This window comes from Heterocephalus glaber, unplaced genomic scaffold (genome assembly GCF_053883595.1).
Source record: "Heterocephalus glaber isolate CG9 unplaced genomic scaffold, H.glaber_assembly_v1.0 deba00001606, whole genome shotgun sequence".
Classification (NCBI taxonomy): domain Eukaryota; kingdom Metazoa; phylum Chordata; class Mammalia; order Rodentia; family Bathyergidae; genus Heterocephalus; species Heterocephalus glaber.
In genome coordinates, this window is record NW_028258377.1 from 37,031,890 (window position 1) to 37,101,131 (window position 69,242).

The 69,242-nt window shown below is 55.7% G+C and overlaps 1 protein-coding gene and 1 long non-coding RNA gene across 21 annotated transcripts; one reads left to right on the top strand and one right to left on the bottom strand.

Annotated features, from left to right (window-relative positions):
• Positions 1–298: 298 nt before the first annotated feature.
• On the bottom strand, positions 299–45,069 carry Jade2 (jade family PHD finger 2). Of its 15 annotated transcripts, none has more exons than XM_087194946.1 (14): positions 44,609–44,746; positions 44,237–44,479; positions 34,138–34,195; positions 32,436–32,530; positions 23,168–23,325; positions 18,754–18,914; positions 18,036–18,247; positions 16,819–16,986; positions 15,382–15,498; positions 13,771–14,232; positions 8,188–8,305; positions 5,997–6,128; positions 5,359–5,493; positions 299–4,809 (listed from the first exon to the last, which is right to left on the bottom strand). In XM_087194946.1, the coding sequence occupies exons 3-14, from the start codon at positions 34,193–34,195 to the stop codon at positions 3,995–3,997; spliced, it is 2,631 nt and encodes an 876-aa protein (XP_087051072.1). In that variant the 5' UTR covers positions 44,237–44,479; positions 44,609–44,746; the 3' UTR covers positions 299–3,994. The 15 variants fall into 15 exon arrangements, with proteins under 15 accessions (XP_087051072.1, XP_087051067.1, XP_087051068.1 ...); XM_087194941.1 differs by lacking the exons at positions 44,237–44,479; positions 44,609–44,746 and adding exons at positions 37,822–40,540; positions 40,625–40,708; XM_087194942.1 differs by lacking the exons at positions 44,237–44,479; positions 44,609–44,746 and adding exons at positions 36,219–36,315; positions 37,822–40,609.
• On the top strand, positions 41,333–49,492 carry LOC106010896 (uncharacterized). Of its 6 annotated transcripts, XR_015444844.1 has the most exons (8): positions 41,333–41,482; positions 42,041–42,120; positions 42,361–43,375; positions 43,972–44,132; positions 46,641–46,724; positions 47,137–47,210; positions 48,104–48,196; positions 49,193–49,492. It is a non-coding gene; the product is annotated as an uncharacterized LOC106010896 (long non-coding RNA). The 6 variants fall into 6 exon arrangements; XR_002388134.2 differs by lacking the exon at positions 41,333–41,482 and having other exon boundaries at positions 41,890–42,120; XR_002388137.2 differs by lacking the exons at positions 41,333–41,482; positions 42,041–42,120; positions 42,361–43,375 and adding an exon at positions 43,453–43,582 and having other exon boundaries at positions 43,951–44,132; positions 47,834–48,196; positions 49,193–49,412.
• Positions 49,493–69,242: the final 19,750 nt, after the last annotated feature.

Sequence of the window (69,242 nt, forward strand, 5' to 3'; positions counted from 1 at the left end):
CTAGACAGGCTGGAGGTAAAGGAGAGCAGCCTTGGAGGGGTGACTTTGGGTTTGTCCCTCAGCCTTCCTGAACCTCAGGGGGTGACACTGTGAAGATCAATGAAATACTGTGCCGGCTTAATGTGCTGACCTGGTATGTACTGAGGCCCACTAGGCCCGGCACTGTCACAGCCCTTTGGGAGGCCAAAGCAGGTCCTTTGGGACTCAGACAGCTCTTGCGGAGACCCCTGTGGGGCGTGTGCGGAGGACGCCAGGGCCCCTACACCAGGCCCAATGGAACGGAGCCCCACACCAGCCACACAGAAAACACTGCTTTATTAACTGCGTTTGCCAACACAGGAGGAGTGAGGAGGGCTCCCCAGGACACAGGCCCTGGCACGGCCCGGGGTCTGGAAGCCCCCATGAGTGAGCAGGGCAGGAGGGGCTGGGAGCTATGCAGCAGCGGCAACACAATCATGCAGGGCACAGCGGGCACTGGCCACACGGAGGCGACCGTACATTCTATTGCTTGTTAAGGGTTGTGAACATGGACAATGTACAAAAAGGAGAAATAGGTCTTTGCGGTAATGAAAAATACATTTTTTCTCTACAAAGGAATCTTTTCTAATACAAGAAAATAAATATTGCAACATAAGCCAAAAATAATTTAAAATTGCTCTTTTCAATATATTTTCAATATTTCTCTTGTATATTAACAAATGGCACATCACTTTCTTTGAAACAAAGACAGAAGGTGTCTCCTCCTGTGACATTCATATCACCCCCTCCGCCCCCCAACGTGATTTGGAGCACACAGGTCTGAGGGTCTGAGGACAAGGGCAGCAGGGGGGCCTTAAAGAACAACGAAAGAAAGGTCCTAGGCTCCAGCCCCAGCTCTGTGGCCAATGTGACCAGCCGGGGCGAGGGCGTGGGAAATGGCCTTGCTGCAGGAATCCAGACCATTGTGCAGAGCTTTGGGTCTGGGCAGAGGCTGGCCACAGCTGGCAGTGAGCCAGGGGATGCCAAGTCCGGCTGCTGCCAACGTCTGTTAGAATCGGGCAGACGGATCTCTAGGAATCGCCCCAGCAATTCCTAGTATGCTTGTACACAACGCAACAAATGTGCACGCGTGGACACAGAAGGCCGTCCTCGCACATCACACACACACACACACGCACACGCACACGCACAAACTACGGCCCAACACCTGCATCTGGAAACCTGGGTGGCTTCTCCAAGGAAGCTGAGGCCTCTAACACTGTCAATGTCAGAGCCCATTTAATAAAATAAACGAGCATTCTACCCTTCTTGTTTGTTTCAAAATACACTTACAATACATAAAAATACTTTCCTCGAACATTACCCTTTGTCATGGGATGAGGGAAGGAGGGAGGCGGCCAGGACCAGTGAGAATGTGGGACTTGAGCCAGATGAGTTACAGAGCAGCTTCCGCCTCCCTGGGGAGGGCAGTGAGTATGGGCAGTTGCGGTCAAGAACAAGACCTAGCTCTGGCCAGGAAAAGGAGCCTGCCTGGGTCTCAGGGTGGCGATGCCCTCCACACTGCAGACAGTGGGCCGGAAGAAGAGCCAGGGCTGTAGGGTGGGATGGAGGAGACCGGCAGCCTGTCCTCCCGTGGTCTGCTGGACACCAGGGAAGTGGAGACAGCTACCGGGTGAAGACTGGCGAGGGCCTGGCCTGGGGTGGAAGGGCCACCTGCCAGCCAGTAAGACACCGGGGCCCTGCGAGACACCGGCCCCGGGGACAGTCCAGTCCAAAGCCGTAAGCAATGGAGAAGAGCCAGAACCAACTGGCCGACACGAGCAGCGGCTTTCTGAAGACTGGCAGCCACGCCATCTGGCCTCCTGGCCCAGTTTCCACTCACACAGCCCGGCCCCTGCCCCAGGATGGAGCCAAGGGGTCACGGGTGGGCACTGAGACAGGTGGACCCTGCGGCTCGCCAGCGCCCCACCCCAGCAGGGTTTAGTTGTTCTTTAAGCGCACCCCTTTGCTGGCTGCAGGGCCGGCCCGGGCAATCCAGCACGGAGGAGCGTGTCACCCGAGGTGAGCCAGGCACAGGGAAGGAAGGCCTGCTCAAAGCCAGCGAACGCACGGGCTGGGACGCTGACGCTGACACCGCACTGTCACCGAGGAGGGCAGGCAGCCTAAGTCTACGCAGTAGCTCACGCCACCCCACGCCCAGGATCCTCGAGGGACCTCACTTCTGGAGTACGCTCAGACCAAACATTCCCAATCCTCTGAACTGAAGTCATCATCTTGGATTCTGGTTTTGCTAAAATTCACATGAAACCGAGCCGTCGATGACCATGCCATTGTCGTACCTTGGTAAGTGTTGGAGCTGGGGGTGGATCTGCTCTTGGTGTGATCTGCACGGGGGAACCACAAGGGAAAGACGCTTTCCAGGCTGGTTTCGGTCGGGATGTCCCCTGGAGTCTCGGAGTGGACAGGGTTGCTCACAGTGGCCCAGCCCAGGGTCTGAAAGCCAGCACCCGGGAACTGGGCAACAATAGCAGCAGCAGCGAGGCCTCCTCCTCCTCCTCCTCCTCCTCCTCCTCAAGACCTGGGCTCTCCTCCGAGGGTGTGCACAATGAGTGTTTCTGTACTGTTGCTAAAGAACTCCATTTTAAAAAAAGTCCAAGTGACAAGTTGTCAGGTCCAGGCTGTGCTGCTGTATTAGGATCAAAATATTCTTTGGCATCCATTGAATGATTCGACTGATTCACTGGACTTTTGCAAGGTTCTTGTTGGAGAAGTTCTGGCTTTACCAGTGGTGGAAGTGACCCAGGAGTAATTCGTAAAAGAAAAACAAACAATGTTTTCACGGAATTCCTTTTTCGTTTGTTCCCTGAGCTATCACCCTGGGGCCACTCCACTGAAACTCTTCAAAGCAATTACCTAGGACCTAGAGGTGGGGCGGAGGGGCAGGGGGAGGACGGGGCGGGGAGAAGGGGTTAAGGCTCTAAGGGACAGAGGGACACAGGAACATCCAGCAAGACTTCAACCAGCCCCAGCAGGCCAACACCGGCCTGTCCCGGGCCCCGGGATCCCACTGCTTGTTGGAAGGAGGTGTTTCCCAAAGGAAACCAAGGAAGCTCATCTCTTAGCAGGACTAGGAACTTGAAAAGGCAAACGGTCTGGTCTGGCCAGCTTTGTGGGAGTGACCAGACTTCAGCCCTGACGGCCCCGGAGTAAGGAAGTCGGAGCCCCAGACTGATTCTCCGCAGGGTGGCTCTGGCTCCTCACGGTGGGCGGCCAGGCACTGGCCCTCCCCGAGCCCTCCACCTGCACGGTGGCTGGCTGTGTGGGAGTCCCCTGAGTAAACAGCACAGCTCAGGAAGGTTCTGGGAACCCCTTCCCAGAGCCGCTGGGCTGGGCACTGGCAGGGGCAGAGCAGCAAGGGAGAGGAGGCGACAGGGTGGCGGGCAGGCCTCAGATGGCAGGGGTTGGTCAGGAACCGGGGGGCCCCTGCCCCTCAGTACTTTCTCCTAGAAACTCGTTGTGCTTGTGACAGTGAGTAGACTCTGGCTGGGTGTCGCTTATCAGACTTTCTTGGGGATCAGTGGAGTGCAGCAGGACCCCCACCCTGCAACGGGGCCCAAGTGGGACAGGGGGCAAGGCGGGCAGGACAGGCCCCGGAATAATGCCCAAACAGTCTGTGTCACCCAGCGGCAGTGGGCAGGAGTCCTGAGCTCTTCTTCACCTTGCCTACATCTAGCCAGAAGCCCAGCAATGCCGCATAGGTCACGACAGGGGCAGCATAGAGGACCAGGCACTGTCCTTGCGGCCAGAGCTGTAGAAGGAACCCTAACATCCTAGGCCAGCACGGAGGAAAGACAACAGTGTGGAATTCGAACTCTCTCTCTATTAAAAATAAAACCACCACAGAGTGGTAGCCTTGAGGGTCTGGGACACTCGGCAGAGATCGGAAATGGCAGTTGTGACTGGGCTGAGGCCTTGTGGGGGACCAGGGCAGGCCCAGAACGGAGGCAGGGGTGAGTTAGGAGGCCAGGACCCCCATGCGGACCACCTCCTCAGCCCCCGCCTCCCGGGACCCCCGCTGCACCCCGCCGTCCTCTGCCTCTGCCTCCGAGTCGCTCAACTCCCCGTCAGAGAAGTAGCCATCAGCCTCCGCGTCAAAGTGCAGGCCGACCTGTGGCCTCTCGGCCACGGGAGCAGGCGGTCCTGTCCCTGCATCGGGCCTGGCACCCGGCGATCTCCGGGTGACCTTGCTCTCACGGGGTGGCCGGAGCCGGCCCAAGGGCTTGGGGCTCACCATAGGGCCAGGCACTTGGACATTCGAGTCAGCAGCTACTAGGGCTGCCTCGTCCAGGGTCTCGGGGGCCAGTGGCGGGGGGCTTTCTGGGGCTGCAGGAATGGGACAATCCCCAGCTGCAGGGCTGGACGGCAAGTGAGCAGACGTCCGCCGAGGTGGCTTCCTGGCAGGTGGCCCTTGCCCCGCTTTGCCGCTGCCTACATCCAGGCCCCAGGGCTTCCTGGGGGCCTTTTCTGGAGTCGTCCGAGAGCCAGGTCCATCCTGCAGGGGCGGGGGCTTCTTCTTGGCAGGCAGGCGGCTGCGGCCCCGGGCCTTCCTGGCCGGGTCGCCGGCTCGCAGCGAGGGATCCCGCATGAAGCTGAGCAGCGTCTCCTCGTCCTGCAGCAGCTCCTCCGACAGCAGGCCTGGCGCGGGGTCCTCGCGGTGTCCGTTGTTCAGCGACCACTCGCTCATGGCCATGTCCTCTGCCGTGATCTGCACCGACTGCGCCAGCCAGCTATTGAAGAAGGTGCCGTCGATGGGGAACGAGGTGCTCAGGCCTGGGCGAGGGCAGAGGAGGCGGGTGAGACGCCCTTCCAGGTGGCCTTCTGCACCCTCCTCCTGCTCTCCTGCACCCCAGACCCCTGGAAAGCGTCTTGCTTGCCCACCCTCCCATCAACACCCCCTTCTTCCCAGAAGCAGGCCCTACCCTGGCCTGGCAGGGTCAGCTGCAGAGTGAAGGACAAATGAAACAGCGAGCTCCTGGCTCAAACGTTGGTAAGAACTTCGGGGGGACCAGAGGTCAGCATTCAATCAAGCCCAGGGGAAGAAGGGAAAGGCCCTCCAGCCACCAGGGGGCACTGCATCCTCACGAGCAGCTCCTCCCTCAGCTTGAGGCAAAGCACAGGGAAAAACACGAGCTGGACGTGAATAGAGGCAGCGATGTGCATCTGGGCAGGTCTCTCTCGGTCCCCAGCCCCAGCTACGGGTTGCTCCTCCTTTTCCCAAGTCTTGGTAGAGGGTAGTTGGTGAGGGAGGGCCTTCATTTATTTATTTTACTTTTCTTGAGACAAGGTCTCACTATGCAGTTCAGGCTGGCTTGAACTCACTATGTAGCCCAGGCTGGCCTCTCACTGGAGGTGATCCTCCTGCCTCAGCCTCCAGAGTGCTGGGATTACAGGTGTGTGTCACCACACCCGGCTCAGGGCCTCTTTTTAGACATCCAGGTTGTTCCCGTCTTGACACTGAAGGACACAAAAGAAGATGACCTGGGGCTTTTGTGCTGAAGGGAGGCCTGGAAAGGGATTCCACCCTGCTCCCAAAAAAGGCTCTGGAGGAAGGGCTTGCCATTCTGGGGGTCATGAGCCCAAAGCCGGGGCTCCCTAAGGGCTGCTCTGCCTGGTGGGGCAGGAAGGAGGTCTGCGACCTGGGTGGAGGAAGAGCCCATCTCGGGGGGTGCAGCGGGGGACAGGATGAGGACTGCTGGCCTGCCCCTCCTCCCACGGGACTGGCCGAGGGGCTGGGAAAATCCAGCACCGAGGGCCCAGCCTCCGTCCGGGCTATGGCAGGGGAACTCTCAGGAAGTGAGGCGAGGTGCTGAATCTGTCTCCTCCTCCGGGGGGGGGGGGAACAAGGGGCCCGGCCACCCTCTGGCCTTGGGTCCCGTCTCCAGAGCTGGGCCTCCGTGGGCGTGGGCGGGCGCAGGTGAGCAGGCGTGAGCAGAGGCCACCCCAGGGCCCTCACTCACCCAGCTGCCCCAGGACCGAGTCGGGCCCGGCCTTCACTTTCTCTTTCTTCTCCGGGCTGCTGCCCTTGGGACCCTCCCGGCCTTTCCTCTTGGAGTCGCTCTTCTTGCCCTTGGCTCTCCTCCCGGCTTGCTCTGCGGCAGGCAATGCAAGAGGAGGGAGACGGTTACCATCAGGCCAGCACGGAGTGGCAGCCAGGGCTCACCCTCCACGGCATCAAGGCCAGAGCCGGGCCTGGGCCCAGCTGGTGTGGGATGGAGGGGTCCAAGCCCATGGCTGCCCTTGGGGGTGACGGGGTGGGCACAGAGCCACGGGAAGACCCAACTCGTCTGACCTACACCACCCACAGGCCTGGGAGATGTCTGGGGAGGCCTTGAGTGTGAGGCTAAGGAGCGGTACACAAGGGCGGAGAGGAATCCCGTCGGGGGCCTGAGGCCTGGGTTCCAATCCTGACACCATGGCACGTCCCCTTGAGCAAGCCTTGTGCCTTGGTTTCCCAGCCTGCTTTTGAGGTCAGGTGGCAAATGCACACCGGGCCCTAATTCCTTCCTGTCCAGGATGATCTGCAAGTCTGGAAGCAGGGGAAGAGTGCAGGGGAAGACAGCAGCCCTGGGCACCCAAGCCTGACACTCTGGAGGCAGGCGTCCTGCCCTCGGACAGCCTGGACCCTTCCCTCAGCCACAGGACCTGTCTCACCTCGCCCTCACTCCCCAGTTCCTGAACCAGGTCGAGCTCTGGCCTCTGGGTCTATATTGCTGTTTCCTGGTCTTGCCCTTCACCTGGTTCAAATGAAGGCCCAGTGCTACTTCCATTGAGAGGCCCTCCTAGCTCCCAGGCTGGGGGTCTGGCATCACGATAGTGTGGGCACTGCTCTGGGCAGGCACAAACCAGTCTTCTGACCCAATGCCTGCTCTCAACTAAGAGCTGCTGGTTGTTGCCACTTGAGACAAGGAGCCGCAAAGACCCCCAGACTCAACGTGGGGACGCAAACCCTTACATTTCCAGGACACTATGCCCAAGGGCCCTGCTCCTTCCTTGCCACCCTCAGACTTTTTTTTTTTCTTTGCAGTACTGGGAATAAAACTCAGGACCTGGCATTTGCCAGGCAGGTAAGGTGCCACTGAGCTAGGTCCCCGGCCCGCCACCCTCAGATTTGACTGTGGGTGCCTCGTGTGGGCTGCTTCTGTAGCCAGATGTGTGGCCACAGCCAAGCGCCAGGGAGAGCAGGATGCTGCTTCACATCACCTTCTCTCTCAGCAGCCCTGAGACCGAGCTTTCCTTTCTCCAGAGTGCAAGTTCCACGAGGGCAGGAGCCCTACCTGCACTCAGCCAGCACCCACTGAATGACTGAACAGCACACAGGAGCCTCGAGAGCTCCAGAACTGGAGCCGCAACCTGCCCTGACCCCGCACCTGAACTTGGCAATGCTGCTTTCCCAAGCACAAATGGGCGGAAAGCCCAAGGAGCAATCAAGGGAGCCTGGCCACTGGCAGGAAATGGAGGGTACCAGGTCCTCAGTCACTTGCTGCGGCGATGGCCCAGCAGCTTCCTCCCCCTCTTCTGCTCTAGGCTCAAGCCCTCTCTCCGCCCGGCTACTGCCGCTGCCTGGAAACTCAACACCAGAGTACCACCTCTCGGGTTAAGCATTCTCCTTCCCGTGTCTGCATGCCATGAACGGTCCAGCCCTGTTCTCGGCTGAGCAAGTTCAGCCACCAAGAGCTTCAATAGCCTCTAACTGCTAGGTCTGTTAAATGCATTGCAAATGAATGAGAAGACAACAAAGAAGAAACACCGCTGATCCAGGGCCTGAATCCTGTCACGCAGAGTCAGGAAGAACACACAGGTACTGAGCCATATCTAGAGACTTCAGGGGAGGCCAGGGCTGCAAAAGGTTCACCAGAGCCTGCCCATGCTGCCTCGGCCCCCGCACAGGGCCCCTCGCACTCTGGGTCTACACCCGCTCACTCACTTGCCCTCTGCTCATGAACCGCAGTGGCCAGTGAACCTGAAAGGCCCGAGGGCAGCCTGGCGCCCTGTTCCCAACACAACCAAGCCCTCAGCAGGCCCCCTCCGGGCCCAGGAAATGGTGGAGGGGGAAAGGGGCCAATGGGTCCCACACATCTACCCCACTGCACCTCCAGACGCACCTCCCTCGGGCCCCACCCCGCAGTGGCAGCAGGGGAGGCGCCCTACCTCGACACAGGTCCTGCTCGATAAGCTTCATCTGCAGGTGGAAGATCTGCTCCTGGAGCTTGCAGATGGCGTGCTTGGTTCGCTCACGCCTCGTCACCATGTAGCACAGATTCCTAACCTGAGGAAACACGAGAGGTTTCCCACCTTGCCCATGGGCAGCCACTGCAGTTCTCCCAGCTCGGCTCGACACGGGCTCCCTGGAGCCTTTCCTGCGGGTGCGACCCCTGCAGGTGCACCCCAACCTACACTGTGAACACCAGGCCTTGCGTCCACCTACCACTGACCTGGCCCAAGAGGCAGCCCCAGGCGGTGACCACCGGAGCCAGCCTGAGCCCTGGCTCTGGCCTCCTGCATGGCCCACCCTCCAACCCGCCTCCCCTCAAGTGCTGGCTGCAGCTCCGTGCACGCTGAGTGAGGGAGGCCCTGCGTGAGGCTCTTCGCAAGGCCATCAGGGTCCCTTTCTCCCCAGGGATTGCCATGCAGCAGGCAGAGACGCTGACCAAGGTGTCCTAGGACCAGGCTGTCCTGACACAGACCTGCGGGGAGACAGCAAGGTGTCCTGGACAAAGGGACACTAGACCAGGCAGGAGATCACACGCAGAGAGCACAGAGCAGGGACAGGCACAGGCTGGCTTGTGGCTAGCATCGGGGAGCAGTGAGAGGCAAGGCCAGGCAGGGAGAAGGCAGGAAGGAGGGCAGGCTCCGAGGCCAGGGCAGCTGGGGGCCTCTGCGAAGGTGAGACCCAGGAACTGTCCCCGAGGACCGGCTCTCCCTCCCCACCGGCCGGGACCCCAGTGCGTCCACAGTGGTTCCTGTGCCTGGCTCCTCCTCTCTAGCTGCCTGTGCGTCCCAGTCTGGCCCATCATCTCTCGCAGGGAGAGGTAAGCCAACCCAACCCACCCGCTCCCACACAGCCATCTTCTTGAAATGCCAATCAGACGACTTCCCTCCTCCCAGCACTGCCTCCTTAGGCTGAATGACATCCCTCCAAACTCTACAGGGACCCTCAGAATGGGACTGTACTCGGCAGCTGAGTCTCAGTGGCTGTACCTGGTTAAAGTGAGGTCATACTGGATTAGGGTGGAGTCCCAGGTCGGGGACATCCAACTCTCAGGGGTGGGGTTTCAAATCTACACTGCAGACGACGCTAAGGAACCTGGAAACTCCTGCCCTAAGCCAGGGGCTGCTGAAGTGAGGCACACAGGATACAGGTTAGTGCTCCTCAATATAGGAAAAAATATTACAACTGCCGCTAGCATTTTCTTTTTCTAGGCTCTATTAGCAACCCTGATTGTTTTATAATATGCAGTGGTAGTTATGAGATATTAAAAATACATTATCAGAGGTATCTGCTCCATGTTTTTTACTGATGAGGGCACACTTTGCCATCAGGAATGCCTGCAGATTCTGACTCCAAAGACCCAAGAATCTTTCTGCCTCTTTCTGTAAGAATCCCAACACTCTTTGGTTGGTACTTCAGTCACACTGTGACCCCTACATCTTTTATTTCTGCCTCAACTACTTTTTAAATTTCTCCTGAGAATCTTAGTAACATAACTACATCTTTGGGACAAGGATTTAGCTTAGTGGTTTCATTGCCTGCTTCGCAAGTGCAAGGACCAGAGTTCGATCCCCGGTACCAAAAACAAAAACAAAAACATAACTTCGGCTTTAAAAACTGAATATTATGCAATCCCTTTGTTCTGATGGCTTTTGGAGACAAGCTGTTCCCTCCCATCTATCTATCCATCATCTATCTATCTGAGACACAGTCTCACTCTGTAGTCCAGGCTGGCCTTCAATTCACAGCAATCCTCTTGCTTCAGCCTTTCGAGTGCTGGGATTACAGGCATGAGCCACTATGCTCGGTCTAGGTTTTACATTTCGATGAAGCTGTTTTGCTAGCAGTGAGTTTTAGAGAAAGCCGGGAGCTGGGTGGGGTGGAGGAGCAGGCAGGCTGGCAGGAGATGCCTGCAGGTCTTGGCGGCTGACTCAAGTCTGGAGCTCAGGACAGAGATGTGCTGTGGGTGGGTGGACAGGATGGGGAGCCTGGGGCCGGGCTACAGCTCAGTGGAAGAGCGCTGGCTGAGCCTGCGAGGCCCTGGGTTCCATTCCCAGCACCAAAGAAACAAGCAAAAAAGGTGAACACCCTGGTGCCTCTGGCCCTGAGCGTGGGCCCAGGAGCAGCTGTCAACAGAGCAAGGGAACCAGGACACCGAGGCAGACAGAAGGAGGCAGAGAATCCAGAGGAAAAGGGTTTCAAGGTCAAGGGCAAGCTCCACAGTGAGGACCCACCTCGGAGAAGGGATGGAGAAGAGGGAGGGCAAGGCTGTCGGCGCAGACGGCCAGGGAACAAGGACCCAAACACCATGAGGGATGAACAGAAAGGGGAGCTGGGGTGGTGGGGAGGGTCCCACACCAGGGGGAGAGGAGGAGGAGGATGTGCAGAAGACGGGACAGAGTTTAAACGACTCCCACGCTGGAGGCATGGCCCGAGGAGGGGAGGAAGGGCGGCAAAGGCCTGTCTGTGCGGCATGGGCGGAAGCCTGAGGATGCATCCAGGCTGGGGCTCGGCTGGCCGGAGGAGGAGGCCATATGGGAAGAGACGGCCAAGCTGTGAGGGAGGCCAGGCCAGCAGGGCCTAAAGGCCTGAAGGCCCGAAGCCAGCTGGCAGGGACTGGGGGACTAGTTACCCACCCCAGGGCCAGGGAAGGGCGGCTGCCTGGGATGTGCAGGAACCCGGGGCTGTGGTGGCAGAAGCCCGGGGCCTTCTGGGTGAGTGACCTGGGAGCAGCTGGAGGTTCGAGGTTCGGTGGGGAGGGGCTGCCCCCACAAGGCAGGCTTTGGTCGGGAATGAGGGCCGGGCCACCACCATCTAGACCAGTGACGGAGAACTTAGAGCTCTCAATGACAAGAAACACCCCGCCAGTGGCATAGGCCCGCCATCGCTGATCTAGGCACTGAGGACAGAGTAAGCAGTGACCAAGTGACAAGGAGGCAGTGTCCGAGAGGCAGGACACACTTCCGGCTAAGCAGCTACCTCTGGGAGATGCAGCAGAAGCCAGGCCTTAGGGAGCTCCCAGGCAGCCCTTCTCGGGGCAGGTGTGTGTCTAAGAGCCACCTCCACCCTCTCGGCCCTATCTGTGTCAGGTCAGGCTTCAGAACGAACTGGTATCAGGATCCACAGCTAGCGGTGACAACAGTCAAGGCCACCAAAGATGCCACTGTGCCAAACCTCTGTCCTCCGACCTCGCTGTGACCCCATGCACAGTTCGATCCTGGTTGCAGGCTGTCATTGAACTCGCTGTGCAGCCCATACTGGCCTCCAACTCACGGTGATCCTCCTGGCTCAGTCTCCCGAGTGCTGGGATTATAGGCGTGCACCACCACACCTGGCTGACAGTTTGATTCTTATTCCCATTTTTCAGACTAGGAAACTGAAACTCAAAAAAGCGGAAACAGAAACGAAGACACAGAGCTGGGCAGTGCAAAAACCCGATGCAGACGTAGGCTCCCTAAGGCGCACATCTGAGCCCGACCCTGCACCCCGATGGATCTGGGCCCAGCTGGCCTGGTGCCCAGTCCCAGGCTGGAGACAGGGCCAGGCCACCACACAGGGGCTTTCAGAAAGCCTTCCCGACAGCGGGAATCTCAGGTCACCTGCATGTGGCTGAGAGGCCCTGCGGCCGGGACACTAAGCAGGCTGAGCTGGCTTATTACTATCTCTGATGCTTTTTCTCCAAAGCCCTCAAGGCTGAACACCCCTCACCCTGCTTCCAGCTGCTGCCCACCAGCCCGCCCATGCGGCTGCCAGGGAAGCAGCATTTGGACAGAGCCCTCCTGTGCTATAAGGAGCTGTGCAGACTTCAGAGTCGGCGGAGTCCTCCTTCCTGGAGGCTCCCCAGTGCCGGCCCCACCTGAATCAGCTGACACTGGGGCTGGGAGCTTGGTGAAAGGATGGGCCTGCCTGGGAAATGTACATAACAGGAGAAGCCAGCTTTGCTCTTCTTGACCCCAACCCTTCCCCTAACGCAAGTCAAGCTCCAACCCTCGGAGACCCAGTTCCTCTGAGGCTTCCTGTCCCTTTATGTCCCAAGCCCCGGTGACTCCATGTACGCAGCTGAGCTGGGAGAGCTTCCTCACGTCACCTAGTCTGGAGTGGTGGCTTCGGAAGTGGGCCGAGGGCCAGACACGAGGGCCAGACACGAGGGCCGCCCACGGACCGGGGCCGTCGGTCTCATGGGTCACCAGGGAGACTTCAAGGGCGAAGGAGCAGATTATACAGGAGACCCTGGAGGCGGAGACTCAGGGAAACTCCGGAAGCAGCATGGCCACAGAGTGCTTGAACCCGATGCCTCTGCCACATGTGACAGGAGGCTGGGCAGCCCAGGAGGAAGCGGCTGCAATGCAGGTGGCCTTGCCCTCTGCCCTGGCTATGACCAGAGACATGTGATCCCTCACCCCACACTTCTGACCTGGTGGCAGGCTGACAGCGTCCTGAAGTAAGCTCCCTCTCAGGCCACCAGGGCCACTTCTGCCCCGCCCAGGGCCCTGGGCAGATGAGCAGGGCAAAGGGGAATGCAGAGGTGGGGCCAGGTTCCCCGGCCCTGACACCTGCCAAGACGCTCTACCCACATTACAGACTTGCTGACTGAAGGGCAGATAAGAAAAGCAGCCGCCTCAGGTCACACAAAGCTCCCGCCATGCTTCTGCCAGGGGCTGTTTCCTAACAGGGCCCAGGGAGATGGTGACCACGCTGTGGGTACCCCAGGGGGACACTGTGACATATTTCACACACTTGGGAACCCTAGAACTTCAGTGTTGGAGAGGAGAGGCCAGAACAGGCCCTAGGGTCCAGGGAACTGGATCACGGACATTCTGCTACTACTTAGGCACTAAGCCACCACCCTGGCCACGCCAGTCCACAGCCAACCTGTTCCACCAGTCCTGTGACTCCTCCTCCCCAGCAGGAGTCCCAGCTGCAGCAACAATCCCTGCTTAAAAGACTTCTGCAGCTTCCAGACACACTCTGGCCCATCATCCAGCCTCCAGGGATCTGCTGGCCTCATCCTTCCCCTTCATGCAGGCTGCCGTTGATCTTCCAGCCCACGTGTGCTTTGTGCCTCTTTCCTCCCAGTTCCGCACCCCGAGGGAGCTGGATCCACACCTGCCTGCCCAGCCCCGCCCCGCCCGGCATGGGGTTGTTCGGTGTCTTCGACAATCCTGGTTCTTAAGACACTCAGCGCACAGGAGATGGGGGTAGCATGGGTGTCCCGGTTCCTCCCCTGCCTCAGATTTCAAAAAGAAACTCAGGTACTAAGAGACCAGAGGCGGAACCCAGACACTTAGGTGTCCGAAGCCTGGGTCCGAGCCCCAGCTCTGGGACCACAGGGACTCAAACATGCAAGAGGTGGAATGTCCTCTCTCCCGCAGGCACTGTTTACCCCCATCCCGCCTGAGATGCGGAAGGCCCAGCCCCTTGGCTGCTCTCAAAGCAGGGCTGTTAGGCAGAGCTCATGGTTTGAGTCCCACTGAGCCCTCGGCAGGGAAAGGGCCCTCAGGAGGCCTGCCTAGGCCACTCACCCTCTCCAGGTCCTGCCGCAGGTGTGTGAAGAGCTTCAGGCGGCGGTAGAGGACGTCCTGCTCCTGCTGGGCAAGGTTGTCCACCTCGTCTGTCTTGGGTGTCAGCAGTGGCTGGTTGGCATTGGCCTTCCTCTTCAGCTTCCAGTACTGGTAGATGAAGTCGACCAGTGCCTCAGCCAGCTCCAGCCGCTCAGCAACCTCGGCGGGCTCCACCAGCTCGTAGAAGTCTTCTTCCAGCTGCTGCAGCCGCTGTTTGCGCAAAGTCACCTTTTCCAGGTCTTCGCCGGCCTGGCTGGACTCCACTGGCTCGGAGGGGGGCTGGCTTCTCGGGCCATCACTGTGCTCCTGGCAGAAGGACTTGAACTTGACCTCGTCGTTGTCTGCTAGTATAGTCCGCATTTCCAGGCCATGGTCAAAGGCGCATGTGACGTGGAATGCTGTGACGCAGGAAGGCATGGAACACTGGAGGGAGAAGAGGGGCAGGATCAGGTACTGAAGCAGCCCTGGTGGATGGAGAAGGGTGTGGGGCTGCCCAGGCGGAAGGCTGGGAGACTCCAGGGGAAAGGGCTGGGCCTCCACTGTCATGGACAGTACAAGGGGCCACGGCAGCTGGAGTGCGGGGCTCAGGAGCTCCTAGGAAGGTCAAGATCAGCACTGTACGCCAGGGGACTCGACCATCAGAAGCCAACTGCACTTCTCTGGGGACAAGCAGCATTTCTGCACAGGTGAATGACGTTGGAGGAGCTGCAGCTGCATCCCCAGAGCCCTTACGCTCCCTTCCAGCCCTGCGGAGGACCACGGGCACCTGACATAGTTTCAGCAATAATGCACCCAGCCACTGTGCAGGCACCAGCGATGCTGGGCTCAAAGCCCATCTGAAGATCTCATAAATAGGCGGAGCCGCTGAGTGCTTGCATCTCTGTTCCTGGAAAGACGAGTGAGACAAAGACACCTCCGGCCCCCAAACCATAGATCAGAGGCACCTGCATCACCTCCGAGTCTGTTAGAAGTGCAAATTCTCAGCTTCGCCACAGACCTGCTGAATGAGGACCTCCAGGGAACGGGCCCAGGGATGTGTGTCACCAGCTCTCTGGCTGAGTCGGACACAGACTAGAATCTGGGAACCACCGGCAGCATAGAGGGACCAGTGCAGCCCTGCTCTGTCAGGAGAGCCAACTGGCTTAGTGGAAGAGGAAGTTTGATGCTCACTCCTCCCGTGTGCCAAGTTTGCCAACAAAAGTGAGGTCAAAGCCAGGTGCGGTGGTGCACACCTACAATACTGGCCCTCTGGGAGACCGAGGCAGGAAAATTTCAAGTTTGAGTGCAGCCTGGGGAACGTGGCCAAACCTGGTCTCAATAAATAAAATAGGCTGGAGCCAGAGCTCAGTGTGAAGGCCTTGGCATCCATGCCAGTCTCCTCCCTGGAGGGCCTGAGGATAAAGGGATGCTCCCTGAAGGTGGGGTCCTAGGTCTGGCCCCAGCCCCGCCCCTCCCAAGCCTATCTGCACAGCTTGGGGGAAGATGGAGGGGGTAGTAGCCACCCATTTCCCAGGGCGCCCGGGAGCCACTCCCTGCAGAAGGCTCCTGGGTAGCAGGGGAGCGGCCACGTACCTGGATGCAGGTGCCCGTGCACTCCTTGCACAGGCTGCAGGACAGCGCCCAGCGGCTGGCTGGGATACTGGAGATCTTGGTGACGGGCTCCATCTTCTCGGGGCATCCAATGCTGACCTGGGCAGGACACACGAGTGTTCAGTCCCCGGTCTGAATCCCGAGATCCCCCAGATGGGGTGTGCTTTACATCAAACACTGGGCACATGGAGCAGGGGCAGAGCCCCTGGACCCCAGGTCCCTCCTGACTCCAAAGAGGCACAGCCCAAGTTCAAGGTCCAACTCAAGCCGAATGCTGGGTCTAAGTGACCTCATCCGTGACCAGTCCTAGATTATGGATGTGACCACATGCTGCATGCGGCTGACCACAGGCCTCAAGACAGAGGTAGGGGTGTGTGTGTGTGTGTGTGTGTGTGTGTGTGAGAGAGAGAGAGAGAGAGAGAGAGAGAGAGAGAGAGAGAGAGAGAGACATGCAGAGTCCTCTTCCTTCTGCACCTGCACCTTTCTTTTTGGGGACCAAAAATACAGGCCTCATGACAGCTTCTCTTGAGGATCTGAAATTTAGGCCTGTGCCTGGGTCTCCTCACTGGCCCTGCCTGAATATGGAGGAGGGCCCTTTTGGGCTGTATCTGCTGTGCCAGCCCAGCACAGTCTGAGCAGTAGCCCCAGCCTTCAAGATGTGGACCCGACAGTCCGAGACCACAGAGACGGTAACTACTGTCGAGGAAACCTGGACTGTGGGCCGGGGCAGGAAGGACAGGGGCCCCCATGGACAGGGCCACCTGGATTGCTTCTGGGCACAGGCAGCACTGGAGCAGGGCTTCAGTCTGCAGGGCACATGGCGAGGCTAGTGCTGAAATCCAGGCAACTTCGGCATTTCACATTATTTTTTTGCTACCAGGGATCGAACTCGAGACCTTGCACTTGCAATCCCCTCTGAAGTAGGCTTACATCCTAATTTCCTTTTTGGTCAGGTGCTCGGTGTTTTGGGGTTTTTTTGGTACCAGGGATCGGACTCGGGTCTTTGCGCTTGCGAGGCAGGAGGCAGGCGGCGGAACCACTGAGCTAAATTCCCAGCCCAAGTCCTCTGTGTTTTGAACATGCAGCCTGACTTTGGTGGGAGCCACTGCCCAGGGTCCGATGGATCCTGCAGCCTGCTTCCCCTAGAGGTGGCCTCCCAACTTCTGTCCCATCTCAAACCCATCTTCTGAAGCCTCGGGCAGTTCACCAGCCCACTGTCCCACCTGAACCGTGCCCAAGACCACAGGTAAGAGTTCCCCAGGGGCCACTGCCTTGCTTCCTCCCAGGCCCAGCTCTGGGGATCCCTAGGTGCTCACACAGCCCAGCCCTTTCTCGCCCCGTGCTGTGCACCCAAGCTCCATGCAGCCCTGCCTCCCCAAGGGCTGCTCCCTGGGCCGCCACACCCCCACGCCTACTCACCTCAGGAATCCACAGGGCGCAGCTGACATGCACCCACTTGGTCCCACTTCTGGTGGGCTTCAAGGCTCCTCCTCGCTTAGGGCAGAGCAGGCACTTTGGCTGGACTCCCAGGGCACATGTCCGGCATAGCCAGCTGCCCGTGGGCACCTTAAGGATCCCGTAGCAGGCCTGGAGACAGAGCGGACGGCCACGGCTCAGAGGCACTGGCCAATCTGGGGCTGGCGAACAGCAGGGCCCGGTACAGCCTCTAGGCTAGCAAGGAGCCCTCCAGAGGTCTACACTGATGCCGAGGGGTCCCAGGGAGCCCCTGGGTCTGCAGTGTTCCCCAAATCCCGGCATTTCAGTCCTCTGTGAAAGGGCACAAGGCCGCCCTCTGCTGGAGGAGATGCCCTTCAGCCAGATTCCTTAAGCAGTGTGGACTTGGGAGGACCCCTGAGCTGTCCCCCATCTCAAGCTGCACACAGAATGGGTCCTGTAACCCCTAGGACCAACGCCGAGGGTGCCCATCTTCTTCACACGGGCATGTTTACTCGCCATTGGTCCTAGGGACTTCTGAAAACTCAAGACCTAGAGCCTCCGGGCCCAAGGTGGAGGGAGAGACCTGGCCCGGCTCTCCCTGGCTCTAACCAGTAATGGCAGCCAGTATTTATGGTCCTCACTGTACTGCACTAAGCAAAGAACTCATCAGCAGCAGTTTAGTCCTCAAGACAACGTTGTTGTTGTTTTTAATTTTTGCAGTGCTAGGCATCCAATCCAGGGGCTCACTACACTTTCAGCCCCAACAACTCACTTTTATTCAGAGTTGAAGCGGGCCGGGGATTTAGCTCAGTGGTTCCGCCACCAGCCTCGCAAGCAGAAGGACCGGAGTTCGATCCCCGGTACCAAAAAAAAAAAAAAACCAACAACATAGTTGAAGGAACAGAGGCCCAGAGAGATTAAGAAATGGGCCCCAAGTCACACAGCTTGCGAAGGACAGAGCCAGGGTTTGAAATCAGGCAGCCTGGCTTGGGGCCGGGCTCTCGGTTCCCACCCAGGGCTGCTGCCTCTTAGCAAATTCAGGGTGTGAGGAGCCAAAGGGCACCCGACAGGTGTTTCCTGAAGCCTGGCCTGGCAGGGCTGGCCCCAGGGGATCACAGGGCACCTACGCCACTGGCCCCCCCCGCCCTTCCCCATGGTGGCAGCCCGGGCCGGGTCAGCGTGGGGGTCGGGGTGCCCACCTGGTGTACACAGACATTGCACTTGTCACAGAAAACCATCTCGTTGCCGTCCTCCCCCTCGGGGGACCGGCACACGTCACAGACAACATCCTCGTCATACTCGATGCCAAGCCCCTCCTGTGTCTCGATGGCCCGTGCCATATTCTGGTGGCACAAAGTTTCCAGTTCCTCCAGCACACGCTCTAGCGTCAGCTCGTCCAGCCCGGGCCTCTCTGGGGGGACAACAGGGGTCGGGGTTAGGACCCAGCCTCCTCGGAGCTGGGAAGAGTTCTCAGCTCCCGGAGAGCAGGAATCCACAGCAGATGCAGGGGCTGGACCATCCGGTCTCCAGGGCCCTGCCCTCTGTGGTGTCCTCGCTGTCGCCAGCACGCCATGACCTGTGTGTGCAGGGACCTGCTGCTTACGCTGCGTGCAGGGGCACATTCTGAAGGGGTCAAGGGTCACGCAGCCAGGGCACCCTCACCTGCTGACTCACTCTGCGCGTGACGCTCAGGCCTTTTACAATGTTCCCAAGAACTCTGTGAATCACGTGATATTACTGTCCCCACGTGACAGCTGCAGAAACCAGGATGCAGAGACAATAACTACCCTGGCAGTGAGGCCGTAGGGACTTTCCACCCAGCCGTGGCCACTGCCTTGCTGGGGCTGAGGATGCTGGGGTTGGGAAGAAAATCCACCCTCCCAGTGCAGTCCCATCCCTGGAGCGATGGTCACCTACCCATCTCCTTGAGCTCGGAGTTGATGAGCTCTAGCCAGTAGGCGTCAATTTCGTCCAGGTCATAGCGGCTGCCCCCAGGCCACATGGGCTGGGAGGCTTCACTGAGGGCGGAGTTGTCTGGGGACACCTGCGCAGGGGGGCCTTCCAGTGGTGGGAGGATCCTGGGAAATAAAGATGGGAGGTCAGGAGGGAGGCCTCCGCCTGCACCCTTGGGGGCTCCACTGGGCCAATCAACCCCACTGAGGAACAAAGCAGGTGGCCAAGAGTGGGGTGTGCAACTCTGATGCCCAGTGGGACCTACACTTGGCTATGCTCTCCTTTCACTTCTTCCTCCACCACTTGTGGGAAAGAGGACACAAAAGGCCCAAATGGCTGGGGCCCCGTGGGGCTAACTCATGGCCCTTGCTCTCCACATGGACAGCTGGGCCTCAGCCAAAGCCCCTGCTCCCATCTGGATCTGCCCTATTGGCCTTGCAGGAGGGGTCCGAAGTGCTGCCCTGGGCAATCCCCTAGGATAGAGCCAGCTGGACCCCAGGGCCTTCGGCGTAGCCCCCAGGCTGGGCAGGGGCCAGGGATTGCCTCCATATCTCACTGCCCAGCCCCTCCTTCACCAGCAGTCTGCAGAAGGCCTCAGGCCAGCATTCCTCTGGGGTCTGAACCCTACCAGCTTCCACTACTGCAGCCCAGGGTAAAGCTTTCCAGATAAAAGGTCCACTGTCACAGGGATACAGTGCTGCCTGCCTTGTCCTTCCCAGGTGTGCTCCATGAGCGGTGAATCTCTCTGAATTCAGGGGTGCACACATCCGAGGCAAGTGCTCCACTACTGAAACCCAGCCCCAGCCCTTTAAAAATTTTTTTCTTGGTACCGGGGATTGAACTCAGGACCTTGTGCTTACGAGGCAGGCATGATGCCACTGAGCTAAATCCCTGGCCCTAAAATTTTATTTTGAGAGTCTCACTAAGTTTCCCAGGCTGGCCTTGAACCTGCAATTCTCCTGCCTCAGCCTCCTAAGAAGCTAAGATGACAGGTGTGGGCCACCGCGTTACTAGTGTGACCTGCCTCCGCCCCCAACCATGAGGGAGACCTCAGTCCTGTATACAAAGATGCACCTACTATGGTCCCAGGCTGACACCCTTCTCAGTCCCCCGAGGCCTCGGGCCCTGGTTGCAGGTGGAGACTGAAGTCCAGCATGTCCTCATCCCCCACACGGGCTAATAATCACAGCACGCACCTTACAGGGCTGGTCAGAGGATGCAAGGATTAAGGAATGCAAAGCTCTAGGTGCCTGGCACATGGTAAACACTGCGTGCGCACACATGTGTGTGCTCTGAGACCTCTGGGTAGCTCTGTGTTCCCTCTGAAATAAGATACAAGGGGGTACTTTGCCTCGGGAGGGCGGCATCCTCTTGGCACTGCTGTTTGCTGCCCCTCACATCCTGATACCAGATCAAAATGCCAGCTCTTCCCACCCCCCGCTGGTTGCCATGGTTATTACCTCAGAGGCCTGCCTCCAGCTGGCCAGCCCTGCCAGGCCCAGAGGCCCCTCACCTGCCCAGGAGGCCTCCTGGTTGGAGGCAGGGCTGCCAGGGGCTGTGACTCAATGGAGTCCGGAGGGGAGGGCAGGACCCGAAAACGGCCCAGTTATCAGCAAGAGGGGCAGGAGGACGCAGGCAACTGGGAGGGAGGCAGAGACCCAAGGACAGAGAGAAAAGCCTCCCGCCTGAAGAGAGGCCCAGAAGTCACAGGACAGGGGCTGGGCACTGCCTCTGCCCTCGCCAGAGCCCACATTCGGGAGGACATCAGGTGACGGTGATGAGGCTGTGCCCTCCCTGCACAGGTGATTCTAAAAGAAGCAACACTAATAAGCAGTCCAACAAAATGCTGTCTGTCCCCGTGCAACTGTCATTCCAATAAATGCTTTCCTTTAAAAGCACAGCCTGTCATTTTGTCACGATCTGGCTCTGTCTGTGTTCCAAGCCTCCAATGCCGCCCTAGTGCCATAACACTGCCCATACCTGCTCGCCCTGTCAGCTGCCACCTGGCTGGAGCTGTGGCACCAATATCGCCACCCTCCCTCTGGGGAGCCAGGCTGAGGAACTCACACCAGAAAAGGTGTTTTGCGAGTTCCCTGGGCTCTCGTCTTCATCGGCCTGTGGAGGAAGCTCTCCTGCCAGGTGCAGACTGACCCAAACCTAAGGCCAAGACAAGGCCAAGGCCTCACCCTAACCATCACCACAGCCACAGCCCGCAGCGCAGAGCTCAGCTGGCCGGAGGTGGACCGCCGGACCGGTGCCTGGTGCCTATCCCAGAATGGCAGACTCACACCAGAGGCCAGTTTCGCCCTGGGCCAAGTCTTCTGGCCATCTTGGGGCAGAGCTGCTCACAGGCCAGGGAAGGAAGGACGGGGGGGCGGGACGCTGGGGCAGTAACCGAGAAAGGTCCTCAGAGCCAGCAGGCACAAGGCTCTCACTCTGGGCCTCACAGGGACAACCCAGGGTTTGTTCCTGTGGCCTGTGATTTCCTGGCCCAGCCCACTAGGCCCCGGCAGCCCTGCAGGAAATTCCCCAGAATTCCCCGACTTCCTCATCTGCAAAATGGGGCCAGTGTTGTATACTGTATAAAGCAAGTAAGATCATTCAGTCAGAGATTTAGCTCAGTGGTTCCACCGCCTGCCTCGAAAGTGCAAGGTCCCGAGTTAGATCCCTGGTACCAAAACAAAAAAAAAATAAAATAAAAAGTAAGACCATCTAGTGAGAAGAAGACTAACAGGCCTGTGACACCAGGTCACGGCCTCAGGGCTCCTCAGTGGCAGGGCCTTGAGAGTGCGAGAAGAAGGGGCATGGAGAGCTCCCTGAGAGCCCCTCTGCCTCCCCAAACCACACACAGCACAGGCCAGGAGCGCCAAGCTTGCTTCGGCCCAGCGCGGCCACAAGCATGCTATGCAGGGAGCGCGCCTCTCGACCAAGGGAGCCTGAACACGCTCTGCTCCAAGTGTCCACAGATAAAGCACCCACTGCCACCCACCGGAAGGCTGAGCATTTGCAGTTAACTCGCCAGCCAAGGGGCCAGACGGCTGGCCAAGGCGGATCAGGACGGGGCTCTGCGTCTAGCCAGTGGCCTGCTCTGTCATCCTGGGGCCTGGCACAGGTGCCAACAACTCGTCATGTGTATTCTCACTCAAGCTTCACCACACCCTCAGGTGGGCACTGGTATTATGTCCATTTTACAGAGGGGAGGGCTCAAAGCCGTCACAGTTTAGGTCGCAAGGTGAGGGTGTGGAGGGCAAGGAGCTGACCCACACCACCAGCCCTGGAAGAGGAGGTGCACAGCCATGAATCCCGTCTCCTGTTCACTCATCCTGGGCAGGAGGAGGGGCGACCCCAGGACCCCACAGGGCACCCGGCAGCCTTCACTGGCTTCGCCTGTGACCCATCCCCAGCACAGGGCTGGCACTAGGCAGACTCTCGTCTGAGAGCCGGTCACAAGTGTAGCTGCCATGCAACAACAGTGCCAACATTGAGGGAGGGGACAGCCGTGATCTGCCCCAAGCCGGGCTCAAGCAAAAGCCACAGGTGGCAAAGGCAGGGAAGCGGCAGCCAGGGACCCCAGGGGCTCAGTCCAGAGGCAATCAGCTGGGGAGACCAGGACAGCAGGCCCCTCCGTGCTGACGGCCGCCAGGGTGTCCTCCACACGGGAGCACTTGGCAGAACTCTGAGGCTGGAGCTAAGGCCACTGCCATGCGGCTCACCCTGACCAGAGCGTTTAGGGATCTCCGCCCGGCCCCAAAGACCTTCGGGATATGAAGGTAGGAGAGGAATCCTCAGGGGTGCTGCACCTGGCTTGAAAGCACAAGGTCCTGAGTTCAAGCCCCAGTACCAAAGGGAAGGAAAAAAAGCCTGGTGATTCAGACTAGGGATACAGCTCAATGGTAGAGTGCCTGCCAAGCATGCACAAGGCCCTGGGTTCAATTCCCAGTCCTGGAAAAAAAGTGTGACGATTTTTCTAACTCGCGGTTTAGGGACCCAGCCTGGAGTGACAGCGCCCTAACACACAGCCCATTTTTACAGAATGTTGACTGTGTGCCAGGTCCTGCACCAAAGGTTTTGCCTACATCATTTTACTACACCATGTCCACAACCACAAGAGAAAGACAGCACTGTAATTCCCATCTCACAGACAAGGAAACTGAGGTCCAGAGAGTCTGTCTCTGTCACAGAGTCACACTGAATGTGAGGGCAATCTGGACCCCTCCAGTCTGGTTCTAACACTGAGCCCAAACTCAACACCTCAAAGGGAAACCACTGGTACTTCTGGAACGTCAGGGACTTATCAGAGGAGAACAGGGAACAGGGAATAGAGACAGGCCAGGCAAGAATCCCAGGGCTGCGGATCCCCTCCGGGGAACTGGCTCACCTCACCACAGGCTCCGGGATGGCCTCTGCTCCTGCGGGCACCTGCACACCTTTCTCCCATTCCTGCCGCCACGGGTCTGCCAGGACGTAGTAGTCATCTGGGCTGAGCTGGTAGGAATCCGGGATCTTCATGGCTGTGATCAAGTCTGTTCGGAAAACCTGCCGGGCGAGAGGGGAGGACCGGGTTTACACTGCCTCAGGGGGGCTGCCGCACAGCCAGAGCAAAAAGTGAATGTGTTCAACTGAAGTGGGCCTCCCGCCTGCTCGCCGACACATGAGACCAAACGGGAGCCGGAAGAACACACATGCCCCGCGTGCGGTATATCTCCCAGGAGAACTCACATTCTTCTGGCCTACGAAAACACAGCTTGAGGGACAGATGGGAGTGGACCTAAAAGACAGGGGAGAGACGGTAGAGAAATGCAAAAATAAAACAAGCAAAAAAACAAAAGCAAAAATAAAAAAGGAAAAAAAAAATCAGAGGGCAGAAAGGCATCTGTGAATGCAATGCGCTGTTCTGTGACCGTTCAGGCAATTGCCACTGGATGTTTAAAACTGTGAGACAGATTGGTATCCACAGGCACAGGTGGTGGTATAAAATAGCAGAAGGTGAGCGTTCCCCACAAATAGCAAGGGAAAAGGATGGGGCTTAAGGGAGCTTAGAGTGGCTTCACACGAGCAGGGACCTCCAAGGTCCCTCAAGGGCAAGGACAGCACGGCCCCCATCTCTGCAGGGCTGTACGTTACAGCACCTATAGCTGTTAGGGGCAGAAGAAGCGAGCTGTCTTCCTTCTCCATCAAGCCCACCCCAACTCCCTCAGGCCAGCGGGCTGCCCCATGAGGCCGAACCTGCACCTACCTGCTCACTCAGAGAAACTGCTCTTCCAGCGTTCCGTTGTCCCCCACCTCCACCCAGAATAAGTTCCAAATCCACATCCTGTGGGCACTGGGAATCCTCCTGCCTCTGTTGTGGAATATGACTTTGGCACCCCCAAAGTGCCGATGTGAAATATGGTGGCAATCCAAATACCGCGTCACCTGCTCAGAAACCAGGGCCGGGGATTTAGCTCAGTCGTTCCGCCACCTGCCTCGAAAGCGCAAGGGCCCCGAGTTCAATCCCCAGTACCAAAAAAAAAAAAGACACCACCTCAAGGAACTCCGTGCCTACCCCTCCCGGAAAGGGGGCGCCACTGCTGTGTCAAGGTGAGTCGGCCCACTCATCCCTCCCAAGGCTCCTGGCCGAGTGAGCAGTGGTAACCTCGGCCTGCCAGGGCCCACTCACTGGCTGTGTGCGCCCGACTAGAATCCAGAACCTGAGCTAGGAGAAGCGTGCACCAAGGGGCCTGGAAAGCACATCTGACAGAACCTTATCAGCATCGAGCTAGAGAGGGCCCTGGCTTGAAAAAGGTCAAGTTTCTTGAAGACTCTATTTGCCAATATAATTTAATTGTTAAGACTAACACCCTAACATTTAATTAGGGTGCCAGTGTGAGAAAATTAAAATCAGATTATGATTAAATGCTAATTAAACAGAAGATGGAATGTGGCTACAATTTCACAGCCCTGATAATTTGCATATCTTATTAGCAAGCAGTAAGAAAACTAATACAAGAGTGCAAACTCAGTATTTTCGAGGTGCCCTTCAGCAGCCTCCCCTTTACTGGAGGGAGACGTTCGACGTTCTCCCTGCTGCCCTTGGAGACTGTTAAGTCCAACAGGGCTGCATCTGGGTCACTGCCCAGGGGCACCGCACAGGACGTGCCAAGGGTGAGTGGACCCCAAAGTGACCGAGGACTGCTTCACACTGCTCGGTAATGTGGCACCCCGGACCGTGTTGCTCACGCGGGACACCCATCACCTCGCTGCAGCACTGCCCAGCTGCCTCTGCCGAGGGCTGCAGCAGAGGCCCTAGGAAAAAGGCCCTAGAGTTTTCGGGAAGCCAAACCAGGTGGATTCCCCAAGGGGAACATGCAAATCTGAGGGCAAGTCCTCCAGCGGCTCCTCCCCTGGGAAGAACTGGAGGGCACACCAGGCCTGGGGCCACAGGGATGTGCTTGCTAGCTATCGATCTCCCAAGCAGTTGTTACCCTTTGCATTCAGGAGGTGCTGTCTGGGACCGTCTTCCTGTTTGCCAGAGGGCTGGTTCTGTGTGCCCTATTTAGGGTTTCTAGCTTCACCCTGAAGTGTCAGTGTAGCTCCTATCTGCCCGGAAGCCTCATCCATCCTCAGCTGGGCTCTGCTTTGTCTGAACACCCACAGCACCTGTGCTGGCATCGCCTGGTTTATTGACCCATCTTTCCCACCAAAGGGGAGTTCGCTGAGGTCTGGCAGGGCCACAGGGGTGAGGTCTAGCGGTGTATGTAGGGCCACTCACCAGGAAAAAAAAAGCATCAAGATCCTTCCATGGATCAGCCACCTCCTCCCTGGCCGCTGCCCAAGGCACAGCTGGGCAGCTGGGGTCTCCCTGATCTTCCAAAGTAGCCTCTGTACACCTGTGTAAAACCTTACCATGAATCTAGCAGCCCATTTCTAACCTGAACACTTTTTGTTTTGAATTGCCAGGGATTCGCTTGGAAAAGACTTCATTACTCTAAAATTCCTTTGAATGATTTATGAAAACTAAATAAAGAATCAAATGGACACTGATGACCAGAACTCTTGCCATGGCAGGAAAGTTGGAAGGCGGAAAACAAGTAATTTTCTTAAGCACATGAATCTTTATTACTTTTCTCTCTTTTGGCAGAAATTGACAAACTGTCTTTAAAGGTCTGCTGCCTAGCAACCAAGTTCTGCTGAGCTACTCGGGAGACATTCACTGTAGCTTCTCCAAACAGTATGGAGGACGTTTACAGACCTCAAACTCCAATTTAATAACCAACCTGAGTGCCAAGGGTGTCACTGTGGCCTGGGACGGGGCTGAAGACCCTGGTCTGCCCAGATGTAGGGACATCACCTCAGAACACGTCAGACGCCCCTGCCCTGGGTTCCCTTACCTGAAACCTAAGATCATACTATACCATCTACAAGTCTACTTTTCTACCTGTCTCCCCAGAACTGAAAACAGGCTCTGGAAGGGATATCACTGGCATTTGTGAGCTCCAAAAACAAATAATGACAACAGGGAGCTCCCCGAGTGTGCTGACACACAGCTGGCAGCCATCACGCAGAGTTTTAATACACGCTGGTGTGATTTGTGGCTGCTATTCGAACATCTTATCTGGAGCCTTGGTTCTTCCTTTTCTCCAGGGCTCAATTACTATGTCAGAGTCCTTTAGACTGAGAGGCACCAGGAGGAAGTTCGGTTACTTAAGGCTTGAGCACTTCTCACAATTACAAAATGTAATTATTTGTGTAATTTTTTGTTTAATGTCCAACTCCTCTAATAATCAACCGGAGAAAAACAGACACTGCACATGTTCTATGTTATCTCTGTCTTTATTGTGCCTGTGCACAACCCTGCATTTGGAATACAGCAGGTGCTTGAGAAACGCTTGAGAAATGAGTGAACAAATGAACCCCAGGATCTGCCTGGAGTATGGCCACACCCTGAAACTTCCTGTCAGGCAGACGGGCAGAGAGCATGGAGGCAGGAGACTGACCCAAAGGACCCCAGTGGAATTAGAAACTGGCCCTGGTCACTGTCCCACAGCTAAGAGAAATGGCTTTGCCCAGGACAGCTTTTTCTTGACCTGTGTCCATACCAGGAGGGGTAGACCTGTAGCTCCAAGGCACATTTGAGGGTCCATCCTGAAAAAGTCAACCTCATTTTAAATCAGTTTTTCCTGAGGATTCTCGTCATCAGAAATAATAGCTCAGAATGGAGTTAAGTCTCGTGTGCTATTGGGCTAACCCTTTTCCTGCATGGTCCAATCGAATTCCCATTGCCCCCACTCTACATTGTGGAGACTACGGCTCAGAAAGGTTAGACCACTGGTTTAGGTCTCTGCTGCTCTCTGACCATAACACCACGCCAGCAGGTATTTCAGCCTCTAAATAACCTTTCTGGGACAGACCCTGCTGAGCACCTTCAGCTAGGAGCGAACTTGATAGTTAAAATTAGGTATAGAACACCAGAGAAGGGCTCTGGCTGGGAGCAGACACCTCTACTCAGGCATGTTTCCAGGGACCACTAGGCTGAGTTGCTCAAATGCTTTAAACACAAAAAAATAGCCAACATCCCTTTCTCTTATTTCCATGAGGATAACAGCACTTCCTGCTCTTAAAGGGAATTTATTGCACACATTTCTTTTGCAAGACAAGTCCCAGAGGCCAGGACTCTTTCCAGCTGGCGAGAGCGGCAGTGTTTCCAGCTATATTAGAAGTGGATCCCACTCTCCCACCCCAGAGTTGAGTCTCAGAGACGGGCACTTGGCCCACCCGAAAGGTGCCCCCTACCCCTACCAGCCCAGCTCCCAGCTTGGAGAGGAGCTGCTATGGGCTACAAATGTGGCTCAAAGCCATAAAGGTAAGCACAAAGCCTGCTTTGGGATTCTCCCATTTTATCTCAAGTTAGTAGGTGTTTTGCATGTTACTACAACACATGCCATGTAGAAGATGTTATCGTAAACATCTGGATAATACCCCTGCTCCTTCAGGAACACTTTTTTTTTTTTGGTACCGGGGATAGAACCCCAGACCTTGCACTTGAGAGGCAGGTGCCGGAACCACTGGGCTAAATCCCCGGCCCAGGAACACTTTTTATTTCCTATGTTTTCCAGCCCCAACATAACCTGGCCATTGCCCCCACTTCACCCGTCTCCCAGGGTAGAAGGATGCCACTCAAAAGCAAAGGTCAAACTGCAAAGCTTCCTCTTCACTCACTGCTCTTTGCCGGGCGAGCGGAAATCCTTCTGTGGGAGTTTCATTGGACACTGGTTCTGGGGAACCCCCCCTTGCTGGCAGCAGAGGTTATTTTCACCTTTCTCCCCCAGTTCCTGTCCCTGAAAACAAGAAGTTGGGGTATCCATGAAGGGTCCCTGTGGAAACTGCAAAAGCCACACTCTCTCCTCTAAGGACATCCTCCTCTGTCACCAGGGCCTATAAAGGAGCTGGCACTTGGATCCCAGCTCCCATCCTCCGTGTTCTGGGACCATCCAGGCTTCTATTTCAGGGTGGCCAATTTCACCTGACACCCTGACCTCCTACCCCACGCATCTCTGGGGCCTCCCCGACCCACTGGCCCCATGGGTTTCAGGAAAGGACAATCATCTCTACAGAGCCGTAAACTCCAAGGCAGGTGTGAACAGGTGACATCCCCAGGCTAGGAGAGAAACAAATCACAAATCACCATCGATTGCAAAGCCACTGTGAACCTCTTGGCAAAACCGCTGTGCCTCCAGTAACGGACACTTTCCTGTGTAGCCACCTGCATCCTGCTGACACTCAAAGGGATGAGCTTCCTGGGGATGCAGTGTCCCCTGGCACTGTCCTGGGCACTGAGCTAGGCCTCCTAGGTGCTCCTGAGTGCTGGCAGATGTTACTCAGCAGCAGCAGGTCTGGGTCCCATGTCTCTGCCCACTGGCTGACGTCTGGGGAAACCCCCACGGCCTGGCGTGCTCTTCCTGTTTCTACCCCACCCCAGGCTGGAGGAAGATGCAGTCTCCAACACAAACCACCGGGCCGCCCCCTAGTCCTCTTCTAGAAGCGTCCCTCACGCCCCTGGCAGGCCGTGTCACTTTCTCCTTGTCAGTCCCCTAGCAGCTAGAGAAGTGCTGGGGGCTGCCCACCCCCACTCCCGCCTTTGCAGAGGTCCCTGAACCCAGGCGGAGAGCCCTGAGGCCCCTTCTACCCAAGAAGGTTCCGGTAACAACAAACCAGAACCCCTTTTCTTTGGGGAATACAAGGAAAAGTCTAAGGTGACCCCCAGGAGGACGGTTTTTTACAACAGCATGGTGGGGGGGCTCTTTCAGGCCACTGAAATTGGGTGGAGTTAAACAGAGGTCTGGGGCTCGTCTCTAAAAGAACAATCTCCAGCTGGGTTCTTAGAGGCATCCCACAAAGGGTTAAGGACTAAGGAAGGCTACCTTATTTGGAGACAGGCCTGGCCAGAAACCCAAGGCTCCAGAAGAATTTCCACAATAAAAGCAGCTCCCCAGGCCAGGACAATCCTTTTCCCTTCCTCAGAATTCAAGGGCCAAGGGATGGGGCTCAGCTTCCTGGGGCTCCACAGGCAGGCAAAACAGGGCAGCTGCAGGCTGGGAGCTGGGCCCCATCCCCTTTATGCTTTTACTGCTAAGGGGGTTCTGGTGCAAACTTCAGACTTTCAGTGCTTCCACCAAAAATCCTGACAGCCTCCCAGGCTTTCCCGGCCTGATTCCGCAGCCCTGGGTGGGCTTGAGGGCCTGCACTGCCCCTTCCCTCAGGGTGAGGCGGGGGCTGCCCACTGGGTAAGGCCTCAGCCCTGTCCAGGGTCCTGACTCCTGGTCAGCGCTCTCTGCAGTCCGAGGGCACTCTCCTTTGGTGTTAAGGGCACCCCCGATTTGTACCCTTCAGGGTAGTGGGGACGGCAGCCCATGACACAGCATCACAGGGCAGCCCGATGTGTCTCCTAAACCCAATCCCAGCCGTGGCACAGCCGTTGGGTTCACTAGACACCCACAGCTCCTGCAAATGCTAAGCCCCCGTCCTCAAACCCTCACCCCATAACTGTCCCCATTCAGAGATGAAAAGACCAAGTGAACCATGCTTTCCACGGTACTGCAGGCACCAGAGGGGTTTTTCTGCACCACACCAATGGCTCTGCAAGTGTGCCGGACAGAGAACACAGGTGAGACCTGCCTGACAGCTACCCCATAAGACACCAGACACACAGGGCTCCCAGAACCCCTTTCGCCAGGGTGTCCAAAGCCCCAGTCCCTCAGGTCCAGCAAACATATAGGCTCTCCCCTTCCAGCTCATTCACAGAAAGAGAAGGGAGTAGCCCAGCGAGCAGATTTAGTGCAAACATTCTCTGCAGCCAAGTCCTTGCTTTCCTCTCCGCCCTCACAGGAGCCAAATAATTTGGAAGCTTTCATTGACGGCTTCTTCGCTGTCCCATGATAACTCAGAATTTATGCCGGCCACAGCTCAACCTTCTCACTTAGGGGATGAGGGAAACCTCACAGGCTGCTCTCCAGCCTGCTGTGGGAGGAAAAGCTTGTCCTTGGCCAACATTCAAGGCTAGGAGGACTCAGCTCTCCTGGAGCTCAGAGGGGAGGGTGCCTCCTACTCAGAGCCCACAGCCACCTGCAAGAGGCTCCTGGTCTGGGACCTGGGGCCGTGCGTAGCTGCTCCCTGGCAGGGCCCTTACCAGGGTTTGGCTCTATTTTTAGATACAAAGGCTCTGGGCTGGAAAACCCAAGAGACAGGGGAATTTTCTCCCTCATGCAAATTGCTCTTGCCTCTCTGCCTCTGCTGACACCTGTTTCCTCCCAGCCAAGCCAGATCCTGGTGTAGATGGCAGCTGGCCCCCACCCCCAGGCAGCCCCTCCTCCCACCTGAGCTTGGAGAAGGCGTCGGGGAGACAAGCTTGAGAACTGCCTGGAGTCCAGGGAATGTGGGCCAACCCTAGGAGCTCCCCACTTCCCCAACCCACGCCAACCCGACCTGCCAGGGAGCAGGGGATTCTGAGAGGCAGGGCCTTCCTATCCCAAATGGGCGTGACGCTTCCCTCTCAGGGCTAGGAAGGCACAGATAGGTGGCCACTGTTTTACTGCTAAAACCATGGGAAAAATAAAGCCATAGCAACTGGGGAGCCCCTGTGCATCTCCAGGCCGGGAGACCTCATCTGCCTTTGGCTTCCCACGCTGCGCGAGAGCACAATCCATCCTTCTTTCACGTAGGGGTACAGGGGGCCCCAGGGCCCAAGCATCGCATTCCTCTCCCTAACGGTGGTCCCAGAGAGCACGTCATTCATTTCCACCCCTCCCCCAGGCTGGGGGATGGGATCTCAGAGGGCCGGCCTCCCCCTCCCCCTCCCAAAAAGTCCTAGGGTTAGGCAGCTCCTGGGGGCGGAGTCCTTTTTCAAATGCAAAGCTCTCCGGAAGACCTCCCAGGGGCTAGCTGAAGACTGGTCCCAGGATTGGCCCCACCGTACCGTGGGGGACAGGAAGGGGCGGCTTGGAAAAAGTCTCCCCCAACCCAAACCGAGAGCTCTGCAGCAGCCCCCTGGGCGCCCCCCCCCCCAGGGTTTTCAAGGTCTTGGAGACAGGACCTTGAGACCCTAATCTTCCTTTATCTACAAGAGAATTCTCAGGAGGCCTGAGAATTCAGGGCTAGTTTTAATGATAAAAAGTGCTTTTTAATGATTAAAAAGCCATGAAGAGTTTGTTAACTTTCCAGGATAGCCCACACTGCAGTGTGACCTTTTATTTTTGCTTTTACCCTCTTTTTCTCTTAGCCCGAACTCGGCAGAGCCAGTTCCTCCCCGACTCTTCAGTTTTACTTTCTTCAATAAACTCTCCCAATGCTTAAAAAAACTTTAAATTTAAAAATAATAAAAAGCAAACTGGGCGTGGTTGCCTGTAATCCCAGCACCTGGGAGGCTGAGGCAGGAGGATCGCCATGAGTTCAAGGCCTGCCTGGGCTCCATCGTGAGTTCAGTGACCGGCCTGAACTACATAGGGAGACCTTGCCTCAAAAACCCAAATAAATTAATAAATAAGAGTAACAATAATAAAAGCAATGTCCAGCCCCAACTCCTGGATTCTCACAAACTGCAGAACAGTGTGAAACCCCCACCTCAATACCACTTGCAGCCCAACCTGTGCCAAAGGCCTCTTCTACGCCAGGGGCCCTGGCAGTGAAGGTCTAAGGAGCAAAAGGACTCCAGGATGCGGCTTTTTCGGGGCCGCAGGAAGCAGGGTCCTGATGTAGAACTGTCTACCCTACTACTCTTCTCCACAGTTCCAAAAGCCAATCAACACTTCCCTGCTCACTGTGGGAAACATCTCAGATCAAACGAAGGCAGGCTGAACATGCACCTGTACACAAAATGACCGGAAGTAGCTCTGAGGAGCCATCTTCAGCCTAACACCAGCTCTAAACCAGTGTTTCTCCCCTCTCAGGTGGTGAGGAGCAGCTTTATGATGACCTAAGAGGAAGCCTAGGTGAACCGGCTTCATTCACTGCACGAAGCCACGCCGGCCTCGCTGTTCACCCTGAGCCATGCACCTGTGCTCGGGCCCTGTGCCAGGATCCCGCGGCCCCCAGTGAGTGCCTGGCTCACTGTCTGTTGGCCCCAGTGAAGCAGGCCCGGGCTTCTAAGGAGCTTGTTGCTTGCCACAACCCACCTCTGACGGCTTCTTTTCGTTCTGCCGGGGCCAGCCCGACTTGGTGCTGCTGGGCAGTTTGGAACATCTTGAAGCGGAAGTGGATGTGGCGTGACCTGCAGAGAGAGAGGGGCCCATGAGGGGGGCCAGTGACACCCACGCAGGCCAAGGTCGGGGGGCTGTACAGAAAGCTATGGCCTGACTGATCAGGAGAGAGACTTCCGACCCTGCCCAGGGCTCTGGGCGCCTGGAGCCTCCTCCACTCTCCCCCCAGAAAGGGCCCTGGAAATCAATGGCAGGCACCTCAGTGTGACCCCAGACAAGCCCTGGTCCTCTCTGAGACTCTGCCGAATAAGCACTGTGTGGCCTCTCTCCAGGCCCAAGTTAGGTAGAGCACATCCTCCAGACAAAGCAGGACAGTGGGAAGTGGCTTTGAAGCCAACAGGGACCAGCAGGCTTAAGACCTGACCCACCTCTCACTAGCTGGCCAACACTGTAAGCCTATGACTTCACCTCTTAGCCTCAGGTTGCTCTCCTGTAAACTGGGGCTGTGATGGGGAGATTTGGTCCCCAGGGCCGTGTTCTTGGGAGGCGATGTACACCTTTAGGAGGCTGGGCCTTAGGAGACTGACTTATGCCACTGCGAAAAATTGATCATGGGCTGAAATTTCCAAGACTGTGAGCTAAACAGACCTCCCTTTTGTAAGGTAGTTGTCTCATGTGTTTTGTTACAGTGATGTGAAGCCAACTCGGAGGCCCAGGGGTGAACTGTCTTCAATGGGCTGCCTGAGTGACATCAAGCCCCTGAGGCCTTAGCACTGCCTCTGGCACAAAGTGATTCCTCAATAAGCATCAGGTGTCTCTACCAGGGCCCAAGGCCCTTGGCTAGACTACAGGGCCTCCGGTCCTATAGAGAACAGAAGAGGGGCCACAGGCAGACCCAACGCTTTGGGTAGACAGGAGGAGCAGCCACGCAGGGTATAGTGGTGGGGACTTGGCCCCTGCCTGGCCCAATCCCGATGAAGCTACAGGGCTCAGCTACCCGGGTGCCCATTCTCCAATGTGCTGGGCCCTCTTGAAGCTTCCTTTGCCAGCACTGAAGTTAGAAAGGAGCCTATGGTCCTTGGTTCTGAGCCAGGCCGAAAGCAGCTATAGTAGCCCCAGAAGCTAGATGCTGTGATCTGCTACAGGGAGGACAGGCTGGCCAGACTGGCCGCCAGAGCCAGGCACAAAGGACGGCGAATGAAACCTGGATGACAGGGAGGGGCTGGAACCCCACTGGCCATCCCAGCACAACCAGGCTTTTGGGAGGCTGTGGAACTCTGGGAAGCAGGAGGCGCTTCGAAGATCCCACCTGTTCACCATGTGTGAACAAACGGGTCAAGAAGCACAGGGCTCCAGGCCCAGCCGCAGCAGGAAGGCCAGAGAGGGACCTTTTTCTTCTGGCAGCCAGAAGTACTACATGCAAAGGCCCTAAGGGTGGCTGAGCTATTCCAGGCAGAGCAAAACGAGTGCAGTGGAGACCTAAAGGGGAGGAGGAGTAAAATGAAGGGGATAGAAAGGCCCTGCAGGCCTCGGCAGGGTGCAGAACTAGCTCAGGAACAGAGGGCTCTAATCATCCCCATACCCCTGGGTTGAGCTGGGACCATAGGGCAGCCTCTTCCTGAGCCTAATAATTACTCAAATGCTTTCCCTCTAGGAGCCCTGAACGAGAAGGCCTTACTGTCACTGGTGTCCGAGTTGTCGCTGCTGATAGAGTATTTTCGCCTCTTCTCTTCCATCTGCAACAAAAGGCAGGCAGGTCTGTTAGACTCATGGACAGCTTGGGCAGTCCTCAGCCTCTCCGAAAATCAGCCCTCATCCCTCTCCCACACCCAGGGCCCCACCGACGAAGGGGAATAAGGTAGCGGACCTCGCCTTCTCCCCACGCCTCCATCCCCAGAGCTCCATCTCTGTGCTCAGATGAGTAGAGGTCGGGCCAAAGATGCCATGCAAGGAAACCTGGGCCCGCCAGAAAAACCCTCCCCTGTTCAGGTACCTCCTGGGCACCCCTGACACACAACAGGTGAAGGAGGAACAGGCTGATTTTCAGGAGGACCACGCCATCTGATATAAGGGACAAGCCAGCGCTGAGAGCACGACCCATGGCGGTGGCCAGCAGAGTGTGGAGGTGGGGCCTGAGGGTTTCAGACCCAGGATGACCTGCCCTGGCCTGGGCCACAGCCCCCCCGCCCTTCACTGTCCTTCCCCAGATCAAAGTGCAAGCCAACTTTTTTTTTTTTTGGTATCGGGGATCGACCTCCGGTCCTTGAGCTTGCACAGCAGGCGGCAAAACCACTGAGCTAAATCCCCGGCCCTCCAACCAACTTTATCTCTCCTGGAAAATCTCTCGCACCAGGACCTCACACAGAATCCACCCTTTACCCCCACTATTCTGCGCCCCGAACAACCCAGTGAATTGTGAGCTACTCGCTGCATTCCCCAAGCAGGCTCAGTGCCTTGTCTTGCTCCTAACTGGCTGAAATGAGATTTGAACTTTGAGGCTGAAGCCTAATCCCTGAGCCCAAGCTGAGCCACCTTGGTACAGTGCATTAGCTCCAGCCTGTTGGACACCTTTTTGTAGTGTACAGAGCTAGGGAAGGAACCCAGAGGCTTACACAAGCTGGGTGAGTGCTCTACTACTGAGCTACACCCCAGCCCCTTTTATTTTTTATTCTGAGACAGGGTCTCCTGAAGTCACTAAGTTGCCCAGGCTGGCATCATACCTGTGACCCTCTTGGCCTCAGTCTAGCCTGCACCACCACACCCAGCTCTGCTAGAACCCTTTTCCCACCCACTGCTGCTTCTAGTCCTGTGCAGTTCGGGTGGCAGGGCCTGTTCTCATCCCCTGGGATGCGGCTTGGTAAGCTGCTCGGGTCTCACGGCTCCTGAGGCCCATTTCCAACGTGCTTTCTACCTCGTTCTTAGCAGTTGTGGAATGGCCTCACTGCCCGCAGCCAAGGACAGGGAGGGAGCTCCCGTCTCCAGGAAGAAAACCTCGAAGCCCAGTCATTTGTCGGCCAACCAGGCTCCCTACCCTTGAGTGGGTCCCATCTGCTACCTAACACCCACAGCTGCCGCCCTTACCCTTAAGTCTGTTTCTGCTGAGCCTTGGGGTGTCCCTAACTTACTGCAGCCCTGCAGAGACCAGGGGACCTTTGCTTAGTAAGGCAGGGACCAGGAAGACCCTCAGGCCTCGAACCTCAGCTCAGCTAGGAGCATCTCCCCACCCCAGTGGCCTCCAACAGAATAGCCCGAGAGGTTCACTGCACTGCTTGCTGCCCAGCTCCAAAGGTCAAAGTGTTCTCCAGAGGGCGAGGGGCTGAGGGACACCTGGTGGTACCAGCAGCACGATGCCCAAGACAAGGAGCAACAGCAGCTGCGACTGCTGAGCATTCCTGCCGCAGGAGGTGGGTGCTCTGCCACACTGGGACCTTGCTGAACCCACAGAACACCCCTTGGTGCAGGTGCATGTGAAGGCTGCTTCCCTCTTACAGATGAGGAAACTGAAGCTCGGAAGTTAAACAGCTCGCCCGATGGCACTGCTTGTATTTAGCTCAGGAGACCTCGCTCCTGACCTCCTGTGCAGCAGAGAGCAAGCAGCCCAGCAAGCACAGCTATCCTCGCTGGCCTCCCAGCTCTGAGTCAAGTGCACAGGCTGGAAAGGCTGACTTTGACAGAGCCCCACCCAGGGCCACCAGCCCAGCCCTGTCACCCATGGAGCCGGAGGGGAGGGGTGCTATCTTCCCACCCACCCATCCTCACCTGTGATCCTGCACGGGAATTGCATTCTCTTTCCAAAAAGCTCACATGTCCAAGCCAGGGTGTCCCCCGATCCCCCACGCTCAGCATGCAGAAAGCCCTGGGTTCAGGGGAGGGAGGAGGAGCTGTGCCACCAGGGGGCTGGGTTCAAATCCCAGCCTTGTTACTCACTAGGCCAAGGTCTTTGGCTAAGACATACCTCCTGGGAGGTAAGCTGGATCTGGATTTTTATATCAATCTCCTGAATTTAAAAATGCTGGCAACTGAGTCAGAGTTTTTCAAACACTTTGAGAGGGCCAAACTAAACACATTCATGGGCCAGAATCAGCTCGTGAGTCTAAATGAGAGCAGCGCAGAGACCTGAGCACGGGCCAGCACTCCGTACAGGTGCTGGCCTTGCATACCACGGCAGCCTTGGGCCACAGGGGACAGTCCTGCCAGTGCACAGCCAGGAGCACTGGGTCAGAAAGGGCAGTGACACTGTATGGTAAGGGAGGGCCCCAGAATGGACTCATTCACTACACAACCTTCTCCCAATGTCCCACGACTCAGGGACCAACAGGTGACCCTGTCAACACACAGACCTACTCCCTGCCCCAGCTGGCTCACTGTCCAGTCTGTCTCCCAGAGTGCCCCGGGATCACTCCCCTGGGTCAGGACTGCCCCATAGGAGGCTGTTATTAAGGGAGCAGATTTGGCAGTGGCTTAATTAGAATAATAACCAGGCTTCAGAGGGAAGCTACTATTCTGTGAGTGAAGTTTCTTTCCTTTGAACCACATCCATTCCAAAGGCCTCCCCGCCCCCAAGTCTCGCTGGCACCCCAACCCAACCCATCAAAGGAGACTCCTTCACCAAAAGAAGGCCACGGCTGCAAAGGCAGAGGGGCAAGGAGATGCGACACTTCACCTTGTCCTCTCCAATCCCTCCGAGGCCAGATCTGCTCTGAAGACAACGGTGCCAGTGTCCCAAGGCACTGGCTGTTTGGGAACAGAAAGTAGTCCTGAACTCCCGCCTATCAAGGAGACTCCAGGGAAGGAAGAGACTCCTTGTCCTGCCATCGGTACCTCTCCAGCCTAAAGACACAGGGAGAAGCCCTCCTCCAGACTGTGGGAGTCCCGGAGGGCTCCCCTGGGGCAGCGACGCCTCGCACCCTCTTGCCACAGCCAACCCCTGGCAGGCGCGTCGGTCCCTCCCTGCAAAACTCATGCACTTTTCTCCTCCCCTCTGACCACACCCGAGTAGGCCCATCTCATCGCTTGCCTGGGCCCCTTGTCCCTGCCCCAGCTTTCACTACTGCATCCCCACAAAGCAGGCTCCACACAGCCGCCAGTCTGTGTTTACTCTTGGTGGGGTGCTGGAGATGGAACTTCGTCTCACGCATGCTGGTGAGTGCTCTACCACTGAGCTGCATCCCCAGCCCCACTGATCTTTAAAAACCGTAAACCAAACCCTGCCCTGTCCCGACTGACAATCCTTAAAAGGCTTCCTGCTGATCAAAGGACCACTCACAAGCGCCTGACCGCAAGAGCTCGACCACAAGAGCCCACGCAACCTGGCCCCTGCCCACCTCGACAAGTTCGTGTTGACCACAGTCCCTTTCCTTACCACTCTCCAGCCACGCTGGCCTCTTTTCATTTCCTCAAACAAGCCGAAGACTCCATGCTTCGAGACCCTCTGCCCACACCGTTGTTCTTCCCGGCCTATGCACATTGGACTTTTCATCCTTCAGGTTTAGGCTTAAATGTTGCCTGTGTCAGTCTCTGCTCATCGACCTACGTAAAGAATTCGCCACCACGATACTCAAAGTCTGCAGCACGTCCGTCACAGCAGTCTGTTGGGCCACTTGTTGAACAGCCTTCTCCAGATCTCTGCCCCAGCTGCCCCTACCCTGTACCCAGGACAGTGGCGTGCTGAGTGTATGCTGAGACCACACAGCCCAGCTGGCCTGCCCGCATGTGCAGGAGCAGATACCCCAGCCCAAGATTTGGTCCTGTTTTCACAGCCCGCCTTCCCTATGTTGACCTCACACATTTTCCGTGAGGCTTTATTTGGTGGGGCTCCTGGCTAGGAATCAATGTCAACTCAGTAATAGGGCAGCAATTTGGTGGCAGATGTTTTCTTGGCAGCCTTGGCCACAGGTCTTAGCGGGGGCCTCGGGTCTGGCTTTGGAACACCACTGCCCAATGCCAGCCTCCTTTAAAGATCTCTCTTCAAATAAACTCAAACAAACACCCTGGGCCTCCATTAGCGCCCTTCCAGCTGACCCTGTGAACAGTGGGCCTTTCAGGGCTGCTACTGCCGCCGCCCCTGGGCAGATAAACACCCGAACCTGGCCTCTAGCCTCTCCTCTCCAGGGGCCACCAGGCCTGCCCTGTGCACCGCCACACACAGCAAAAAAGGGGGAAAGGGGCTTTCAAGCAGGCGATTTACCATTCCAGACACAATCTTTCAAAGAGAAACAAAAACTCTCCCTGTCTGAGGCAGACCGCTAAGGCGTGTGTGTAATAAGATGCTAATACAATTTAATGATATTTCGGCTGGAAAACCTGTCCTCAGAGCCTCCTTGCGTCGGGAAGGCCAGACACTCAGAAAACAAGAGCTGTGCACTTTTAAACCGCTGGAAATGGGGGTCGGAGCCCCACTCTTTCCTATCTCTCATTAACTTTAATGCCTTCTCAGGGACAGTAACTGCAGTTACAAAAATGATTTTGTGCACATGGGGTGAAGGGAGGGCTGGTGCCAGGGTTTCTCACTCTCCTCTGCAGACCTGCTCCTCCAAGCCTCAGGAGCTGAACCCCCACCCATCACCGCCCACCTGCAATTCCAAGCATCCCAGCTCTCCAGGAACAGGCCGCCCAGGCCTTCCCTCTGCCCCAGTGCTGGGGATACACCAAGGGGATCTGAGGGAGTGGAAGGGCTCTGCCTACTGTCCTTTAGTACTTCCCTCCTCTTCCCCTCGAAAGGGCAAACCCGGCCAGCTCACTCCCAGGTCTGGCGGTCCGCTGGCATCTGATCTCTTCTTCAGAGAAAGGAGCTGGCTCTCTGGCCTAGTCTAAAGGTGGAAGATAAAAGGTCAAACTGCACTGGGGGGTCATTAATAATGCTCAGGTCATTAATAATAATAGTAAAACATGGTTAACCCTAATCAAGTGCCTACCTCATGCCTTGGTTTTGGGTTAATTCCTTTGTCCCCTCCCCTTTCTTTGTTTCTTTGCAGTGCTGGAGATGGAACCCAGGGCCTTGTACAGGTTAGGGAAGGGCCACGCCACTGAGCTACACCCCTCGTCCTGAGCACAGTCTACGCAATATATTACTTACTTATTTATTTTTTTGGTACCAGGGATCGAACTCGGGACCTTGTGCCTACAAGGCAGGAGGCAGAACCACTGAGCTGAATCCCCGGCCCTATATTACTTATTAATAAACTACGATATATCACTTCTTATACCCACCATGCGGTAGGGAACGTCATTAATCCCCTTGGAAGTGAAGAAATTGAGGCCGGAGCTGTAGCACAGATGGTTAACTGAACCGCTAGGAGTCAAACCGAGGCCCTCTGAGGCTTCACCCTTAAAGAGCTAAAGCATATATACAGGCCCACAATTTCCAGGGTGCAGCAAGGTAGCTCCTAATTCCAGAAGCTACTGTCTGCAGGCCTTAAGACCAACTTATACGGGCTGCTAAACTTTGAGCTGGGCCTTGCAATTGGAAGCTTTGGCACTACATGGTGGGGGACACAGCAAGGCCGGGGTGTTGTGCCTGTAACTCTAACCTGGTCTCCCTCAGGAGAGCCTAAAGAACCCTGAGGTCCCCAGACAGCCTGCAGCAGATGCTGTAAAGGGTCTGGTCTGAAAATCTCTGGCCTGGGTCAGAAACAAAGAGTAGAAAATACCCCCATTAACTGAAACTTTGGTCAAAGCCCTAACTTCAAGACTTCAAGGTGCGCCTGGGGCCTGGGGAATGGCTGTTCCGCAAGGAAAGGAAAAGTGTGTTGGACGGGAAAACATCCTGCAAACATTTGCTTCCTCCACAACCCAAACAACTCTGTCCTTAAACACTTCATCTCCAAAAGTGCTGGGGAGACCCTTGACTAGTTTCAAAACCAACACTCATTGTAAGTCCTGCGGCCCGAGGTGAGGACTTCCCTCTGAGGAGCATTTGCCCTGGAACCAAATGCTTTTCCACTCAAAACAACAGCCAACACCACTCGGGACAACAGAGAGGGCTCCAGATCAAACAAACATCCTTTTTCCCCTACCATGCAAACTTTCTCAATAAATTATTCGCCCACTTCGGATCAAAGCCTGTTTTCGCAGCCTGTGACCTAAAAAGCAAATATCATCGCTGAAACATGAAAGCCCTCCTCCCTGCCTGGGTCAGCTTTATTACTCATTCCTTCCCCCCTTACAGTTATTCTGTTGTTATTTTCCTCCTCTGCTTGGTAGATGGTTCTACGAGTCCCAACGCGCCTGAGGACGATGGGACGGGAGGGATGGCGCACTCATTTAGGGCCCTAAGGTGAGAAAGGAAGTCAGGGAGGGGAGAAGCCAGCATCCTGGGAACCCAGGAAACAGGGCCAGCTCCGGTTGGCAGCTCTCTGCCTGGTCCTTTTGCCAAATGTCCTACTAGGAATTTTACCAGTGAAAGGAGTCCGTGCCACCCTGGGAGGATGGGCCTGGACTCAGGTATAAGTCTAAACTTAAGGATACAGCCCGAGAGCTCATCTGGGTTTAGAGCTCAGGCTCCTCCTACTGCCAACAAAAATTTTCAGTCTCTACTGAGCCCCTTTGGCGCGGCTCTGGATATGAATGTGACCCTTCCCGATGATCCCCCTACCAACGCTGCCCCTGGATCAAACTTTATGCCTCGGAATTTCGCAGAAAACGAACAAGACGAACCGTTCGGCTCGTGCTAGGCCCAGAGGCGAGATCTGGAAAACTGCAGAGACCACGGAGGGCGGCTGCAATGTGCCCTTGGCAAAAAGAAACCGGGTGCCCCTCCCCCTGCCCCAGCCCCCCGCACGAGGCCTGCGGCCAAGCTGGTAAAAAGTGCCCCGGCCGGCTGCAGCGGCTAAGAAGATTAGAAGGGGGGTTGAGCGCGCCTCCAGCCTGCCCCTGGAGGCGGTCTACGGGACCGCAGGCTGGAGGCGCGCCGGCGTGATTCCGACCGCGGGAGCCGGGAGGAGGAGCCGGAGGTAGCTGCGGGGGGCTCCGGCCCTGGAGAAGGAAGGGCAAGAGGCGGCTCGGGCCAGGGGCAGCGCCGGGAGGTGGGTGGCCCGTCGTCCCAGCTGGGGGAGGAGCCAGGAGACTCGGGGAAGGGCACCCCAGCCCCAGGGGGGTGGGGGCGCGATGGAGCCGGGCAGCGGCGTGGAGTAGGGGCCGGGGGTGGGGGTGGCTGGGCCTTTGGAAGCTGGAGTGAAGCCTTCCTGCCAGTCTCGCAGACACCTTCATCTTCTGGCGGAACAGCTTCGAGTCGCCAAGCTGACCCCCTCTCGTTCCTTGGCCCGGGGAGGGGATATTTCAGGACCCAGGGACGGGCGGGAAGGGACCGTGGGGAGCCAGAAGTCTGCACCCCGGCGGGGAAGAGGCGGGCGGGAGCCGCTCCGCAGGCGCAGGCGAGTGGGTGGGAAAGGGAGGGAGAGGGAGGAAGGAGGTGAGGCCGGGAAGATGCCTCTGCCGGGGGCGGGGCGGGGCCGGGGATCCGGCCGAGGGACTGCAGCAGCGCGCGGTGGGGGCGGGGGCTGCAATGTCACTCATCTGAGGGTCAGGTGAGTGCGTCCCAGGCAGGGCTTGCCACTGGCCGGCACCTTCACGGTACCACCCAGGGTGTAAGGGCGGAGGCGGAGAGCCAGGGACCGCAGAGCCATCCCCGGAGCGGGACGCGAACCGGCAGAGTTGGGAGAAGGTAAACAAGGGCCACGCCCCCTGCCGTCGCCCCGCGGGCTCACACCCGCCGCTCCGGCCGTAGCCGGTACATTTCCACTCTCTCAGCGCCTGTCCCCCGCCGGACTCCCCGCGCAACCCCGGAGGGGGGGCTGTCCCCGACCCCAGCCCGCGCCCCAGGTGCGGGGGCTGCGCACCCTCCACACTCACCTGGAAAGGGTGTCCCCCGCCCCTCCAGGAAAACTGTGTCTAATTTGTGCAGCGCCTCCGAGCCCAGGAGCCGAGCATGCTGCCCCCGCGTGCGGCGCCCGCGTGCACCCAGCCCGGAGAGGGGGCGCAGAGCGGAGGCGGTGGCCCCCGGAAGGTATCTGGGACCGGACCGGCTGCACGTGAGCCCAGCGCGGGGTCATGTGCACCGGCTCAGCCCGGTTCAGCGCCCGGACGTGCTGCGTATCAACAAAATGAAACTCGGGGCGACTGGAAGGCTGCTGGCTCCGGGTTCTGCGAGCCCCCGCCCCCGGCCGCTCGACCTCCCCCCGCACCCTGCTCCAGCCGCAGCCCCTCCGACCGGCCAGAGCCCGCGGGGCAAGTTGCAGCCCCGGCGCGCCCCCGCCCGCCCGCCCGCGCCCCCTCGCCGGCCCAGGGGCGCTTTGCCGCAGTCATTAATAAAGAAGGTCGCCAGGCTCACCCTTCCAAAAGTTGTTGTTGCACGCGCCCCTCTCAGTCTCCCAGCACCGTACTCTTTAAAACGCGACTGACCAACATGCGCAATCTCTCCCAGTGCTGTGCATCCCCCACCCCCCGCGCTGGCTTCCTAGAACAGGCAGCCAGCGCGAGAGAGGGAGCGAGCGAGCAAGGAAGCGAGGAGCGCTGGCAGATCTGTTGCAAAAATACAAAATAATGCCGTGGAGATGCGCAGGGCCCATCCGCCCGGGGCTGGATCTTACCTTGCTCCGTGGTGCCCTCCCGAGGGGCGCTGCCCTCGGCTACGCGCCGCGGCGGGGGCCGGCGCGGGAAGGATGCTCCCGAAACCAGGAGCTCCCGGGGCCGGCGCGGGAGGGCGGGGGGCGCACATCCATCCGGGGTCGTGGCGAGGGAGGCGGCCCGGCCCGCGGCGTCCCCGGCCCCGCGCCCCTGCTGGGGACGGTCAGCCCGCCAGAGCCGAGCCGGTGCCGCTAGGAGTGGGCGCAAAGAAACTCCATGGACGCTACTCACCCCCCACAAAAATAGCCTCCAACTGCGATGGCCGCGGTCGGCACCATTCACCAACCCCCTGTGTATGTTTCTGTTTCTTTTTAAACCAAGACTTCCTTGTGATCTCTTTGGAAAAAAAAAAAAAAATGTGTTGGGGTGGGGGTGGGGTGGGGGCGGGCAGGAGGAGCGAGGGAGGGGGAGTAGCCACTTTTCTAATTCACTCGGATCTCCGCTCCCCGCACCCCCGGCGCCCCCCTCCGCCCAGGCGTTTGGCTCCGGCGGCGGTTCAGGTAGCGTTGCGGGCCCCGGGGGGGAGGAGGGTGCCCGGCCCGGGCCCCCGCCCGCCTGCACCCGGGGCCCGGACTCCTCGTGGACTCTGGGGCGCCCCCAGCCCGCCCTGTCCCCGGGGCCGGGCCCGAGCGGCGGCTGCGCCCGTGCAAGTCCCGTCAGGTCTGCTCACACTTCGCACACTCACACATACCCCGCCCCTCCACTCACTCACACTTTCTGCTCACACCCCGCCCCCTTCGCACCCCAGACCCGGGCGGCGCCCCCCGCAACCTTAAAAAAAAAAGAAGCAAGCTTATACTTAAAAAAATCTTTTGGCGCCATATTAATGACGTACTTAAAATTTGCCATTTCTCCCTGCGTCAAAAAGACGTTTCTTTGCAAATAACAGCCTGGAGGCGACACTCGCGGAGGAAACGAGGTTTGCACCGAGCACCCCGCCCCCCCGGGGGGCTCCAGCGCTGGAAGACCCTCGCCCTCGGCCGGGTTTCGGAATTGCTGATTTTAAAAATGTGAATCGAATAAATCGCGTGGCGTTCTGCAGCGCCAGAAGTGAGCAGAAAGTGCTGGCAGCGGCGGAGGGGCGGGGAGGGGCGCGCGGGTCTGGGGGAGGGGGCGCGGCCCTCCTCCCCCTCCCACACCAAATGGAAACTAACCTTCCGGGCGGGAGAAACTTGAAATTGTGGGCGACCTCAAGGAAAGAGGGGCGGTGCGTAGCGAGGGTCCCTCTGGGGCTCGCCGCCCCCTCCCCCATCTCGGGTGCTTCCCGGCGCTGCCCCGCATTTCCGGGGGGTGCGGAGAGCTGTGATGGGTGGGTGGGTGGTGGGTGGTGGGTGGCTGCAGATTCTGACTCCGGCAGGAGTTTGCCCCGGGGCTGCCCCTTCCCCCTCGCTCGTCGCCTAAAGGGTTAAAAATCGAGGGGCAACTTGCAAGGGCTGGCACTTGGCGAAGAAACGGGGCGCCCCCCTCCCCACCCTTCGCCGCCTCGCCCCTCCTCCTCCTCCTCCGGCTCCTCTTCCCGACTTGACCTTGTGGTGCACAAACAGTGCGCTCGGATCCTCGCAGTTTCTGGAAGAAGAGCCTGCGCTCGCCAGGCAGGCGGGCGGGCTGTCGGGCGGCTAGCCGGCGGTGGCGGGGCCTTGGGTCGGTTCCCGGAGCCGCGAACCACACCCACCCACTCCGCTGCGCCCGCGCCCGCGCCCGCCGCGCTCACCTTCTCTCGAGGAAGGAGAAGGGCTGGCCTCCTGGATGGGGAGGTGGGGTGCCTCCTTCGGCCTCCTCCGAACGCCCCCGGCTGGGAAAGTGGGCTGGCCTTGGGATGGAGGTTTGGGGAGACCCGAGCCTGGCCCGACATCCCCGGGCATCTTCGCCAACTTTTCCTCCCGACTCCCTCTAAGATGATATTTTTCAATTCACCTTTGGCTTTGAAGGCACGTGGGTGAATCCCTTTCCCTCTCCAGGACTGAAGGTTGTTTATTCTTCCTTTTCCTTCCACCCCCTTCCATGAGAAGATAAATATTCAATTTACATAAGATGACATTTATGTGACAATTAAGAAGATTCCCCGATGGAATATTATGAACACATTTGCTTATAGGAGAAATAAATCTAATAATAAACAAATTCATAATAACAGCTCCAATCCTCCGACAGGGCGGATTGTCTACACAACAAAGAGAGATGATGGATGCTGAAATAAGCACTTTTTTGCGCCGAGAAAGAAATATGAGCTCAAAGGGAGTCACTGCAACGTTTCTCTTCCTTGGCCTTCATTCACAAAGTGTGGGGAGGCTTGCCTCTCGAGAGGAGGGGCTGGGTGTCATCTCGCACTTAGACCTGGCTCTAGCTGTCAGTGGTCAAGTGGCAGGATTTTCCCAGGCCGAGGTCAGTGCCTGCAAACAGGTGTTTCCGGCTAGTTAAATACCTGGCTTCCTGTCTGAGCTTTGCTGTTGAGAAGCTGTGTGGTGTGGGCCAGGGAATTCATCTCTTGAGTCTCTTTTGCCTCTTGGTTGGGCTGTTTGCTGAGGGCATCGCGTGCACAAATCCATGTACATAAACACGTACCCACACACATGTGACTCAGTGTGCGTCGTGAGTGGCGACTTCATTGGGTGCTTATTTTTTTGTTTTGTTTTTTAGTGCAGGAGATTGAACCCAGGGCCTTGCTTGCTAGGCAAGTGTTTTACCACTGAGCTATTTATCCCCGAGCCCCACTCCCTGCCTGATTTTTTGGGGGGTGAAAGTGTGCTCTAAAAGCTTTAAACACTGGAAAACTTTGGGGCAATGATTTCTGTCTTGTCCTCCATGAGGACATATAGAAGAGCTCCCAATCCAGCATCAAGAGGGCCAGGAGAGAGAGCTGATAACTGCTAGGCTTCACGGTCAAGGTCCAGACCGCAGTCTCAGGCACGTGTCTGGGGTGTCTGGGGTGCCGGTGGAGGCGGGCAGTGCTCCGTAGGCAGCCCCAGAGATCTGCGCTGGCTCTGGTGGACGGGACGCGAGACGGGTTTAAATGCCTTAGAGGACTCGACAGGCTCCTCCTCCTGGCTGTCAGGAGACCTGAGCTGGAATGGGGAAGTGCTTTGGCGAGCAGTTATAAAATGACTTCAAGGGATGGAAACAGGAGGGGAGGACCTTTTAAAGAGCACCTGCTCCTGCTTTGCCCCCTGTGAGCTATTCTATTTTATACTCATTTAAAAAAAAATAAAACCTTACTCGTCCGGAACAGTTTAGTAATTTACCCATGTCTGATTGTGGTGGCAGAATTGGCACCCTGGTCTAGCTGTCTCCAAGACCTATGTGGTTCCCATTTTACCGCACTGTTAGAAATAATAAAGTAGTATTATTTTGGTTTGACTGGGGGTGGGGGAATTGATAGCTTTATGAGCAGCACTTTGGCTCTGAGGTAGTTCCGTGACCCAGGGTGAGACCAGGAGCCCTTCAGAATCCTTGTGTCCCCTCAGCATTGACCTTGGAAGTGTTAATAAAACGATCGTGATAAAGCTGATTATAACTTCTTAATCTTGGCTGAAAGTCTCACAAATCATTAACTTTTTGCAGGAAAACAAATGAGAACCAAGAGTTCATGGAGATGGAATCACTCATTTTGTTCAGCGAGAATTTGTCGAGTCTCCTGTATGCCAGGTAGCGTTCTAGGCTCTGGGGACGGAGCTCAGATCGTATAGACACAAATGCCTAGTCTCGAGGAACTTTCTAGAGGAAGGAGATGTACCACTTAAAAATAAACAAATGAGAAATGTATTATGTTTGATGGTAATTAAGTGCTATAGAGAAAAATTAAGTAACAAACAGGAAAGGGGGACCCATAGTGTTGGGGTACAATTTTAAGTAGGATAGTCAGGAAACATCTCAACGAAATGGCTTTTTAAATTTTTCCTTTCATAGTACTGGGAAGTGAACCCAGGGCCCAGTACGTGCTAGGCAAATGCTCTACCGCTGAGCTACATCCCCAGCCCTTTTAAAAACTTCTCATTTTGAGATGGGATCTCCATAAGTTGCTCAGACTGACCTTGAACTTGTGATCCTCTTTCCTCAGCCACCTGAATACCTGGGATCACAGCTGTGCACCACTGTGCCTAGTCTGGGAAGACGGCTTTTGAGTAAGAGAAGGTAAAGCAAACCAGGTGTGCTGGCGCACGCCTGTGACCCCAGCACTTGGGAGGCTGAGGCAGGAGGATTGTCGTAAATTCAAATCCAGCCTGGGGTACATAATGAGTTCAGGGAGAGCCTGAGCTATGTAGCTAGACCTTGTCTCCAAAAAAGAAGAAAAGAAAAAAGAAAAAAAAGGTAAAGGAGTGGGTTGTGTGGGTTGTGTATGTGTCTGTGAGGGTACATGAGGGAAGAGCCCACGGACGCTCCCCTCCATAGAGCTGTAGATAGAATTCAAGAGATCTTGACCTTCAATGAGAAAAAAAATGACATCTTTATTTTCACCAATTAAAATGTAGCATGTTTTTCCATTACAAATAACAGACAACCAATCAGTGAGTTAACAGCACCTGTGATGTTGTTGCTAGTACAAATCACATATTTTCATATCACATTGCAGTCGCTGCAAATACCTTAAAGTGCAGTATTACACTCATCATTACTTCAGAATTATGGTGCTAGCTCTTGTAATTTAATGAATTAATAAAGAAGCACATAGGTATATTACTACTTTGCACAGGCACACTGTTAAAATATTTTGAAAGTTATATTTCAGTATAATTGGTTTTCTTTGTAATGTATAGATTGAAAGACCTTAAACTTGGAAGGAGTCCTCGCGCTTCACAGACTCTCAGAGTCTATGGCACACGCACAAAAGGCCTAAGAACCCTTGTCTCGACAGAGAACAGCAAGTGCAAAAATGCAAAGCCTCTGGGACAGCAGGGTGATTGCTTTGTAGAAGGGAAGAGATTATTTAGAGCCTTGTAGGATATTCCTAAGAATTTGGCTTTCGCTGGAGTGATGGGGAGGGCTTTGAGCTGAAGAGTGACAAGATCTGACCCTGGATTTTGCAGGTCACTTGGCCGTCATGTGAAGAACAGACAGAAGAGGAGAAGGCTGAAGCAGGAAGAGAGGAAGAGCATTGAGGAGGTCACCTAATAAACCGGGTGAGAGATGATGAGGTTAGTTTGGCTCAGAGTGGTCGCAGCAGAAATGTTGACAAGTGGTCCGAGTCTATGTTTTGACAGAATTTGCTGCTGGAATGGGAGAGGAAGAAGTTAAGGAGGACTATGAGGGTTTTACCTTAAGTCAGTGGAAGAATGGAGTTGCCATTAACTAAGATGACAGAAACTGGCAGGAGTAGGTTTTGAGGGGAGGATTAGAAGCTCCAAGTTGGCCATCAAGCTTGAGATGCCTGCCCAGCGGTAGCCATCTCCCAGTTGGCTAAAAATGGCAGCCTCGGCTCATGGTGAGGTCCTAGGTGAAGATGTTCCATTTTCAAAATGATCAGCAGGGAGATGGTGTTCAAAGTCATAGGGCTGCTTGAGACCATCAAAGAAACAAACATAAAAGAAAAGGCTCAAGGATGGTGACCTTAGGCACTGCAAGGTCAAGCGGTCTGGAAGATGAAGAATTACCAGCAAAGATGCCATTAAAAGAGAAACATCTAGGGCCAGGGATTTACCTTGGTGGTTTCGCTGCCTGCTGCACAAGCACAAGGACCCGAGTTCGATCCCCGGTACCAAAAAAAAAAAAGAGAGAGAAGCATCTAGAGCTGGGGATTTAGCTCAGTGGTTCCACCGCCTGCCTCGAAAGCGCAAGGTCCTGAGTTCAGTACCAAAAAAGAAAAGAAAAAAAGAGAAGCATCTAGAGAGGTAGGAGGAATGTCCTCAGCGGCACAGGAAGGTATCTTGGGAGGGAGGAGAGCCCTGAGCCCACAGCTGAGGGTCAGATAAGCTGAAGACTAAGGGCTGATCATTAGGGTCAGCATAGATGGCACTGGTGGCTTTGACAGAGCCGTATCAAGGGAGTGGTTCAAGCCAAAGCGTGACTGGACTGGGTTCAAGAAAGAGTGGTAAAGTTTACCGTTGTTATAGTTTGTCCCAGGATACTACCTAAAAATGAGCTAACCTGTGCATGTGTTGATCTGTTAATGCATATAGAGATGGATAACCACGTTGCTGGAGAATTCAATTTAAATAACTGGAGCAGGATTCGGTCATGCAGGCTTGTAATCTCAGCTGCTTAGGAGGCTGAGGCAGGAGGATCACCATGAGTTCAAGGCTATCCTGGACTACGTAGTGCATTCAAGGCCAGCCTGAACCACATAGCAAGACCCTGTCTCAGAAACCAAAATAAATAAATAAATAATTTTTAAAAAGACTTTTGTTGAGGATATTCTGTGTTAAATGTGGTAAAGGAGGTTACAGATTCTGAGGGAAATAAAAACAGCTTGCAAAGAGTTCACAGTCTAGCTAACTTTGTTCACAAACGAAATATACTCAAAGTCTCATGTGTGGCTGAATACAGACAGTCTGAACACCAGTTTTGCCAGTCTGATAGACAATAGAATTAAGACTATGGGTTCCAGGGCCAGGAATTTAGCTCAGTGGTTTGGTGGCTGCCTGCTGCGCAAGCGCGAGGACCCGAGTTCAATCCCTGGTACCAAAAAACAAAAAAAAGCTTCTTGGGGAAAATCTTTTCAAAAAAAAGACTATGGGTTCCAGAGTTGGGCAGTCCTGAGTGTGAGTCCTGTCTACCGCTCACCAGCTGTGTGGCTTTGTACGAGTCTTCATGCCTCCATTTCCTCCCCTGTGAAGTAGGGATGCAGCTGTGTCCAAATTTCACGTGCCCATTTCTGGGCCTTATCATCAAGGGTTCTCAATGGACAGGTCTAGGACAGGGCTCCAAGATTTTTAACAAGATTCATTCTCTCTCTCTCTCTCCCTCCCTCCCTCCCCACCCCTTTTCACTCCTGGCACTGGAGATTGCATTCTACAGCTGAGTTACAGCTCCAGCCTTTTTGAAAATTTTATAACAAGGTCTTGCCCAGGCTGGCCCCAAACTTGTGGTCTTCCTGCCTCAGCCTCCTAAATAGCTGGGATTGTGTGTGTGTGTGTGTGTGCGCGCGCGTGCGAGCGTGCGCTCCGCCACACCCCGCACCCAGTCATTCTCCATGCCCCTGGCCGGGGAGCACACTTTGTGCAGCACCTTGAGCAGGTCTTCGAGGTTCTGACTGCTGGCCTAGCATCCCGTCATTGCTCATTAGACAATAGCCCTTCTTCCAGGAGTCTTTATTGGGAACAAAATAATCCTTTTTGATAACTTGCAATTTGTGTCCAGAAGCAGAGGTCCAGCATACCATAAGCTCTTTAACTGAAAAAAATAGCATAAGATTGTTTAACATTCATGCACTGAATATTTATTGAGTGCCTGCTAGGTTCCAGGCAGTATTTAAGGACTGGAAAGACCAAAAATATGTGACTCAGTGATTTGTCTGAGTCATCAAGGTGGGCAGAAGCCCCGGTGTAGTCAGCCCAGCAGCTGACCGAGCCGGGTGAGAAGCCCTTATTCTCAGCCGGGCTGATGTTCACTCCCTCACTGCTCAGGATGTTGCTTGTCCGATGGTAACAGGTGCACAACTCAACTGGGGTCTTGTGCAGGTACAGACTGATTCATGAAGTCTAGGGTGGGGCTGCGTTTCTCACAGGCTCCCAGCTGACCCTGGTGCTTCTAGGTCACGAGTCAAGTTCTCACATTCAAAGTAGCACAGTTTAGAGGTTGGGGGACTCGGATCGGAAGGCCTGCCCTCCCCTTGGGGTTCCTGGGGAATGCTGAGGGGAGAGTGAATCTGACTGCACAGAGATGAGTATGGTGTGCTCCAACTTCCTTCTGACTCCTGTTTTTAGAATCCAGTCTCTCCCCTGCCACCTACAGTCAGTGGCCTGAGGCAGCCTCCTCTAAAAGAAGATGAGTATTCGTCCCTTTGGGCATTTAGTAAATATTCCCTGAACGCCTACTATTATGTCAAGACCTGTGCAGAACACAGTTGGCGTTCAGGGGAGGATGAGACAGCAGCTTCAGCCTCTCCTGGCTCCAGGCAGGAAGTACCCCCGGGGCATGGGACAGGGTAAAGCTACCCAGGGCTGTCTGTGCCTGAAAGCCCTGCCCTGGCAAGATCCTGACTTGGCTCTGACGGGTGTACTTCAACACATGCCCCTCTGGAGCCATATTGGACAGTGCAGCGGTGGGACTGACCAGTCCCCAGGAGACGTCCGGGTAGAGTGCCTGCCGGGCCACCTGTCCCTTCTCAGACTCCAGACCTCACCCACTGGCCACAGATGGCAGAAGGCAACGAAGATCCCCGAGGCCTGCAAACACCTCCCCAGAAACTGCCAGGAAGTGTGGCCAGGTCAGAGGCCTGGCCACAGAGTCGAAGTGAGGATCCACTCTGAGCTGAGGGGCCAGCCCAATCCATGAGCTGCCACAAATGCAGGCACAAGCACTAAGTCAAGTTGAGCAGTGTAAGCAAAACCCTCTCACTTTTCCCAGGGTTTCTGATAAATCAAAGCAAATCTCCCTCCATCTGACAGACTCTTCCCTCCCATGTACTCACCTGTGGTAAGTGTACAAGCTGGGTATACCCCTGTAACCCCAGCTACTCATGAGGCTGAGGCAGGAGGATTCTAAATTCAAGGCCTGGACAACTTAGTGAGACCCTGTTTTAAAATAAAATAAAAAGGCTTAGGGATATAGCTTAGTAGAGTACTTGCCTAGCATGGTCGAGGCCCTGAGTTCCACCCCAGGTACGATAATAATAATAATAGCCTGGCATGGTGGTACATGCCTGTAATCCCAGCACTTGAGAGGCTGAGGCAAGAGCATTGCCACAAGTCCAAGGGCAGCCTGAACTACACAGCAAGACTCTGTCACACACACACAAAAAATAGTAATAATACATTTATAAGTACTTATACCTACAGGATCAGTTTGTATACACTAAGGCAATGAGCTTCAGGCCCAGATCCTGTCTTTGTAGGGTTTGTGTCCATTTAATTAATTTATTCATTTTTTAATTTTTTTAATTTATTTTTTTTTGGTACCAGGGATCGAACTCGGGTCTTCATGCTTTCGAGGCAGGCAGTGGAACCACTGAGCTAAATCCCCGGCCCTAATTTATTCATTTTTGCAATGCTAGGACCTTTTGATGCTAGGCAAGCCCACTGCTACCAAGCTGTATCCCCAAGCCATAGGATTTGTGCTCTTTAGGAAGTCAGTCTGTAAGATTGCTATATTACAATAGCAAGCTGTTTAGGAGCCTGGGGGTTGAAATGGTCAGAAGAATTTCTTGGGCAAGCCCTGGGGAATGAAGCTGGAGATGGTGTATGAGTCAGATTTTCATTACTATAACAAAACATCGTTTGGGCTTGAGGTGTAACTCGGTGGTGTACAGGACCTAGGTTCAGAACACAGCACTGCAAAAAAAGAAAAATAAAAACCCGGAGGCTTGGTGCTTCATAAAGAAAAGAGGTTTTTAAGCTTATAGCTCTGAAGGTTGAAGCTCACAACACAGCGCTGGCTTGGTTCCGGGGAGCACTTCAGCCTTGGCTATCCCAGTAGCAGGAGGGCACTCGAGAGGGCGAAATCGCCTGGCAAGATAGGAAGGCGGGAAGCAGGCTGGAGTTGAGGCTTGGGCCTTCATGACAGCATGACCTACGGAGAACTTATTCCAAGGGCCTGGGGAGGTGGCTCAGTGGTACCAGTGCTTGCCCAGCATACCTGCAGCCCTGGGTTCAGTCTCCAGTTCTGAAAAACACAGCCAAACCAAAAGCCTCACTCTGGGAGACCAGCGTCCCTTGAGGAGGGCAGGGCCCCCACGAGCCTTCTCCTAGGCCCCCACTTGCAGGCTCTATCACTTCCTCCCTCCCCACACTGGGGACCAAGCTTCTGACATGTGAGTCCTTGGGGCACGAGCCACATGCAGACCACAGACAGCACCTGGAGATTCAGATGAGGCAGGGAGGGTGAAAGATGTCCCAGAGATGTAGATGGCACCTACCAGTTCACAGCATGCATGAGTAGAGCGTGATGCTAACCCTGGGAGGTCTCCTGAAGAAGGAACTTCCCTTCATCCAGGAAGATATACTAGGAGCCGTCTGAGATGACAGTGAGACCCGCAATGGCCGTGTGTTGGAAGAAAGAGACCAGAGCATGCCATTCAACCTCCAGGCATCTCCCCCTCGGAGATCCCCCAGTGGAGCAAGGGCACCTGTTTAAGAAGAGTCATTACCGCCCCTAACAGTGAAAAGCTGGAAGCCACTTGAGCATCCATCGCTCCAGGACCAACTAAATAAAGCACAGTGCGAACAGAACGAGGTAGCCAAGGAAGAAGGGGCATCATGTGGTTTTGTGCATCTGGTATAGAAAGGGCCCTACGAAAAGTGTCAAGTGACAAGCAGATTTCAGTGCCGTGTACCATGTGATCTGTATGCAGTGGAAACGCACTACAAAGTGAGGGTTGGGGAGCAAACCTAGGACCTTGTGCACGCTAAGCAAGTGCTCGTCCATGGAGCCACATCACCAGCCCCAAAGTGTACATTTTTATATGAATACCTACACACACACACACACACACACACACACGCACACAATTTAGGGAAATAAAAGATCTGGAAAAATACACACCAAAACAATGACTGGCCTGTGTTGCAGTGCAAGGAGGAAGGAGACTGGGAAGGGGCGAGGGGCTGGGCCCAAGGCTGTGGAGACCGGAAGGAGCTGACCTGTGGTGTTATGGGGACCCCAAGAAGCCCTCTGCTGTGGGGCAGTGTTGGCTGCCCCCAGCTGCTCGAATCCTCCAGAGACCGAAGCATTGTTGGTTGGGGTGGACCACGCTTCTCTTGGAAAGCTGCCTTCCGGGCTAATCCACGGCAGCCCCTGCGTAGCCCAGGGCCCATTTGACTACCTGGACCCCAGAGTCAGGGTCACTCTGAGCCACTCCAGCTGGGCCAGCCTTGACCCTAAGTGCATTCCAGAGCCTGCTCATGGAGGCTGAGCTCCAGCAGGTGCCCAGAGAAGCCCCACTTCCTGTGGCCAACCCGGAAGTTGGGTAGGCTGGGCTGGGAAGCAGGGTGGTCAGGTTCTCGAGCAGCGTGGCCCAGAGAAGGCTCCCTTCCTCCGGCAGGTCGAGCGCCATTTTTGCCCAACATATTTTGTTTGCGCATTCCTGGCCCGGCCCAGCTCCAGAGGCAGCAAAGGTAGGAATAGTTCGTTACCTGATGGATGCTAACTGGTTAATGAGAACTGACTCAGTGAGTGCTCTGGACTGGCTGCAAGGAAACGGGTGGTGGTGGGGGGCTGCTGAGGCCAGGGTAGGGGTGCTAGGCCTTGGTGTGAGCCACGTGCAGGTATAGATTTTCGCCACTCTGGGCCCAAGCCCTGGCTGGCATCAGGCTACAGAGATATGTTAGATGAGGGCCCTGCCCTGAGGATACCATGGGAGGCAAGAGGGGCAGACAGTGGATTTGAAGTGAGCAATAAGGCTCAGTACGGGGCCGAAGCGGTGAGGCCCACTGGCCCTGAGCTGCCTCGCCCCAGTCAAGGCTTCGGTAATGGAACACTGGGCAGTGCCGCTGGCGCACGGTGGGTGTCGTGGGAGCCTCCTTCGGGCGCTGGTGAGCAGCTGTTCCTCCCTCAAGCCCTTGAGAAAGCAACTGGTGAGGATGGAGTGCCCTGGGCACCACGGCGACTGGACGTCCCAGACCTGCAGCTCTGCCAGAAGACAGACAACTGCCAAGTGTGCTTCATCTCCCGCCAGCGTTCTGGGAGAGGCTCGGGCACGAATGGGCACTTGACGCCCATGCCGCCAAGATGCTTGGCAACAAGGGACTTCTCGTGGAGCTGACCCCCAGCTAGGCAGCTACAGGCACAGCGTCTGCCTAACAGCTCCGGAAGGTGAGTGCTACACAGAAAAGAAAGCCTGGGTTACCCTGGTTCTGAGTTGGGAAGGAGAGGTGGATTTGGTGTGGCAGAGTGGACTGCACTGGGTGGCAGGGACTTCCCTGGACACCGTCTGGCCCTGGACGTCCAATTCCCTTATCCCCAATCCTGAACTGCACCCCAGAGTTCAAGAAAAGGCCAGCAGCGGCTGGGTGTCCAGTGCTCTCGCTGGTCAGGCTGGGAGGACATGCCTTAAGAGCAGCAGGCACTGTCCTTGCCATGGCACAGTGGGGAGACGACATTTTTGGGTTGCAACCAAGATGAGGTAGGGCGTGAGTCATTGCTGAGGCGTCTGCTCTGGCCCTTGGTGTGCATAGAGGGGAGGAGGAAGCCAGAAAGTACCTGCTAGTGTAGGGACTGGGGGAGGAGAGAGGGTGTGCATGTATGTGCGTTAGTGTGTACTCACGTGTGTATTTTGTGTCTGCATGTGTCCACACATGCTTGAGGCTGCAACTCGAGTCCACATCTGTGCTGTTTGCCCAGACAACCTAAAAATAATTTCCATTTAACTCTAAGACCTGTTATTTATGTACAAAATGCTTGCCTAGCATATATACTTTTCTGCCCACATTTTATCTATGATCAACATCAAGTTAAAATGAGTCTGCATTATTTATGCATACACAGGATGGCTGGTGAGCAAAAGGCAGACTGGGGCACCTGTCTGCCTGGAGCACCTGCCTAGACTGGGCTGGGAAGCCCATATAAGAATGGTCCCTGTGTGCATGACAGGACTGGACTATGCATGGATTGATAGGGATGGCATTGATGGTGATGATGATATGATGGAAAAGGACTCTACATGGCCCCCGGGGTGACTGTCTCATCTTTTACCCACATGTGATCCAGCAGTGGGCACATGGCAGGCATGCAGTACATCTTTGCTGAATTTCTTTGTAGACTTTGGGAAAGAATATCCATGTGTGAGACACATGTGCAAATGTGGACCTGGAAGGGCCGGGGATTTAGCTCAGTGGCACCACACCTGCCTTGCAAGCTCAAGGTCCTGAGTTTGATCCCTAGTACCATGAGAAAAAAAAAAGAATAATGCACACTACATTTGGAATTAATATGAGAAAATGAAAAAATGGAAACAAAATCTTTGTAAGTAAGGAGGAGTGGCGGGGTTGATGGGAGGACAGGGGAAGGGGGAAAAAATAAGAACCAAGAGAGATTATGTAAAGGTGCAAATTTCCAATGATGAATGTCATTATATTGTATACCAAAAATGTACCAATAAAATTAATTTCAAAAAATGTGGAGCTGGATGATTGATAACGCAGCATGGACAGAAGACAACAAAATGATAGACTTGAGTTTAAAAGTCACTTTACTCGAGAGATGGCTGAGGGATGATGAGGCAATTACCAGACTGAAAGAAAGATCAAAACCATGAAGGAATGATAGGTCAATAAATCACTTGTTGATACGTGATAAAGGGGCAGGAAGAGATAAATCGTGACCCAATGACAGGTCAGCTGAACCATGGTTAGATCCAAATAGGTGGGTAGACAGGTAAACAGAAATAAAGTGACAGAGCAGGAGGCTCAGACTAGAGATGGGGTACAGTACTGCGGAGGCCAGAATGATGCACACCCCACAGCATGTTATGTTGGCCTCCCTGGAACCTGTGAATGTGATACCTTACTTGACAAAAGGTACTTTGCAGATATGATTAAGGACCTTGCCACAGGGAGACTTTCGTGGAATATCCAGGTGGGCTGAGTCCAATCACCTGTCCTGCCACGGACTGCCTCTCACTGAGTTCCAGCCTCTCCTGTGGATTTTTGTTGTTTTGTTTCTTTCCGGTGCTGGGGATCAAACCCAGGACCTTAGCACATGCTAGGCAAGCGCTCTACCACTGAACTATAGCCCCAGTCCCCTTTCTTAGTTCTTGATCGTGTCAAACTCATTGCTACCTGTGAGACTTAGTTCTTGCTCTTTCCCTTTGTCTTTCATCACTCAGATCTCAGTTTCAGATGAGAGCTGTCTCTCTGCTTCCAGAGTTTTGTCCTGAAGCCTGTGAGTACACTCTGTTCCGAGGGCCTGGGTTGGGGCAACAGGATGTCCAAGCTCCTCGCCTGCACTGGCTGGCACCCGCCCCAGCCCAAGTCCCGCCCAAGGTTGCGGGATGGAGCAGTGCGCATGAGTCATCAGGCCACAGACACAGTCCTCTTGTTGGAGGGACCTGAGCATTTATGTTGTGGCTGACTCTGAGGCCAATGGCCCAGTTGAAAGGGAAAGTTAGGAATTTTCCCCAGTTCTTCAGAATCACACTAATCCAGGAGGGAACTGGAAAGTGGAGGAGCTGGAGACAGCCTGTGTGCATGACATTGTAACTTCCCTGAGGACTTCCATGTCCCCAAGCTGAGCTAGGCCCGGCTGTGGAGGAGTAGATGGCACATCCGGTGTCGGGGCACAGCCAGGACCTCTCCTTTTCCCACTCCTCATTTAAGGAGCACCCACTCTGCCGGGTAAAATACCGCCCTACTACAGGTCGGGCTGTGCCTTCCAGGAGTCTGCAGCCCATCAGGAGCACAGGCTGGCCCACACGCCTTACAGTTCTGCAGAGTAGGGAAGGGCACAGAGCCCGGTGCACATGGCAGACCTGGGACAGGATGGGCAGTGAGAGGACCAGCTAGAGGGGCAGGGTGGAGGGGGCCCCAGGCAGAGCCCGCCTGGCTGGGTCGGTTTCCCAGGCTCCCGTGACAAAGTGCCACCAGTAGGGTGGCTGACAGCAGAAACTACTCCAGCTGGCGGGCTGGGGATTTAGCTCAGTGGTTCCGCTGCCTGCTCGAAAGCGCAAGGACCTGAGTTCGATCCCCGGTACCAAAAATAAAATAAAATAAAATAAAACTTCTCCAGCTGTCGAGGCTGGAAGTCTGAAATCCAGGTGCTGACAAGGCCTTGCTCCCCTCAAAGCCTTCAGGGAGGAGCCTTCCTTGCTCCTTCCAGCACCCTGCATCCCCAGGTGTTACTTGGCCTGTGGTGGCATCACCGGGGTCTCTGCCTTCATCTACACGTGGTCCTCTCCCCCCATATTTGTGTCTTCATGTGTCTGTGTCTGTGTCCAAATTTTCTTTCTTCTTTGCAGCACTGGGGATTGAACTCGGATTTGCATATGCACAGCAAATGCTCCCCTACTTTGCCGCATTCCCAGCCCTTTTTATGTCTTTGTTTTGAGACAGGTTCTTCCCAAGTTGTCCAGACTGGCCTTGAATTTATAATCTCCTTGCTTCAGCCCCCCAAGAGGTTGGGATTACAGGCATGCACCACTGTGTCCAGCTCAAAATTTCCTCTTCTTTCAACTCTACCAGTTGCACCGGTTTAGGATCCATTATAATGACCTGAAGTTAACTCTAAAGTCTGCAAAGAACTTGTTTCCAATAAGATCACCCTGGCAGGTAGTGGAGATGAGGACTGTAACATATGTTACATATGAGGACTGTGTGTGCAGTGGGGAGGAGCAAACCGCAACAGTGGCCAAAGGCTTGGAAGGGCAGGAGCTCAGGACTGGCACTCGTCACCGACCATTCTACACATTTCCCTTGGGAGGCCTGCGGGTCCTCACCCCTGCCTGGCACACTCCGCCTCCAGACTCTGCTCCACAGTTCCCGGTCTGTGACAGCGCCTCTCCCTCACTTGGCAGGCCGCCTCTTGAGGCAATGTGGAAGTGCGGGAGCCTGCATCCACTTCAGGGCTCCTTTAGTCTTCCGCACGGTGCCCAGCAGCATCTCTTTCCCTGACCCCTCCTGCCCCTTGCCAAGCCTACCCTCAGAAGCCTTGAATGCACCCCCCCCCCAGCTAGTTTGAAATTCCCTCTGCACCGTCCCTGTCCGGCTTCTCCCCTGTGCTCGGATGTCCCCACAAGAGGGCATGTGACACCCTGGAGGCAGAACTGTTGAACACACACAGGCCTAAGTGGAGGACCAGGCTGCGGCGTGGAGCCCCACCTGTGAGCAGGGCCTCGTGGAATACAGCCCATCAAGGCCTCCGGGACTGCAGGAAAGCCCAGACCAGCCGCCTCCCTCACCCACCTGCTGCCAGTGTCAGAGACTTCACCAGTAGTGAGTCTGACAGCTTCTACTCCGGAGGAGGGCGAATGCCCCCAGGGGAGGCCGCCTGAGCAGCTGAGCCGCTGAGCGGGACTTGCCTCCCAGAGCCTGGCAGCTGGGCGACGTCTCACTCCAGTCCTGGGGGAGACTTGCGCCCAGGCCCAGGAGTGGCCATCCTGGGAGCTGGTCTAGAGGCACCAGGTGGCAAGGTGAGGGGAAACTGAGCCGCCCATGCCAGCCCAGTACCCACAAGAGGCTCTGAGGCCCCAGGATATGCGACAAACTCTGCCCGTTCCTCTCTCCCTCCCACCTTCCATTGTCTGCTGCCTCCCCAGCTGGAGCTCTGCCCCTGCACACTGCCAGTGGCCGGCTGTTGGTGACCTTTGGTCTGGGGAAGCCGGGGCCTCGGGGCCCACACCCAGCCCTCGCTCACTGAGAGCAGGGAGAGGCCCAGAACTGTCACTTCTTAGCCCGGGCAGGGCAGCCCCAAGGTCCCAGCCAGCCAGTCCTGTTCTGCCTTCTCTGGGGGAGGAGCTGGGGCTGAGAGAGAGAGAGAGAGAGAGAGAGAGAGAGAGAGAGAGAGAGAGAGAGAGGGAGAGGGAGAGAGAGAGAGGAGGAGGAGGCAGGGAAGAGGGCAGGGCCTGACCTGGCCACAGGCTCTGTGCAGCCGCATGCCCATGCCCGGGGGTGCGTGCTATGGGGGAGCCCCTCTGCTCCTTCCTTGCAGCCAGAGGGCCTGGAGGGCAGCATGGGGAGAGGTCCTCACCACCAGACCCCTGGGGACCCAAAAGACTGATTTAGGAAGGTGAGCCAGCTCTGTCTATTAGGAACTATTTCAAGCTTGCAATAATCAAGTCTAGCTCGGGGCTGCCCCAAATAGCCAGATAATGGAAGCCAAATGTCTGCAAGGATGGTTCGGCTCCTGGGGCCTGGCCGTCCAGTGCAGTCACATGTTGGGGTCAGGAGCTGAGACTTGGGCCCTGCTCTGACTGCCGGGTCTCCTCTTCCAGCCCCATGCACCATCCAGGACTGGCCCAAGTAGGTCCTCGGGCCAGGGGAGCCTCTGGAATCCCCCACTTGTCACCAGTCCCAGTCATGGACTGGCAGATGTGAACAAAATGCTTTTTTTTTCTGCCTCAGCCTCCCAGGGCACTGGGTTTTCCGGTGTGCACTGCTAGGCTGGCTCGAAATGCTTCTTCCATGAAGGGTATCGTGAAGAATTGCATGATACCCCAGAGAGGGTACGGAGTGCCCAGGAGTTTGCCTCAGCCTGGCTTTGAGCCTGCTGCTCAGAGGAAAGAAGGCATCTGTAGGCCCAGCCTGTGCCCACGTTGGGGGTCCAGTGCTGTCTGAGGCGGCTGGGTTGGCCTCTTTGCCCAGAACCATTGGCCAGCAGTGTTACTGTGTCCCCTTCCTGGGGAGCACCCTGGTCCTCTGCTAAGGCCAGCCAGACGCTGCTGAGCCCTCACAGGGGATGAGGGAGGCCATGCACCGTGAGGCTTAGGGTTCACAGGCCGCACCCTGAGTATGGCGCCCAGGCCTGGGCAGGGAGGGCGCCCCTTGGAGGAGAAGCGCCGGCTGCCCTGTTCAGTGCAGTCCTGCTGTGTGTCTGACTTCCTCAACAGGCCCTCGGAGACCTTCCTCTGGGGACTGTTGGGTACGATCCTCCCTGTCTGGGGGCACCGTCCCCAAGCCCAGCAAATCCCAGACCTCTCAGCATCCTTGGGATGTCCTCTGCAGCATCAGGAAAGAGGGATTTTCTCCCCCATCCTACCCTTGACTTCTCCAGGAGACCACCCTGCTTCCTGTGGCCTCAAAGCTTCCGTCCAACGCAAGGGTCAACGCAGCTCCATCACTCGGTGGCTGTGTGACCTTGGGCAAGATACTTAATCTCCCTGTGCCTCATTTGCCTGACTTCAGAAATGGAAATAATGACAGGCTTTATCTCTAAGAATCATTGTGAGGATCAAATGAGATCGCTCAGGGGTCGGGCACCTATCAAGCGTTCAATAAACGTGGTATGATTACTGTTACCTGTAGGTCCCCCTCTTCTGCCCTTCTCCTCTGTCCCTGTACATCCATCCCTAAGCCTCCCCAAGTCTGCACTGGGGTGGCTGATCAGGTCCTGCTCCTAAGCAAGTAGGAGACAGGGATGTGTATCAGAGCATGCTCCGTCCCTGCTAAAGCTGGGAGTTCTTCGGAACCTGGCACTCTCCCTTTGGCCACCATTCATATAATTCGAGCAGATTTCAAGAATCAGTATTTGTGCAGAAGAAGCAAAAGCCAAGAAACAGAGAGGGCGAGGCAGTCATTCAAACCCACCCAGTGAGTACAGACCAGAGCCGGGTGGGAGAGCCGGAGCCAGCCCACTACGCTGCTCTCCCACCCCAAATCAACAGCTCTCATTTCTTCAGGTGCCGCAGCCTCACTGGAGCTTTCCTGTTCAGAGAAAGCAGCAAAGCATGGAGCCAGCACCCTGGGCCCAAGGCTCCCTGGGCAGACCCACGGGCTGCCAGAGACGTTACAGGAGTTGATGATTCAACTTCCTGCCTTTTGAGAGCTCCCAGACCACAGAGGTTTTCTTGCTCGGAGGACGGGCCACCTCCCTGCGGAGGTCCAGCCACAGTGGGACACGGCCAGCTACGAAGGGCCGGGCAGTGCAGGCAGGGGCAGACCCCAGGGGCTCACTCTGGAGTCCCAGGGGGCTGGCTCCTGAAATCTGCCCCTTTTTGGGTTAATGATTACCACATAGGGTGCCCATCCAGGACTGGCCAGGGACTGTCCTGGTTTTAGACCCCCAAATCCCATATCTCAGGAAACACTGGCCACTCTGTTACCACCCATGACATGACCTCCTGCCTCAGGACTCTGGGGAGAACATGCTAGAGCCCAGGACAGAATATTCTAGAATCAAGAATTGTCAAACTATGGCCCGAGGGCCAGACCTGGCCTTCTGGCTGTGTTTGTACAACCCATGAACTAAGAATAGTTGTCTCATTTTGAATGGCTGAAAACAAACTTAATGAAGAAGAATACTTCATGACATGTAAAAATCATATGAAATGCAAATTTCAGTGTGCATAAATAAAGGAACACAGCCTCACTGGCCCATTTGCATATCATCTCTGGCTGCTTCCGCTCCCAGCCAGAGCTGCTTCGCCGCAGCACAGACCTTAGGGACCCGAGGACTGCAGAGCCCGCGGCTTTCCAGCTCACCCTTTCCAGTAACAATTTGCTAGGGGGAGGCAAAGGGCGAGCTCGTGGGTGGGCAAGGCTGTTTCCCGAAGAAACTCAGATCAGGGAAGGAGAGCGAGCTTAGACTGGGCAAGATTCCACAGCACGAAGCCAAGATTCAGCAGATGAGCTTCGAACACGGAGGCAGGAACACGGTGCTGATTTCTTTTAAGACTCAGTTTGCCCATCCGAACAGTGGGGTGAAGGCAGAGCAGTTGGAAGCCACCTGCTTCTCTCTGGCTCCGCCATTTAGTCTTCAAGCCAGTCTCTTCTCCAGCAAATCAGTCATGTGCCAGGGACTGCTGTGTGACCTTGGGGGAGTCCTGCCCTTCCTGGGGCTGACCTGGGGTTTCTACAGCCAACAGAGCGGGTGCCTCTCTGCAGATCCCACTGCAAGCACTGGAAGCTCCATCCCGTCCAGACACTGAATGAGGGTCCAGCAGCACATACTGTGCACAGGGTACTCTGAGGCGCTCCGGGGACTTCCGTTTCATCCAGAGCTGTGAGCTGGGAAGCTCTCTTCCCTGGGAGCAGGTGCAGGTGGGGCCAGTTCCCGGCATCCTGCCCCCGGCCAGCTTAGGTGACAGCCCCAGAAACTTGTCCAGGGCCCAGCCATGCCCTGGGTATTAGGGAGCTGAGCCATGAAAGTGTGGGAGCAGTGGAGAAAGACACTGGTGAACCTGGGACCAGAGCCCTGGGTAACGAGAGTCCCAGTCCAGCTCCTTCGCCCCCTCTGCCCTGGCCCTGCAGTGAGGTGCACTCTCCTCTGCTCCCCAGGGCTCAGGAAGAGGTGTGTGTGAGCAGCACAATGCTGGGAGGGCTGTGGGGAGCAGCCCCTGCAGGCTTCCCGGGTGCCCTCTGCTACCGTCCGCTTCCTCCTGGGGACAGTCCTCCCACGCGCCTGCCTGCCTCTCTTCCTCTGTGCCCACAACTCTGGTTGCTGACATCAGATCTGAGGATTTCAGACAACCCAGGTCACTGAGGGTCAGCAGGAGTTGGTGCTGCAGGAGCAGCTCTGTTTCTGGGCTCTCCCTAGAATTCTTACATGGGGTGAGTTGGGTTGGAGGAATCGCTTATTTATTATTTATTTTTCAGTGCCGGTGGTGGAATGCAGGGACCCTGTACCACTGAGCCACATCCTCAGTCCTCTTTATCTTATTTTGAGACCAGATCTCACTAGGTAGTCCAGGGTAGTCTCAAACTTAAGACCTTCCTGCCTCAGCCTCTGAAGTAGCTGGGATTACAAGCATGCACCACCACACCCAGTAATTGTTTTTAAGTATACTTTTTATTAAAGTATAATATACTTAGAGAAAGTACACAGATCTTGAGTGTACAGACAGCTCCTGTGGTCACACCTGTGTGACCATCACTTGTGTGATCAAAACAGGGCATCCCCTGCCCCCAAAGCCCCCCAGGACCCTGTTCCAGAGTGACCATTATCATCACCTCTATCACCGCAGATTAGTTTTGCCTTTTTTTTTCCCTTTGGTCCCAGGTATCGAACTGAGGACCTTGCGCTTACCAGGCAGGCATGGTAGTTTTGCCTATTTTGGAACTATATATCAATGGAATCTTATAGTATGGACTACTTTTATGTCTACCTTTTCTTTTTTTTTTTTTTTTTTGGTACCGGGGATCGAACTCGGGTCCTTGTGCTTGCGAGGCAGGCGCCGGAACCACTGAGCTAAATCCCCAGCCCTGTCTACCTTCTCTTGCTCAGTGATATTCACTCATGTTGTTAAGGATAAAATACTTTGCTTAGTCTTATTGCTATATTCCATTTTATGACTATACCACAATTTATTTATTCATCCCACTGTTGATGGAAATTTGGGTTGTTTCCAGCTTTGGCTGTTACAAATTGTTCATGTCTTTTGGGACGCATATGTGTGCTTCCCTGCTGGGAATATAGAGTTAAGAGCGGAATTGTTGGCCCATAAGGTATGTTTGTGTTCTGCTTTACCCAGGATTGATTTTTTTTTCCTATAGTACTGGGACTTGAACCCAGGGCCTTCCATATGGTAACCAAGCACTATAGCACTGAGCTACATGCCCAGCCCTTTTAAAAAATTTCATCTTGAGACAGGGTCTCACTAAGGCCCGGGCTGGCCTCAAACTTGGATCTTCCTGCTTTGGCCTCCTGAGTAGCTGCTATTGCAGGCATGCAATGTGCCTTTTTAAAAAGGAGTCTAAAGCTTTTGTGATGTTTCTAGAACTCCTTATATAGGTAGAGAAAGGCAACATCTCAACCCATGTCTCAGACTGCAGATTATTGCCAGGCCAGCTCCCCGAAGGGGTTTGGAGATGCTGGCCTGCAGCCTCTTGTGGGTCCCTGGCTGGCTGGGGTGTTGAGTTCTGCCAAACACAGGTGCTACTGGCCCTAGGCCCTGGAGCTCACAGGGGCCTGTTCTGGTGTCAGTGGAACCTACAGTAACAGAACCCAAACCAGAACTGAGATCTGAAAACGGGGGAATATTTGAAGCTGGACCATTCTGGAAGCCGATTTTTCTTACTGTGGATAAGAATATGTAGGACCAGGCACTCCAACATGGCCATGTGGTGTGGAAAGTGCCACAGGGTGCTTGGTGCCTCCACACCTTCCGGTGTGCAGGGGGCCCATCTGAGCCTCTTCTGAGCTGCTCCTAATTCACGGGCCCTGCTTTTCCCGTCAACACTACAAGCAAGGCTTTCCAAAGGTCTAGGTGTCTTCAACTCTACAACCGACAGGGTGGGACATCACTGAAACCCACTCCTCTGTATCTTCCTTAGGGAAGCTGGGGCTCCCTTGGGGTAAGCGGTGCTGTCCATCGGTTTGCAGGGCCAGGAACTAAGGGCAGACTCCAGGGGCTGCTGGAGGGGGCGGTGAAGGCCCCAGTTCCCCGGCTCCTTGACTCTGGATCATGGTGAGCTCTGTCTCTAAGGGGACCTGGGCCAGGACCGCGGGGCCCTGAAGTATTTAAGTATTGCCCTGAAGCTGGAGTGGGTTTTACAGTGGACCTAGCTTAGTTTTTTTCAATTCTACATGGAAAAGGAATGTGCTTTGCTGAAAATCCTACTGGCTATTACTTATCTACACCATCAGATTGTTTCTGGGGCCTCCCTTCCCACTGGCTCCCCTATTTATTCCTGGGATTTGCTGAGGTTAGGGATCAGACTGAATTCCTCCCATTTGGTCTATAGGTTGTTGCTGAATAACCCTATCTGTTGGTCAATGGATCCTCTGTATTCACTTCTGTAAAATGGGACAATGGTGGGAGCCGACTTAGCATGGGGCTCTAAAGCGATACTGCCCCAGAGAGAAAGCCCTCTGTTGATTTCATTGTGGGTGGTCCCAAGGAGTTCGCTATAGTCTGGCACTTTGTCAGTCTACGGAAGAGAATCAATTAGAACTCTTGGCTGCAAGTGACAGAAAATTCACCCAAATTGCCTTAAGTAAAAAAAAAAAAAAAAAAAAATCTATTTATTTGTTTGATTGGTGGGTTTACAAAATAGAAAAATTCAGAGGCTTTAGGTACAGCTTGATCCAGGGTCTGAGAAATGTCATCAGGACCAGGTCATTCCTCATTTCTACTTTCTTCGGTGTTGGCCTTATTCCCAGATTCTGGTAGCAAGACAGCTGCCTGCAATTCTAGCCTGACAGCCTCACATCTCCAAGCCCAAGTGACAGGAGAAGATCCTGTCTGACCACACGAATATCTGGCATTAGCTCTGACTGGACTTCGTGGTTTGGCGTGGGTTCCACGGGCAAGAACTCTGCAGCTCTGCATAGTGCATAATGTCCCCTGCAGCTGTGACAGCCGTGTTGCTTCATGTAGGGCTCTCACTCGGGGGAATGAACTCCACCTGAAGTACAAGCGCTAGAAACAGTAAGCAGGTAGGGACACAGCTCAGCGGTAGAGCACTTGCCTGACATGCACAAAGCCCCGAGTTCAGTCCCCAGAGAGAAAGAAAAAAATAATGAGATGAATAGTTCCCCAGATGGAAATTGGGGTGCTTTGCCAGCTGAAGGAAATGAACGCTAAGCAGGGAAAGGACAGTGGTTAGCCACAGGGCACCTGCGTGGACGGGACCCTGCCTCCCGGGTGTGGATCCGACATCTGTGTACTGATGTGCAGCCCCTCGACATGCTGACCATGGGAGACGCCGCCCAGCTCCTGGGAAATACTGGGCTGTCTGAGCGGGCCCAGGCATTGCCCACCCCTCGGGGCCCTGCTGACTCATGGCTAATTACCACCCAGCAAGCTGGGCGCCCTGATCCTTGGGGTTGTAACCCCAGCTGGGACAGGGTCCTCTGCCCACACCTCCGCATTCCCTGCATGCAGAGCATTTCCCTAGCATGCTTGAAGCCCTGGGTTTGATTCCCAGTGCTGAAAAACAAAGGAACAAAAAGTCATTTTGCCAGGTGTGGTGGCACAAGTCTGTAATCTCAACTACTCAGGAGGCTGAGACAGAGGAGAATCAAAAGTTCAAGGCCACAGGCTGGGGATTTAGCTCAGTGGTGCCACCATCTGTCTTGCAAGCGCAAGGTTCCGAGTTCAATCCCTGGTACCGCCCCCAAAAGAAAGAAAGACATTTTTTGGGGGGGAGGGTTTGTTTGTTTTTCTTTGGTACCAGGGATCGAACTTGGGACCTTGAGCTTTCGAGGCAGGGGCTGGAACCACTGGGCTAAATCCTCGGCCCAAGAAAGACATTTTTGTTACTTGCAGCTAGGAAACCTGACTGCTATGATCCTTGAGACAGGACAGCTGAATAATCTTCCTTTCTCTTTTTCAGGTGAGTAAATTGAAGCTTAGGCTCAAACTTATGCAGCATTAGTTTCTGAGGTGAGACCAATCCTAGGCAAGATGGGGCAGACCTGAAATGGGCAGGTGGGAGCCGGGCCTGGGAGAATCCTCTCACAAGTCCAGCAGCTTCTCCAGGTAGGGAGCTCCTCGTTTTTGGAGGTATCCAAGTGGATCTGCAGCAACGCGGGGGTGGGGCTTAGCAGGGCAACTCCAGTCCTCTCCTACCTCTTGGACTGAACGTGCCCCTGGCCTGACCCAGATTTCTCTCGGTGAACCCAAATGGGTTAAGATGAAAACTCCTGGCGCTTCAACTTCAAGTTCCCTCGGTCTCTGCACCAGCAGAACTGTCCCAGCCATGACACAGGTGCTAGTCCCACGTCCCTGAGGAAAGTCATGGCATTCACTGGCCTCCGCCACTTTAATGAAAAAGCCCCTGCACCAAACAAATAGGAGCACAGACATTTGCAACTAATTATGGTATTGCTGATCCGTCAGATTTCATTGCAAATTGCATGTTGAAACTGATAGTGTGCGCGTCAGGAATAAACTGGGTGTCGGGAAGTGATACGGACACACGGGACAAGATTAATAATTAATTTAGTCTCCGCCAGACCCTCTGGAGAAGAGGAGAGAGCTGAGGAGCTGGCCTGGTTGCCTGGCACCGAGGTGGGAGCCTCCTGCCAGTGTGCCTGGCCCCAGGGAAGCTGGCCCTGCTCTGGGAGCCGCCCACCTCAGAAGACCGCAGGGCACTGAGTATCCAGGCTTTAATTCCTGGTTTGCAAAATTGCAGCTTCGAGTTGGTGGGGTTGGTGTCGGAAGGGGAAGCCAGCTCTGAGCTGAAGCCCTCTCAGGCTCCTCGGAGAACAGGCGCTTCCCGCCATGACAGACAGCACTCCCAGCCTCCCCTCTGTGGTCCTGGGCCAGGAGAACACGACCCGCCTTTTGGGTCAGGTGGGTTCCCCAGGTCTGGCTCTGAAAGAAAGAGGAGCAGCATGGGGTGGGGCTCGTCGTTTGGCCCTTCCTCTGTGGGGTCCCGGAGGGCTGCAAGTCCAAGAGACACCATGCCCATTTGCTAGAGGACCTGCAAGATGGACGGGCAATGTCCTCAGCATGAGCCTTCAGCCGTGTGCCCCTGGAATGTGTCACCGTGTCCCTGCACCTCAGAAGGAAAATGGGAAGGGGTTGCAGAACAGGCCGTGTATGCAGGTGTCGGGGCAGGCACCTGTTTGCCATGAGCCTGGGAGTGCTGCAAGCAGAGCCAGCCCAGCAGCCGGAGTGGACAGGGACTCAGCTGGCGACAGCCTGTACTCCTGAGCCCTCCAGGGGAAAGGTCTCCCTCTCCGCCTTCTACAGACGCTGGACTGGGCTCCAGCTCTGGGGAGAGGGCCTGCCTAGCACGCTCGAGGCTCTAGGTTCCGTCCTCACCACCACAAAACAAAAACTGTAACTGAAGAACTTGAGGGTCTACAGGGAAGTGGGCCACCCTAGGCCGGGGAGAATTGGCAAGCTGAGATGGGTTGGAAGGGGGTGGCCGAGATTCAGCTTCAGGAGCCTGCCTGGAAACAACAGGAGACGGAATCCTGAAAAAGGTTTAAGCCAGGGATATAGATCGGAAGTCGTCAGCAGCTGGGTGGTGTCTGCAGCCAGAACCCTAGAGGAGGTCGTCAAGGCAGGGACGGTGATAGGGCCAAGAAGGCCTCTGGGGCCCGAGCCTTGGGCATGAGCACGTGCCAGCAAAGGAGACGGGGAGCAGGACAGCTGGAGGGGTGGGGGGCCCCGAGGGTGGCACGCGCAGCTTCCAAGGAGGGTGAGAACCCACTGTGCGCTACGGAGACTGCAGGAAGGTGGGGGCCAAGGGTCGACCCCGGACTCGGGCACGGGCACGGAGAGAGTGTCCTTGACAGACGGAGCTCTAGGGCAGCGAGGGCTGTTGGGAGGGCCCGGGAGGATAAAGGAAGGAAAGCAAGGGGCTGAAGGCTGCCAAAGGGGCCGGTGGCTTCCAGGAGTTCTGTCATCAAAGGCCCGGGGCAGACCAGAGAGGATGAGGCGGACTCGAGGTCGAATGGAGCTTCTGGGGTGCAGATGGGAATAATTAATCCTGGGAAGGGCAGTTTGGGCCGTGGGGCTGAGGGGAGATG

Bases quoted from the DNA above. Each gene is read 5' to 3' on its own strand.
- Jade2 (XM_013078852.3), bottom strand. From the start codon at position 44,934: ATGTCGGGCCAGGCTCGGGTCTCCCCAAACCTCCATCCCAAGGCCAGC. The intron at 15,499-16,818 runs GTGAGTAGGCGT...TGTCCTGCCCAG, and splicing joins GCGCCCTGTGGATTCCTGAG to GTCAGCATTGGATGCCCCGA. The intron at 6,129-8,187 runs GTAGGGCGCCTC...TGCCTGCCGCAG, and splicing joins CGAGCAGGACCTGTGTCGAG to AGCAAGCCGGGAGGAGAGCC.